The sequence below is a fragment of the Ursus arctos genome, unplaced genomic scaffold (genome assembly GCF_023065955.2).
Source record: "Ursus arctos isolate Adak ecotype North America unplaced genomic scaffold, UrsArc2.0 scaffold_7, whole genome shotgun sequence".
In the NCBI taxonomy this organism is placed as follows: Eukaryota; Metazoa; Chordata; class Mammalia; order Carnivora; family Ursidae; genus Ursus; species Ursus arctos.
The window spans coordinates 18,941,419-19,013,507 of NW_026623089.1; the positions used below are offsets into that span (position 1 = coordinate 18,941,419).

Consider the following 72,089-nt stretch of genomic DNA (forward strand, 5'->3'; position numbering starts at 1 on the left):
CAAAAATTATTCATGAATATTCATAGCAGTGTTATTTATAATAGGCAAAAATGAGAACAAGCCAAGTGTCCAACTAATGGTTGGATAAACAAACCATAGTATATATTCCTACAATGGGATATCACCCAGCAATAAAAAAGAATGAATTATGGATATGTGCTACAACATGGATGAACCTTAAAAACATGCTCAGACAAGTCAGTCACAAAAGGCCCCACACTGTAGGAGTCTTATTGATATGAAATGTCCAGAACAGGCAAATCCATAGTATGAGACAAAAACTCGATTTATGGTTGCCAAAGGATGAAGGTGGTAGGAGATACAGAGTGAGTGCTAATAGGTACAGGGTTTCTTTGTGGGGTAATGAAAATGTTCTAAAATTAGACTGTAGAGATGGGTTCACAATTCTGTGAATATACTAAAAAAGTACTGAAGTGCATAATTTTAATAGCTGGAGTTTATGGTCAATGAATTAAATCTTAATAAAGCAATAAATAAACAAAAAACGAAGACCTCATCTGAAGGGGAAAAATTTTTAAAAGAGTTTCAACAATAAAGTTTTCCAAACTTTTACTTAATCAGGAAAACAAGGAAACTTTATGACTCAAATTTTTGGCTTACAGTTCTTAGCTACTCTTAAAACTACCTTCCCAAATTCTAGCAAATACACTGCCCTCTTAAATTAAAAATTATTCTTAAAGAACTGTTACAATGAGTTAAAGCAAGGGTTCTAATCCTCACCAAGGGTCATAATCACTGGGGGAACTTTAGAACTAGCAACCACCAGAATCCCGCTCCATAAAGATTTTGATACCACTGGTCTAGGGAAATGCGCCAGCGGTTTAAAGCTCCCCTGTGGATTTAAGCATGCAGCCAGGACTGGGAATTGCTGATGTATTTCAAAAGAATATGAAGCCACGTTTAAAAAATCTTCTTTTAGGTGAAGGCAGACCTTTTCTTAGGCAAAACAAAAAGCAGATATTTAAGAAAAATGTGTTTCTAATCATACAACTATAAATAAAAAGCCACATAAAATACTAAATTAGTCATAAACCAATTATTTAATTGCAGCTATAAAAAAAGAGGCAATTGATAAAATAATTAGGAAAGAATATTTAGCATGTTTCAAAAGATTTAAAACAGGAGCAGGACACTTTACAAAAAGTTGTATGGGAAATAAAATTCTTAAACTATAAGTAGAAATGTTTAACATTACATAGTATCTTATAAAATACAATGACAGAAATATAAAAGGACTGTATGTATGCTCTAAATCTGAAAACTATTAGTAGTGACTACATATTTAGATTTAAATGTACAGTTCCTGGGTATGAGAATCATATTACTATACACAACTTCCAAACCAGTGGACAATATTTTCCATTTAACCATGAGTAGTATCATCTTCTACAAAGTCTTTGGCCATCTCTGCTGTGATCACGTCAATATGACTAACCTGAAGAATAAATGTTAAAAACAGTGTTAAATCTTAAAAAAAAAAATCAGTGTTCTCACTGTACAGAGTAATATTTAAAACACATGGCTTATCACTTAAAAATTTTACAATCAAGTCAAATGAGCCTAAAACACTGATGGATAAGACCTTTATAATGGTGTTTGTTGAAAGCATGAGTTTAAAAAATATTCTACATTTTAGAACTCTGAAGATGCGGGTAAGTACTCATGTCTGAATATCAAACGTGTTTTTTTCAGTTTTTTATTTTATTTTATATTATATTTTGCTATTTCAAAGAATCTTAAGGCTGAAGACATCAGGAAGAGCTGTGTGGCTCAGCCAAACAGAAATGACTGTATGTAACTGTTAAAAGACTGTGCACTGAATAGACAAAGACAGGAAAATATCATCTTAATGCCAATGAAAATAAAATCAATGTAACGAATGCCACAAAAAAAAGTTGCAGGCATTTGAAAGAAAAGCTTTTTCTTTACAAACTCATCATCATAAGATAAGCAACAAATTTCTAGGTTTTCCTTCATAATTTAAGTAACATAAAACAAGAATTTGACAAGTACAACACAAACTTAAACTCAATGTAAAAAAAAAATTACCTTATTTCTAAACTTTACACCATAGAATTTGTCAGCTGACTCAAGCAGTTCAGGCCTAAAAGTAGTTGTAATAAACTGCGCGTGTACAGCAAGTTCCATAATCATATCTACAAAAAGAAATAGTAATTTAATAAAACCCCTTACTGAGCAGAATTGAACACATAAAGAGCAACTATTCTCATTCTTACCTAAAATTCAAAACAGCCTGTGACTTTATTTTTCATGCATATATCTGCAAAAATTACCAATTTACTCTCTTACATTAGGGATGGATCTTTTACCCAATATCTTAAAGTTACAGAATCTGAAGCAGCAGCTACTATAACACAACATTAAAGATGAGAGAGCAAAACAAGTTTTCTCACACAAAAAACAAGAACAACCTTTCCCTGCTACCCACGTCCCCAAAAATCTTCTGAATTTATTAAAGATCAAATGTAGATTCTATTTTTTTTTTTTTCAGATTTTATTTATTTGAGAGAGAGTGCGAGCATGAGTAGTGGGAGGGGCAGAGGGAGAGGGAGAAGCAGACTCTCCACTGAGCAGGGAGCCTGACACAGGACTTGATCCCAGGACCCTGATATCATGACCTGAGCTGAAGGCAGATGCATAATCGACTGAGCCACCCAGGTGCCCCCAAATATAGATTCTTTAAATATAGAATCAATATTTTTATGTCAGGGGCTATTCAAACATTGAGAAAAACAAGTTTTAAAAAGGGAGACTTCTGTGTAAGTTTAACTGAAGTAGGGTTTTTTGGTTTTTTTTTAAAGATTTTATTTATTTATTTGACAGAGAGAGACAGCCAGAGAGAGAGGGCACACAAGCAGAGGGAGTGGGAGAGGAAGAAGCAGGCTCCCAGCGGAGGAGCCTGATGTGGGGCTTGATCCCAGAACGCTGGGATCACGCCCTGAGCCAAAGGCAGATGCTTAAGGACTGCGCCACCCAGGCGCCCCTGAAGTAGGATTTTCAACTGACAAACACATTGACCTCTCACAGAATTAACTTTGTAAAGTAGTCTAATACTAAATTCTAAAAAACTTATTAAAAGAAATTTACAGAATATACACCCTGTCTAGTCCCCCCAAATATCTTAGGCAACAAAAAAATCACTACCAAATAGGCAAGCTATCATTTTTAAGCAAGTTCTCATTGTTAAGTACAAACCCAAACTACCTGACACAGCCTTTCTGTGCTGGGCATCCAGAGCCTGGTCAATCTCATCAAATAGGTAAAAAGGAGCTGGGTCACATTTCTGAATAGCGAAAATCAGAGCAAGAGCTACCAAGGATTTCTGTCCACCAGAAAGCTGTTGCATTTCTCTCATTTCACCCTGTTTTCCTGTAAAGGACACCTAAGAGAACATTTAACTGAGTTACCATCACCTCTTAAATCACATACAATGCACCAATTTAATTTGTAAAATATTCTACAAATTCCACTATGGCAATACTGGGGAAAATTGGATATAAAGGTATTTTACCCTAATTCCAACTCCAGTGAACTGGTCAACTGATGGGACACTGCTTTGTGACCCAGAACCCCTCTCACTTTCACCACTTCCTTCTCCTTCATCCTGAGACTGACTGCCCTCCACATCTCCTTTCTTCATCACCAAAGTAGCTTTGCCACCAGGTACCAACTTCTGGAATACTTCACTGAAGTTCTTGGATACCTTAAAATGAATGAACAAATAAATGACTAAGTTAGGTGGTGACTCAAATATAAATTTTGCTTAGGTGGCATTGCACATATTATTTCTTAAAGCAACGACAAATACTGAAAAGCAATCGCAAATACTTTAACAAGGGCAACAGACTGAATCCTGTGTAGGACATTCTAATTACTGTGTTAGAAAACTATATGCTAGATTTGTTCACTTGTATTAGATCCAACTGTCAGTGGGAAAAAAACTTTAAAACCTTTACAAACTGAGTAATAAACTGAGTAACAGCCGAAGCTTTTGTCTTGTCTATGCATTAAATACAAACAGAAACATACCTGCTTGAAAGTTAACTGAATAGCTTCATATTTTCGAAGTTCAAGTACATTCATCAGTTCCATGATGGATTTGTACCCCCTATCCAACTCTTCTTGTCGTTTTATTAACTTTTCTTTCTGCTCAGAGAAATTTACAAACTGATCTAAAGCTTTTTTGTTAACATGGCTGTACTTCTTCAATTCTGTGTTGCACTGTTCAAGTTTTCGAAACAACTACAAAGAGAAAAAAATGTATAAATAAATTCACATGCAGAGAAATTTGCCACAAGATTTCAGATTTAAACCTACACAATTTATACCTGTTTGAGGCTCAGTGTCTGGTACTTTTCAAATGCTTCCTGGGGAAGTGATCCAAGTTCTCGAATTTTCTTCATACACTCTTCTTTCTTCTTCAGTAGCATACCTTGTCGATTTGTCATCTTTTCTAGTTCTTTAGTATCATGATTTATAGCATCCATGTGTTCTTTTTCCATATTTTTCCAGCGCTCCATACTCTTCTGAAGTTCCTTAATTCCAGCTTCGGTTTTATCAATGGAATTGTCCAAATCTAAAATGGGGGGGAAAACAAATTAAGCCATAATACCTATTTTAAAGCTAGAGTGCTATTTGACCAAAAATTTTAACGGCCATGTTTATCAAAATACATAGGTTTTAGGTTTTTAGACTGTGTAAATCCATGAAACACTTAATTCAGGACAAAATTAGAAGTGTACATCAGTCATCAAGAATATACTTCTCATTACTGATGTTTATAAAAAATAATTTTCTTCTCAGCAACTAGGTGATAAGAAACTTAATTCAGCTATTTCACACTTTTGGCAACAAAATTAATAATTATGGTCTCTCATAAAATTGTCACAAACATTTGAACCAAATAAAGGTTACTACTGATTACCAACCCACTAAACTCCATTCACTATAAATTATTCATGGTGATGGAAAACACACAAAATTATTAGTGCGTGTTTTGCCTATTTGGGTATTTCATTTTGTAGTAAACAATTTTATCAAATAAGCTAATTTTTAACAAAATACAAAAAAATTGTTTACTAAATAAAAATTTACCTTCTGATCGTGCCATAGTATCTTTTACTCTTTTATTGATTGCTTCAAGTTCTGAGGTTGTAGCAGTGAGAACAGTACCCCCTTCTGTCTCTCTCAGTTCGTTAAGTTCCTGCAAGATAAAAGAAACTTAAGATCATTAAATAACAGAGTATGAATTTTGTTAGTTTCAAAATATTATGACTTCAACAGTTTCCAATAGCTGTTACGTTTTTTGCATTAATATATAAAAATTTATTTCATCTTCCAATTGTTGATATATCTTTGTACTGTTTTTAGTTTTTGACTATTATAAATAATGCTATGAACATTGTTTTTTATTAACCTCAATGAAGTATAATTTATATCCAATAAAATGAGCCAATTTTAAGTGTAGAGCTCAGTGAGTTATGACAATGTATACACCCACATAACTACCACCAAAATGAAGATACAGATTTTTTCTTTAAACCAGGAAGTTCCCTTGTTCTCCTCTATAATCAGTTCCCTCTACTCATGGCCCCAGATCATTCTGCTTTCTATTGCTATAGATTAGTTTCCCCAATAGCTGTGATTCTGAATAAGCATTCAAGAGAGATAGAAAGTACACTTTGTATAACTGCAAATATTAAGTATCCATTAAAGGGGGGAAAAAGTAATGATATAATAACTAGAAAATTTCTCAGTGAGTGATTATACTGAGAAAACATTAGTAACTAATAACACTTACTGAGTACCTAGAATGTGCCAGGATAATCATACAAAACAGGTATTAGTTATGCTCATTTTTCACCGGAGGAAACTTGAGGCTTAGGAGTATTACAATACTTGCACAAGATTGTACACTAGATGGCACTGCTAGAACTCCAACCCAGGGTAGATGCTTTCTGTCCCCAAAGCCCATGCTCTCAGTCAAAGCCACTTGTGTATAAGTTCTTTCCAAAGATTATGGTCATCAACGAAGCCGCAAAAAAGAACATACCTGTTCTACTTGGTCCAAGCGTTTCCTCAAATTCTCATTTAGGTATGTCTCTACTCTAGTAATAATACCTTCTAATTTAATTCTTTCATTCAGCAACTGTCTGTTTTCCTAGAAGAAAAAAAAATTATTTGTCTACATAGGCATGCACATTTCACACACAGGAATGCTGTTAATCTGCTGTCCTCTCCATTACTTGCGTTCAAATGACCTGCAATTGAAAGCCCTATATTTTCTTCATTTTCTGTCTTATCCATTCAGAATGCCAAGTTTGTGTGTTTGGTTCTTTTTATAAGACAGGCTGCCAAAAATATTTATCTACTTTTCATTTTTTTTGGACTTAGTGTTTACATCTCTATATACAAAAATCAAATGCTTTATCAAGGGGTGCCTGGGTGATTCAGTCCGTTTAGCATCCAACTTTTGATTCTCACTCATGTCAGGACCTCAGGGTCCTGGGATTGAGACCCAGGTCGGGCTCTGTGCAGAGCACAGAGTCTGCTTGCCCCTCTCCCCCTGTTCCTCTTCCCCCACCCTGCTCTAATAAATAAATCTTAAAAAAAGTGTTTAATCAAAACAATATTAATCATGTAAAGGTAATCAGATCAACAGAGACAGGAAAGCTAACAAGCTCAATCTTACTAATAATAAAAGTGCATTAAATAAGATGAAGAAAATGAAAACTTCCTGTATAATCCTAACAAACCCTGAATGGTTTAGAAAAACTTAATTACCCTTATGGGTATGAGAAGTTCAGGTCTCATTTTTCTATTTTCTCAATGTTCCCTTCTTTTGCATTCCCTTAGTAGCAAGAAACTTTTCACAATAGCCAATTATAAATGAAAATTTATACTTATATAAATTGTACTTGCCTGCTGAAGTTGACGAATTTCATCATTCAGTGCATCTACTCTCTTCTGATCTTCCAGACTAAGTTGTGAAAGCAAATCAGTTCCCAATTCTGCTTTCAACGATTCTCTGGTGGACTCCATAGCATGCAAACTTGCCTCCAAACTTTGTAAGCTACGTTGCTATGTGACAGATCATCCATTAATAAAGGTATTAATCACTGTATTACTTATAATAGTGAAAAACTGAGAATAATCTATATTTGATATTAAAGTGAACTAAACCATATCAACTCAAGTAACTATTAGGTATCCACTTAATAATCAGAACTAAACAGCAATAAGAAAAATATTTATGATACAATATCACCATATGTGGGACCAATCATATTCCATGACTGAATCATATAAAAATCTTCTTGCATATTAATAAGAACAAAAAGAAAAGACTGCTAGAATGTGTTAGGGTGGTATAGCTGGACAATTAAAAACTATTGTTTTAGTACTACTGATGGACTAAACAGTTTTTGTTGAAGCTTATGAGACTAATGTGTGTTATTATTTGTAATTTAGCAATAACAGTTTGGTTTCTTCCCTGTTTAATCTGGATAAAATAAAATATTCAAACAACTCCATAAATAGTGCTTAACAGACAAAAATGATTACTAAGAAATTAATGATTATCAGAAAATACTATTTGCCATAGCTCAAAATGCCTACTTGTTCAATGAAGCTGGACAATCTGAATGTGGACTACAAAAGGAGACCCTGGGTACCCATGGGTGTAAGTGCAATATAGACAGAGATGTCCAAAAGTATGGGTCTACAAAAAAATGGAACATGTGAACTCCAAAGGATCATCTACATAACATATGGTCCATTCCAATTTTAAATAATTAAAATAAATTTTAACAAAAGGGACATACTTACGAACCTTTGGCATAAAAGTTTTCTCTGACTGCTGCCTCTTCTCTTTTAGCATCTTCATTTCTGATAATATGCTATCTCGAGATGCTTTAAATTTCCTTTGCTGGGTCTCTATCTGCTGCATTTGGTTCATCAACTGATCAATTTCATTATTAATCCATATACATGGCTAAGGAAAATTCTCTCAAGTTCTTTTAAAAACAGTGTATATCCCCTTCGTTTTACCTCGAAATAAAAGTTATTTCCCCAAATTTACAGACCATAATAATGCTAAATTAAATACTACACTGTGTTCAATCATAAAGAAGCTTAAAACATCTTATCCACCATTTCTCTCTCAAAATAACTTATATATTTTACTTAAAGCTATATAAAAAAAATTCTTAGGAAACCCTAACAGAATCTAAATGAAGTATATTATTTCTTGTATCTTTTCATTCAAGAAGTATTAACTGTGTAATCTATTACGCTTAAAGCACTACAGAAGGTAGTTATTTATGAAGCGGAGCCCTGCCCAACGTAGAAAAATAATACCACCTAGCTGGATTATCAAATACAGGAAGGTAGTTGATATATGTTGTCAATATCCTTTTTCAGTGTTTCCCAATGTTTTCTTTGTGCCAACATCTTGCCAAATTTGGGCAGTTCTAAATAAGCTCTGCAGACCCCTGCAAAGTCAAAACTAACATGTTTATATACCTTTTGCTCTGTGCTGTTGCTTGCACTGATGGCACAGAAGCTATAAACTCAGTTTAAAAAAAAAATTGCCAGTTTCAATTAAGAATATCCCAGGGCACTTGGGTGGCTCAGTCGGTTAAGCGTCTGCCTTCGGCTCAGGTCATGATCCTGGGGTCCTGGGATTGAGTCCCACATCGGGCTCCCTGCTCAGTGGGGAGACTGCTTCTCCCTCTCCCTCTTTCTGCTCTCTAGCTTACTCTCTCAAAAAAACAAAAAAACCCAAAACAAACAAAAACCTTTAAGAATATCCCAATGACTCCGTAAAAATGGTTGTTCTCGATACTCGAGTGTGTATATGTGTGTGTGTATACATATATATATATGAAGTAATCTTCGCACCCAATGTGGGCCTTAAACTCATGACCCGGAGATGAAGAGTTGGGTGCTCTACCGACTAAGCAAGGTAGGTGCCCCACAAGTACCTCTATTTTTTAAATTGTGTGACATAATTCGAAGTACATATAAAGCACTTTTGCCTTATACCAAAGTACTGTGGTTATTTTAAGAAAATGTACAGGTACAATGTTTCTGCTGTGAGCTAAACTAGCCACTCTTCATGGAACACCAGTTTTATTTGAAAGAATTGAGAGTACTGTGTTTACTAAGACTTGAATGTTGACAGCTATGTCCTCCACTAATACTACATCTGCACTAAATGACCTTGAAATAAAAATCTGATGCACATTTTTCAACCCCTATGTTTAACTTCTATGCAGTATATGTGGCATTACAGAGGCCCTCCACCCTTCTTTGAAACACTAACCTCGTTTTCCTTTTACAATTCTGATCAATCCTCAGTTTCCTCTATAACTTTAAATTTTAGTGCACCTCAGGTTCTTTGCCCTCAGAAATAGACTGACTCACTGCTATTAGCTTTAAATATTAACAGCTAAGGAAAGAATCAATGTTACAAGAGTTTTTTCCTTGTCTTCAGAAGTTAAGTTTTGACAATAGAAGCTCCCATGCTTAAATAAAAGTCAAATGTGGAATTTTTCCCCACTGTATATATGCAAAAACACACTTAACATGTAAAAGATTATATATTTCAACCCAAACACAGTTCTCCACAGTAGCACAAGAGAAAAAGATATTTTCAATATTTCTGCGCAGGTTTTCATTGAGCTTTGCTTCAAGCTCACCTAGTTCTTCTTCTGCTTTTCTAACATCTTTTTGCAATTCAAGTCTAGATTTCCTTGTGTCATAATAACCTCCGGTTAGAGCACCCCGATGACTAACTTGGTCACCTATAAACAAAGCACAAGGAAGGTAGAAATTCTGTATAACAATTTCTTTATTCAGTGATACTGACTTACAATCAAACAACTAATCTAAAGGCTTTAACTACTTAATGAGAATTTAAAAGGATTTAAGCCACTCTGAAAAACTTGTTTTCCAACTGTTAAAATCTGCATTTAAAAAATGTGCCTTCTAGGTGAACCTGAACATCTGCCAGAAAAGGAAGTGCTAAAGACCAATGGGGACAGGTCAATAGGACATAGGACTTGGGAGTCTGGAATTCCACTGGCCACAAGTGGGAAAATGTAAACATCAAAGGTAATAATAATGGCAAGTCTTGAGAAGTTGAATGCTTTTAAAAGCATAGAGATAGGGGGTGTCTGGGTGGCTCAGTTGGTTAAGCATCCGCCTTTTTTTTTTTTTTTCAAAGATTTTATTTATTTGACAGAGAGACAGCAAGAGAGGGAACACAAGCAGGGAGAGTGGGAGAGGAAGAAGCAGGCTCCCAGCGGAGCAGGGAGCCCGACGCGGGGCTCAATCCCAGAACCCTGGGATCACGTCCTGAGCGGAAGGCAGACGCTTAACGACTGAGCCACCCAGGCGCCCGACTTGCATCCGACTCTTGATTTCAGCTCAGGTCATGATCTCAGGGTGGTAAGATTGAGCCCCATGTCAGGCTCTGCACTAAGTATGGAACTTGCTTGAGAGCCCACACCTGCTAGCTCTTTCTCTCTTAAAAAAAAAAAAAAAAGAAAAGAAAACACAGGAGCCTTAACAGAATTTAAGAATCACCATTTGGAAACCCCCAGTGTATTGAGTCAAACCACTGGTAAGAAAGTTGTTGGGGTGGGATGCCTGGGTGGCTCAGATGGTTAAGTGGCTGTCTTCAGTTCAGGTCATGATCTCCAGGTCCTGGGATCTAACCCCACATGTCCGGCTCCTGGCTCAGCGGGGAGTCTGCTTCTCCCTCTCCCTTTCCCCCTTTCCCCTGCTCATGCTCTGTCTCAAATGAATAAATAAAATCTTAAAAAAAAAAAAAAAAAAGCTGTAGGGGAACCTGATATTCATGTTATCTTAAAGCACAGTCCCACATACCATTATTAATTATGAAGAGGAAAGGGCACCTTTACAACTGAGAGATTGTTACTGGTCAAACTCAGCATTACTAACAGTGGGACACATTGTGTAACACAATAAGAAGTTCATGCCAAGAATGTTTAAACCAAATCTAAAGATGAGGAAGCAGTAAGACAAATCCAGAAAATGGGACATTCTATGAGAAAGTCAATTTCCTGAGGGTGGGAAGGAACAGGAGCTGTCCTATATTGAAAGAATCCAAAGAGAGGACATTGCATGCATCCTTGATTGGATCCTGGATAGAAAAATATTTTGGGGGGCGCCTGGGTGGCTCAGTCGTTAAGCGTCTGCCTTCGGCTCAGGGCGTGATCCCGGGCGTTATGGGATCGAGCCCCACATCAGGCTCCTCCACTGGAAGCCTGCTTCTTCCTCTCCCACTCCCCCTGCCTGTGTTCCCTCTCTCACTGGCTGTCTCTCTGTCAAATAAATAAATAAAATTAAAAAAAAAAAAAAAAAAAAAAAGAGGCCCTCATTTCTGCTGTCCCATCCCAACCCTGTCCTGATCTTTAAAAAAAAAAGAAAAAAGAAAAATATTTTGGGACAATTGGTAAAATTTTAATGTAGATACTTTTTAGATGATGATATTATTGGGTTATGTTAAATTTCTTAGGTGTAACAATGATACCTGGGGTTATTAAGGAGAGTGACCATACTCTTATGAGATATACATACTTAACTTTTAGAAATAAAGTATCATAACTTTTATAACTTATTCTCAGAGGTAGTTCAAAACAACAAAAAAATCTACAGAGATAAAGCTGGGGGGGGGGGCATGTTACCTCCTCTCATCAATAAATTATAAAGAAAAGGAAAAAATTTTTAAATGAGGGCATGTGAACTTATATACTCGAGGTTCCTAACCTAGACTCCATGGATAAAGTTCAGGATATCCATGACTTAGGTAGGAAAAATAATTTACATCTTTATTTTTATCTTAGCTTCAAAATGAAATTTAGCAATTCCTTCTGTTATAACAAATAAGAACCACAGTGGTATTATCAGTACTTGTAACTCTGTTACCAAGAGAAATAGCAGCTATTTTCGATCAGATTATACTCGTTGCAAATCTCAAAATATTGTTTTCATGTATCAGTACTTCAAAAGATACATTTATTAGATCCACTGCTAAATCTTGTTTTTTAATACCTTCAAGAATTACTATGTCATATTTGAAAAAATATTGTGATTACCATGTCAATATGACTGGTTTCTTTTGTGATCCAAAGTATTTATTTTACACACTTAAAAACATTTTAAGAAAGGGCTCACAGGCTATACCAAAGAGCCAAAGGAGTCCACAGTGCAAAAAACGTTAAGAATCCCTACTATAGACCAAATGATTATACTTAAGAAACATCAACTAAATATAAAGTGTGGATTCTGTCTGGACTCAAACAAACCAACTATTCAAAAAAGACAATAAACTGGACGTGAATTTTGAAACATTCTTAAAACTAAAATGGAATTTATTTGTTCAAAGCTAAGAATTACTATTACAAACCTTCCAGGGTAATGCAGTCCATAGTGAAAGCACGGGCTAGCTGGGTTGAAACTTCCATGCTACGACAAATAAGTGTTTTCCCAAACACGTGTTTGAAAGCTTTGTCAAATCTGGGATTGTACCTCAATTTACTTATCATAGGAATCGCATCCTAAAAATGAATATTTTGTCAGCAAAGAGATCACAACACAGTTAATTAAAACATATTAACAGAATTATGAATTACATCCTTATGAAATACAAATAAACACAAATGCCTTCATATTTCAAAACTACTGTTTTTTTTTAATCTGAAGAAATTAGAAAAATCACTACTGAAATATCCTGGAAATTATGTAATCATCTAAGTTTTCAAGAGCAGATCAAAATGACAAAGAGTATAGTGGCTCTGGAGTCAGACAGCTCAAGCTCAAATCCTAGTTCTGACACTCATCAGATGTACACTCTGGACAAGCTGCTTAACTTCTCCATTTAACAGTTACTTAATCCATAAAACTGTGATTAACAGTACTTTCCTGATAAAGTTGTTAAGACTAGACAAATTAATGATATGTGAAACACAGAATAGCATCTGTCACACAGAAGGGCTCAATAGGGGTGCCTGGGGCTCAGTCAGGTGAGCGTCTGACTTTTGATTTGGGATCAGGTCATGATCTCAGGGTTGTGAGATCAAGCCCCATGTCAGGCTCCATGCTAAGCATGGAGCCTGCTTAAGATTCTCTCTCTCCCTCCCCCTCTCATTTCCCCCACCTCCCGGCTGGCTTGCATATGCGCTCTTTAAAAAAAAAAAAAAGCTAAATAAATGTAACTAATGGTATTTCTTCAAAATGTTTTCATTTTATTATATATGTCTTAGATAATCAAGAAAATATTTTTTCATATAAAATTTTCCCTTTTTATGTTCTTATAAACTGTTAGGAAATATTTTTCTAATTTTCAAATTAGGAAACATAACCTACATACAGAAAAATGCAACAAATATTGTTAAGCTTAAATCAATAATTATAAAGAGAACACCAATGTAACTACCATGGAGGACAAGAAATAAAACACTGCTGACCCTAAGAAGTGTGCCTCTTTTCTAATCACATAGTGTTGGAGGTGACCACTATCATAACTTTTGTGATAACCATTACCTTGCATGTCTTTCTAATTCTATCATCTAAATTTAGTTTTATGTGTTTATTCATTTTTAAGATTTTATTTATTTATTTTTGGGGGGGTTGGTAAGGGGCAGAGGGAGGACAGAGAGAATCTCAATCAGACTCCCCATGAGTGTGGAGCCCGATGTGGGGCTTGGTCCCAGGACTATGAGGATCATGACCTGAGCTGAAATCAAAAGCAGGATGCCTGATCGACTGAGCCACCCAGGTGCCCCTGTTTATGTGTTTAAAGGGAATCACACTACATGCAATCTTGAGTCTTGCTTCATTCACAGTATCACACTTGTGATCACATTTGTGATTAAATATTTCCTCCCCCAGAACTATCAAGGATAATTTATAGATTTAAAAGAAGAAAAAGCTGGATGCTTTAAGGTAGAGCTTTAAAGATTCTCCCTGTTTCAGAGGCACCTGGGTAGCTCGGTTAAGCATATGAATTCAGCTCAGGTCATGATCCAGGGGTCCTGGGATCAAGCCCCATGTGGGGTTCCCTGCTCAGTGGCGGATCTGCTTCTCCTACTCCCTCTGCCCCTCCTCCCTCTTGTGCTAATAAATAAATAAAACCTTAAAAAAAAAAAAAGATTCTCACTGTACCACTTAAACTATTATCATAGAGTTTCAGCTTTAACCTTAGACTAGGATAAGTAAAATAGTTGCTAATACCATCAACATTATGAAACCAAATACCTCAAAGCAATTACATTTTTCTCAAGAACACTGTCTGAGGAATATTTTTAATTCATTTAAATGTATACCAACAAGTAACAAAAGCAACATTGTTTTCAGGGACTATCAGCTTGCTAGACATTTTTATCAAATTTATAAACCATTTTAAAAGTATATTCAAAAAACTTAAAAAATATTCACTTCAAATGACAGTTCCTCAGGGATTTCTTCTCCTTAATTTTGTCACCCGGGGATAATCTCTCAAAGTATCCTGTACTTATGTATTTTAACACTTTACACATTTGCAATGATTTGCTTCATGTGTTGGCTGTGACCTGTCTCCCTTCCAATCCCTTCCTAGTAGTGACTATGCTGTAAGGGAAGAAAAGCATGTTTATCTCACAGACCAGTGAATCCTAACGCACAGTGCCTGTGCACTAGCATGTGCTAACCACAATAAGAAATAACTTATTGAAAAAAAGATACATCTTCACACACACCAACTCACATTGGTTTCAGGATAGGCAGTATCCCTGACATCTAACTTGTTAAGAGGCAGAAAAGTGACCTCTCCAGGAAGATTCATTTTATTAAACTCCATCAAAATCTTTGTGCTGACTTCATCCGAATCAACAATATGATAAAATAACCTGCATGTAAACAAAACAAGACACATCTTTATTGCTAGACCTTAAAGTGCTATAAACATTTAAGCAAACAATTCACTTTTTTTCTATGCAACCCATTTGTACTGGGGTAGGGTGGGAGGGAAACTACTTAGAAAATTCCAATGGGGGGAGGGAGAGGAAACCCCAAAAGAGAGAGTTCTAGCTTCTAAAATTAGGAATACTTAACACGTACATCTTTAAAAAATTAAGTAAGCAACTAGGATAAAAGAAGGTAATGGGAGATACAGTGTACTAAAATTCCAAAAAGCTGCTTCTTATTCTTATTCCTTCTTTCCTTTATAAATTCAAAATATCAAACAAAAACTTCACCTGTTGCCAGCAGTGACTTCCACGCATGTGTAGAAAGCAGGCTCACATTCGAAGTTATTCATCACGATGCCGTGATAGCCATTTTGAACATGCTGGTTTATTCCTTTCCTACGAAAGTGGTCCAGTACTTTGTTTATGCTGTCTATTCCATTTAAAATAGCCTGTTAAATTGTCAGAGGTGAAAAATATTAAAATAGTATTTCCAGTGGCGCTCCTGCTGGTAAGAAACAAACCCTTTACTCTATATATTAAAAAATAGTTCAGAGATTAAAATAAAAACCCTCCCCAACACCACATCACCCCCTTGAAAAATGCCAACTACACAAACACTTTATATTATGGGTTCTGTTCCGACACTAACATTAAAAATGGGACTCTTCATCTAAAAATCCAAAGTGCTATCATTAATGAATGGGTCATAGTAAGGCTGCTTAAACAAGACCCATCATTTCAAATTTATAAGACAAGTGATTTGCACTCTTATTTGTCACCTGGAACCAAGGATTTACAGCTAGAAAACTTACAAATTCTTATGTAATGATTGGCTCAATGTAAACTGAAGTAATGAAAGAACCTGCTCACCTTTCCTGTTGCTGCTCTAAGAAGCTGCTGTTTCTTTTCAAGATCTTCTCTTTTAGCAGCAAGTGCTTGCTGTTCTGCATTCTCCTCTCTCCACAAGTAACTAATCAATAAAAATAAGACTGTCTTTAATTTTAAAAGCATTAAGAAGATGCACCAACAGTATATAATTTAGGGAAAATACTTAAAAAACATCAAACTTGAATACTTCATTTGTAACTTTTTCTTTAAAAATTTTTAAAAACATTTTATTTATTTGAGAGAGAGAGAGAGATGGGCGGGGGGAACACAAGTGCACAAGTAGAAGGGAGAGGGTGAGGGAGAAGACCTCCCTGCTGAGCAGGAAGCCCGACTCAGGGCATGATCCCAGGACACTGGGATTATGACCTGAGCCTAAGGCAGATGTTTAACCAACCGAGCCACCCAGGCGGCCCAAGATTTTTTTTAAGTAATCTCTACACCCAAAGTGGGGCTTGAACTCACAACCCCAAGATCAAGAATTGCATATGCTCCACCAACTGAGCCAGCCAGGTATCCCTAGCTCATTTATAACTTAAAGACATTTAACAGCCAGTAATTAGTGTTACTCAAAAAAATTAAGGCATATTTTAGTCTATACTAACTTTCTTTCACTTTGTAATTCGTCTTTCTTATTTTTGACTTCGTAGTATTTTCTGTCCAGTTCTTCTACTCGAGCTTTGACTTCATTAAGATCCTGATCCAGTTTCTATAGAAATAAAAATAATTTAAACTTAAAATCCAATTTCATGCAAACTAATCCATAGTGAGAGCAAGATCAATAGTTACTAGGGGATAACAGGGGAAGAAGGAAGGGGAAACACCTTGGGGTGATGAACAGGCTTGTTAACTGTGGTGATGACTGTGGTGATGATTTCACAGATACATTCATATGTCAAAACTTATCAAATGATACATTTTAAACACATGCAATTTATTTTATGTCAATTGAACCTTAATGAAGCTGTTAAAAATCCAGTTCTAACTTTTTAAAAATGCCTTTAGGCAAAGAGCACATCAAGAGAAAACATAACCATAAAATACTCTCAAAAATTATGCTAAAATAGAATTTGCTAATGATCTAAACCTTTCTACTAGAATTTTAGAAGAAAAACATACATTCACAAATGCTCAAAATACTGCAGTCAATAGTTTTCACACCACTCCCTCCACACACATATGATTGAGAATTATACTAAGAAGCAAAGGTCATTCTACATAATTCAATCAGCACTATAAAATCATCTCTATCCAGTATAGAGGACAGACTTCACCAGTGGAAGGTGTAGCTGAAATACTGCAAAATATAATGAAGTTCAAGCTTGAGAAAGAATGAATAAAAACTCCACTGAAAAATCTTGGCTCATCACCAGGCTGTTTCAAAAGGAGCATTTGCTGAGGTTGTTTCAATGAACTCATGACATACACATTTTCTTTCTTTCATTCAGGAAAGGGCATGTAGCCATCACAGCTGAAACAATATTAATTAATTTCCAAATAACTACCTACCTGGATCAACCTGTGTTTTCCATTCCCTCCATAAAATATGCTGACTAAAGCATACTGGACTCTAGAGGCTAGGAGGCTACTGTCTATTACTCCTGGTCACTTTTCTACCAGTTATTTATGATTACAGAGCCCGCTGGGTTTGCTCCCCACTATGTTTTCGTTTTTTGTTTATGCTGTGATTAAATATTAAACAGAACATGAAGGCAAAGAAAAGAGCTGTTTCTTTAAAAACTTGTTTTCATTTTGGATACACTCAAAGGTGACTCACTAAAAACTGAATTAAATGGGAATATCAACTCTAAAAGATCAGGGAGAAATGACCTAATATATAAATGCATATATTAATATGTAATATGCACTTTATAACAAAATACAGTAATTCAAAATGCTAAATCACGAAGTTAAAGACTAGGAAACTGATCCAGATTATGAAAGACAACAGAAATACGACAACTAAATGCAATACATGATCCTAGATTGAATCCTGAAATCTGTTCTCATCCAGCTTTAAGGAGAACTATATTTACACGTATGGCTCATAACTAAAAGTCTCCTGAGAACTCCCAACCGCTACTCATACTCAAACATCTTGGGCTCTACATGAAAAGACTGGTATGTACTCTGGTAGGAGCTGTTGATAATGGGGGAGGCTATGCATTTGTGGGGGGAGGAGGTATATGGGAAACCTCTGTACCTTACCTTCCTCCCAATTTTGGTGTGAACCCAAAACTACTCTAAAAAAAGGGTCTTAAAAAAAGATTGGTACATGAGCATACATTTATCTTTTTAAGCAAAATACTTAGGATATATATAAATATATGTATGCTTACATATCTATAAGTAATACAAATATCACATATAAAATTTAAATATATACACATACATATATGAAGATTTTATTCATTTAGTAACTTTTTTGATATAAACCAATAACCAACTGGTGCAGATCTCATGAGGTAAGAGGGTTCCTCTGTGTAGGTACGTATATAACTTTCTCACCCTACACTTGTCCTACACACTCCCTTCTCATCACTTCTATCATCCTCCAATCACCTATATAGAGCCAAACATAACACTTAACAAAGCATTTTTCCCCCCTTCTCATTTTAAATAACGTGAGATCTTTCTTATTCTGGAAATGATTTTACCTTCTATTTCAATTTTTAAGAAAATGCTACTAAACATGCATAGTAGGTAATGTTTTATTCATTTAGAAAATCTTATAAAATCACCACTGCCTTAACCAATAAAAAATATATTTTGGAGTAAGTTATTAAATCAACGGAGAATTGTGAAAGACTATAAAAATGGAAAAAAATTTAAATTACTTACTCTAAAGTTACATTTTAGACTTGTTTATCATGTTAAAATTAAGGGTAGTTCAGGAACATTATATCAATTCATAAAAATATATCTTAAAATATACTCAATCTGACACGAACACTCGCAGATATGGAAAAAATCTTCCTTGAAAAGGAAAACTACCAGATAAATATTAATGTATATGTACAAATATTATGTATATAAATATTAAATTGTGCTGGTCTTTTCTAAATAAGTACCTGTTTTGTATATTTTAAGAGTAGCAATTTAACTGCTCAAAAATAAAAAATAAATAGGTAAAATGTACATGTCTTCCAAAAGATTTTCACAAAGCAGCTATAGAAGTTCTTACATTATACTGCTCTAGGTTTTTCTCCTTATTTGCCTCAGTGTCCTCCAAATCCTTATGGATAGCAGCAATCTGTCTTTTCTTGTCATTAATAGCCTGATCTAAAGACTTGAGTTCTTTTTTAATCCACTTATCCCTTTCTTCTTTTGATGTAAACTGGCTTCCTCGGCCCTGCTTTGCATAAAGATCTGTTCTTTCCTGGGTAGCTTGGGCCAATCTATACAAAACAGAAGAAAAGAATGGATTAAAAAGGAGACAAGAAAATAAGCAAGTTTAACTGCAACTGATATGTCAAGAGCACACAGACAATAACCATTTTAAAAATTCCATTAAAAAAAAATATAAAAAGCAACTGGTATCTAATAGAGCTCCCTGGACTAGTACTACGTAAATTTCATTTTGAAAAAATCAGTTAAAGTCATGTGAAACAGCCCATATCCTAAGGATTTTAGGCAGACAATGTTTTTACTCCAGGTCTGGGTTAGTAAAGCTAGAGACAGTTCTAATATCCTATATCTAAAGAATTTTCAAACTATATAACTATATAAATGTTTCTAATTCTTTACAATAAAAGACACTATATCAAGGTTAAAAGGCAGGAGAAAGACAAAGAAAATATTTACAATATATAAAATACTAGAATAAATACAGATTACAGACAACCCTATCAAACAATAAGAAAAAAAATCAGAAAAAAGGGGTAAAGGAAATCACTAAATCAAATACTGGTGGCATAAAAACATAATAATGCACTAAACCATGAAATCAGCAAAGCTGGCATGTTCAATCTACAGAGAGTTAGTAAAATGTTTAGATGCTAAAAGAGCAATGAAAAAAGGAAATAGGATGAAACAGAGTAAGATGTCATATGGGTAAAAAACAAAAACAAAAAAATCCCCAAAAACCACCATCCATGTTTTAAAAAGCCCAATGACATCTAGGCAAGTTATTTATCTTAGGCAAGTTATTTAAGCTCCCAGAGCCTCAAATCTGTTGAACTTACAGTGAGGATAATGTGAATCTCTTAGGGCTTCTGAGTGAAAAAAATTTACGTGATATGTATACAATAACACTTGGCCCACAGTAGCTTTACTTTGAAATTGGATTTAACTTTTGCCCTTTCTTCTTAACTTGTAACTATTTAGCTTTCACAGAGGAGCTATGTAGAAAGGTAGAAGTGTTGGTGAAAAACTCATTCTATGAGGCCAATATTACATTGATCCCCAAACCAGGCAAAGACCCCATCAAAAAGGAGAATTACAGACCGATTTCCCTAATGAATATGGACGCCAAAATCCTCAACAAGATACTTGCTAATAGAATCCAACAGTACATTAAAAGGATTATCCATCACGATCAAGTGGGATTCATACCTGGGATGCAAGCATGGTTCAATATTCGCAAATCAATCAGCGTGATACATCATATCAACAAGAAAAGACTCAGGAACCATATGATCCTCTCAATCGATGCCGAAAAAGCATTTGACAAAATACAGCATCCTTTCCTGATTAAAACCCTTCAGAGTGTAGGAATAGAAGGTACATTTCTCAATCTCATAAAAGCCATCTATGAAAAGCCTACTGCAAATATTATTCTCAATGGGGAAAAGCTGGAAGCCTTTCCCTTAAGATCAGGAACTCGACAAGGATGCCCACTCTCGCCACTATTATTCAACATAGTACTAGAAGTCCTTGCAACAGCAATCAGACGACAAAAAGGGATCAAAGGTATTCAAATTGGCAAAGAAGAAGTCAAAATGTCTCTCTTTGCAGATGACATGATACTCTATATAGAAAACCCAAAAGAAGCCACTCCCAAACTATTAGAAGTTATAGAGCAATTCAGTAACGTGGCAGGATACAAAATAAATGCTCAGAAATCAGTTGCATTTCTATACACGAATAACGAGACCGAAGAAAGAGAAATTAGGGAATCCATCCCATTTACAATAGCACCAAAAACCATACGTTACCTTGGAATTAACTTAACCAGAGACGTAAAGGACCTATATTCTAGAAACTATAAATCACTCTTGAAAGACATTGAGGAAGACATAAAAAGATGGAAAGATATTCCATGCTCATGGATCGGAAGAATTAACATAGTTAAAATGTCCATGCTACCCAGAGCAATCTACACTTTCAATGCTATCCCGATCAAAATACCAAGGACATTTTTCAAAGAACTGGAACAAACAGTCCTTAAATTTGTATGGAAACAGAAAAGGCCCCGAATCTCCAAGGAACTGTTGAAAAGGAAAAACAAAGCTGGGGGCATCACAATGCCGGATTTCGAGCTGTACTACAAAGCTGTGATCACAAAGACAGCATGGTACTGGCACAAAAATAGACACATAGACCAGTGGAACAGAATAGAGAGCCCAGAAATGGACCCTCGGCTCTTTGGGCAACTAATATTTGATAAAGCAGGAAAAAACATCCGGTGGGAAAAAGACAGTCTCTTCAATAAATGGTGCTGGGAAAATTGGACAGCTACATGCAAGAGAATGAAACTTGACCACTATCTCACACCATACACAAAAATAAACTCCAAATGGATGAAAGACCTCAATGTGAGACAGGAATCCATCAAAATTCTAGAGGAGAACATAGGCAGCAACCTCTACGACATCGGCCAAAGCAACCTTTTTCATGACACATCCCCAAAGGCAAGAGAAACAAAAGATAAAATGAATTTATGGGACTTCATCAAGATTAAAAGTTTCTGCACATCCAAGGAAACAGTCAGAAAAACTAAGAGGCAGCCCACGGAATGGGAGAATATATTTGCAAATGACACTACAGATAAAGGACTGGTATCCAAGATCTACAAAGAACTTCTCAAACTCAGTACACGAGAAACAAATAAACAAATCAAAAAATGGGCAGAAGATATGAACAGACACTTTTCCAATGAAGACATACAAATGGCTAACAGACACATGAAAAAATGTTCAAAATCATTAGCCATCAAGGAAATTCAAATCAAAACCACACTGAGATACCACCTTACGCCAGTTAGAATGGCAAAAATAGACAAGGCAAGAAACAACAATTGTTGGAGAGGATGTGGAGAAAGGGGATCCCTCCTACATTGTTGGTGGGAATGCAAGTTGGTACAGCCACTCTGGAAAACAGTGTGGAGGTCCCTTAAAAAGTTAAAAATTGAGCTACCCTATGATCCAGCCATTGCACTACTGGGTATTTACCCCAAAGATACAGACGTAGTGAAGAGAAGGGCCATATGCACCCCAATGTTCATAGCAGCAATGTCCACAATAGCTAAATCGTGGAAGGAGCCGAGATGCCCTTCAACAGATGACTGGATTAAGAAGTTGTGGTCCATATATACAATGGAATATTACTCAGCTATCAGAAAGAACGAGTTCTCAACATTTGCTACAACATGGACAGCACTGGAGGAGATAATGCTAAGTGAAATAAGTCAAGCAGAGAAAGACAACTATCATATGATTTCTCTCATCTATGGAACATAAGAACTAGGATGATCGGTAGGGGAAGAAAGGGATAAAGAAAGGGGGGGTAATCAGAAGGGGGAATGAAACATGAGAGACTATGGACTATGAGAAACAAACTGAGGACTTCAGAGGGGAGGGGGGTGGGGGAATGGGTAGGCCGGTGATGGGTAGTAAGGAGGGCGCGTATTGCATGGTGCACTGGGTGTTATACACAACTAATGAATAATCGAGCCTTACATCGGAAACCGGGGATGTACTGTATGGTGACTAACATAATATAATAAAAAATCATTAAAAAAAAAAAAAAAAAAAAAAAGTGTTGGTGAAAGAAATCGCAGACCTAGCAATTCCTCGCTCTTCTTTTTCTTTCACGCTGTTGAATTTGGGTTCTGTTTCTGCCAGTTCTTTCTGCTTTTCTTCTATTTTTTCAAGCAGCTTCTGCCTCTCTTTTAATAAGCGTTTCTGTAAATAAAGCAGGGTAAGTAAAAATGCAACCTGAAAAATTTCTGCTTTAAGTTTAGCATATTTTCTCATGAAAAAAATTCATGGGAAAACTCATCCTGCAACACAAAACTAATTTTTATTTTATTTATTTTTTTTTTTAAAGATTTTATTTATTATTTATTTGACAGAGACAGAGACAGCCAGCGAGAGAGGGAACACAAGCAGGGGGAGTGGGAGAGGAAGAAGCAGGCTCATAGCGGAGGAGCCTGATGTGGGGCTCGATCCCACAACGCCGGGATCACGCCCTGAGCCGAAGGCAGACGCTCAACCGCTGTGCCACCCAGGCGCCCCACAAAACTAATTTTTAAATAAAAGAAACAAGGAGACAGTATGAGTTGCTACTTGAGTAGAGATTATTTTAATGTGCCAGATCTTTTACAAAAATTTAAGCATGCACCCCCATCACAGAAAGGATGGTCTTCTGCAATTCCTACTCAACTGAACATTCACATCTTTCATTTTTAGCATTTTAACTTACCCTTTGTTCACTATTGCCTGCCAATTCATCTTGTAAATCCTTGGCTTTAAGCTCCAATTTAGTCCTCTGCTTAATCTGCTCTTGTCTTTCAGCGCTGAGCTGCTCCTTTTCTTCTTTCATAGCTGAAATTTTTGTTTTCAGTTCTCTTACTTGGCGCTCAATATCCTAGTCAAAAAGTATGAAACAGAAATGAGTCAGACAATTAGAAGTGTAACAGCAGTTTTTACACCATTAGTTCTGTCCCTTTTTCCTTCATTTACACTTTCAGTACTATTCCGTCTTTCCAATACTCAACCCCAATGACAGCCAGGTGAAGTTACCATTCCATAATTCTGGTACAAAAGGATTTACTGTGGTCAAAAAATATCCAAGCCTAGTTTATAATCTTACCTCCATCTTATCTCTTGCATCCTGCTGGGCATCTCTTAATTGTCTGGATTTTTCTCCACTAGTCTCTCGCTTAGCAGAAAGCTGGAAGGAACAAAAAGCTGTAATTTCTAATTCATTTTGTATTTACTTAACACTTCATAACTGTAGTAAAATTGTAAAATATCTGCTAAAAAATCATTCACTTGAAGAGGTTTTTTTTTGTTTGTTTTGTTTTGTTTTAATTTTTAGTGGTTTTAAGTAGAAAGCTCCTTCAGTTAAGTATTACAGAAAACAAATTTTTGGACAAAAAGTCAGCAATACTAATTACAAAATACATTTTAAAAAGCCAAGAAAAAAATTCATGATGCTTTTTTTTTTTTTTTAATACATAAACTCCACCCCCAATGTGGGGCTTTCCAGACCCCCTTCACGAGGCTTTTAAAGGTGGCGTCCCTCATTTTGGTTTGCCTTGCACCACCACCTGATTACATTTCAGATAAAACTATAGCAAGGACCATACAGGTCTAGGCATTTTCCTTGGAATAAACTGAAAGAACAAATTTACTGACCAACGATTTCATTAAGAGGTTTAAAAATTTTTTTTAAGTTTCTATTTAAAAAATCAATGAGAAGTATAAATATAGAATGAGCTTAACATATTCATTAAAATAAAATCACTCTGAATTTAAGTAACAAAATTCTTTTACCTCATCAAGTTTAGCACGAGTCTCATTAAGTTCCTGGTTGTAAATGGTATATTCCAGGGCTCTTCTCATTTTATCCCACTTTTGATACTGAGCTAGTTCTTCCTTTTCTTCCTCTAAGGTATGTAATCTCTCTTCAATATATTTTAGTAACTCATTGATTTTTTCCCGTTTGCCCTCTTAAAAAGAAATGAGAGGGGTGAAGGAGTTGAATAAAAGTTTTATGTAAATAGTATCTATTCTCAACTATAACATGAGTTAAAATTAATCTTAAGAACTACAGCATTATAGGATAGCATGTGGTAACCAAATCTAAGATACTAAAATGACAAATGCTTTGTTATGAAAAGCACCAGAGAACAAAGTTACACATGGTGACACTTTTTATTATTTTAGTTGATATACAATGTTATATCAGTTTCAGGTACACAATATAGTGATTCTGTAATTCGTTACATTACACAATGCTCACTGTGCTAAGTGTAGTTACCATCTGTCACCACACAATGTCATTAGACTATCATGGCCTATATTCTCTCCTGTACTTTTCATCTCCGTGACTTACTTTGTAACTGAAAGTCTTTCCTTTTAATCCTTTTTACCTATTTCACCCATCTTCCCCTTGCACCACCACCCTGGCAACTACTAGTTTGTTCTCTGTTTTTATGAATCTATTTTGTTTGCTAGGTTTTTTTAGATTCCAAATATTAGTGAAATGATGTATTTGCCTTTCTCTATCTTATTTCATCAGTATAACACCCTCTAGGTTCATCCATGTTGTCACAAATGGCAGGGTCTCATTTTTTGAAAAGTGGGTGAGTAATATTCCATCGTATACATACACCACATATTCTTTATCCATTCATCTACTGATGGACACTTAGGTTGCTTCTACCTCTTGGCTACTGTTAAGTAATGCTGTAATGAACATACAGGTGCACATATCTTTTTGAACCAGTGTTCACTAGTTCTTATAATATTACATGTGCTAAGGGCCTCAGTTTAAACTTCCTTTAAAGGCAACTATGTCTTCCCACAATATTAAAAAGAAAAAACAAAACCCTAGTAATATCATTGGTGTCACTGACTTTCAACTTTTATCATAATAGCATTATCTATAATTGCCATATATTGAACATCCACTATACCTTCCAATTGTGGTGCTACTCTGCTCCTCTACTCACCACCATAAACTATGAAAAAGAATTTTACAAAAGTCACAGTGTCAGTTAATTATCAGTCAGATTTTGAACTCAAGAATGTCTGATTCTAAGAGATGACAGAACACAGCACGTGAAAAGCAAAGTAGGGTTTCCATAATAGATGTACTAAGGAAGATTCAAAGTTTTCCATTTACTTGCTCCTAAACAACTTAAAACCTAATGCCAGCTGATACAGCAATTTTTTTTGAGGATTGCCTCCAAATCTGTTACCTTCACTAACGACAGTGGAGACACAAAATAGTTGAACTATAAAGGCATTATTATCGAACAGCAATTCTTTAAAGAAATTATTTGAAATCTCAAAATTTAAAATGTCACAAACTAATTTTCTTTCTCTTCAGTACATAGGCAAATTTTCAAACAGTATAGAAAACAGAATCCCTTTCAACTATAACACAATGAAAAAGTAATTCATAAAATAAGGCAGAATCACATTTCTTTACCTGTTTCTTTCATTAAAGATATGCTTTCTTCTTTTCGTTCATCGTATACTCTAGTTCCAGCTACTTCTCTTAACAGCTTTAGTCTCTGAGAATCTGGTGCTGTAGCCATCTGGTTGATCTACAAATTTTAGAAAAATAATTATTACATAACTACAGACTGCTCTTTAAGAACTCTACCTTGAAAAAGTATTCGTATGCTAAGGTTTGAATATCACTTCAAGAAGGTAATTTGTGCAGTGCATATAACTACGCACCCATATGTCCTTTATTTAAATGAAATTTATCAAATGAAAATCCAAACAGAATTGATATATTCATAAATCTAATTTATGAATAAAACTATAAATTAAAAATGAAGGAAGAATATCCCATCACCATTATTTTTCTCACTCAACACGGTAAGGTATAAAAGATGAACTCCACACTTTGAAAGAACAAAGTATTTTTTACAAGGGGGAAACTATCACTCTGTATTTTTAAAAAGCTATAATGATACTTTCAGAAATGTAACAGGGGTACTTAGGTGGCTCAGTTGGTTGAGCATCCAACCCTTGGTTTTAGCTCAGGTCATGATCTCAGGGTTGTGAGATCAAAGCCCTGTGTTGGTCTCCATGCTCAGTGTGGAGTCTGCTTGAGATTCTCTCTCTCTTCCTCTGCCCCTGCCCCCACTTGTGTGCACTCTCTCTAAAATAAAATCTTAAAAAAATATATACATATATACATATATACATACATATATATATACATATAACAAAAATGGTATGACTATTATTTTTTAAGGAAACTCTACACCCAACATGGGCTTAAACTCACAACCCCAAGAGTCACATGCTCTACTGACTGAGCCAGCCTGGTACCCCAAAAATGGTATGCTTTAAATATCAACAAAAATAACTGTCTAACAGGGGTAGTGACCATTAAATAAAATAAGCAAAAGCATCTTTAAAATCTTATTTAAAAATATATGGCAGGGCATATATTAAGTCAGCTTAGTCAGCTGAGTGTCCAACTCTTGGTTTTGGCTCAGGTTGTGCTCTCAGGATTGTGAGACTGAGCCCCATGTCGGGCTCCACGCTTCGCACAGAGTCTGCTTGAGATTCTCTCTCTCTCTCTCTCCCTCTGCCCTTTTACTGCTCACCCACGCACACACTCTCTAAAATAAATAAAATCTTGAAAAAAATAGATATGGCAAAAAACCACAGAAAGTGGTACAAACTAAGTGCCATGCAACTTTAATCAACAAACATGAGTTTACCAGATTCATAAAAAAAAATAATTCATAAAAACTAATTACTAAAGGCAAAAAATGCTCTCACTGCATTAAAAAAGTGAAGTGAGTTACTCTAACACTTTTCCATAAAAAGAGTATCAGCTCTGAACTAATAAAGTATGGTCTACCAAAAGTATATACATCAAAGAAACCCCCTTCAGATCCTTTTTAAAAAAAAAAAGATTTATTCATTTATTTGAGAGAGAGAGAGTGTTGCATGAGTGTGCTCAAGCAAGGGGAGGGCCAGGGAAGAGGGAGAGAGAAAATCCCCAAGCAGACTTCCCAGAGAACACGGAGCCTGACACAGGGCCCAATCCCAGGACCCAGAGATCATGACCCAAGATGAAATTAAGAGTCGGCCACTCAACCATCTGAGGAGCCACCCCCCTTCAGATCCTTATCCCTGATTACCCCAATTATGCATGGTCACTCAACTTACTCACTTGAGAATTATTTAATAAACATTTACAACATATAGGCCACTCTCCTGGGCACTGGGAAAAAGAGCAATGAACAAAACAGAAAAGGTCTTTCTCTCATGGAACTTACATTCTAGTGGAAGACGATAGGAAATAAGTATACCAATACAGTATAACTGTTATGAAAAAAAAAAAAAAAAAACCAGAATAGAGAAAACATGTAGGGCTGGGGTAAAGGCAATGCTCTTTTTAGATGAGGTAACTCATGCATGGCTTATATGAAATGACATATAAGCAAAACTTGAAATGAAGTATAGGGGCCTATGTTGTATGTGTATAGGGAAGACTCAGATAATAAATGGTCTTTCATAATCAGCCTCTTTTTAAAGAAATTCCTTGCTTATAAAGCTGGTCTTTTCAAAAACTTGTTCTGCATTTCTCAAATGTGAAACACCATACTCTTCCTAATCACTTCTCCTTAATGCTAACTTTCCAACACATATCTAAAAATCCTCCAATATGAAATAAGTGGACATTTAAAAAGAACCTTCCCCCAGTCCAAAAAAACACTACGACTATGAGAACACTGCAGGATATGTTCTAAAAAAGAAATTATCTTAGATAGTTTAAAGTATATGAAGAGGGGTGCCTGGGTGGTGCTCAGGGCGTGATCCCAGTGTTATGGGATCGAGCCCCACATCAGGCTCCTCCGCTATGAGCCTGCTTCTTCCTCTCCCACTCCCCCTGCTTGTGTTCCCTCTCTTGCTGGCTGTCTCTATCTCTGTCAAATAAATAAATAAATACATACATACATACATACATAAATAAATAAATCTTAAAAAAAAAAGTATATGAAGAAACAATAGAAAGTATGTACTAAAAACTATAAAAAATATTACCTCTATGAGAAAAAATATTATGTGGCATTATGGTAGATTTCTGGTAATGTAAGTTTTCTAACCATTTTAGCTCTGTGATATTAAGTAACACCATTAATTTTGGGAACTAACTTTTTTCAAATGTTATTTTTATAGAATTTCTATAGTATTCTCCCCCCCCCCCCCCCAAAGTAGGCTTCATGCCCAGCGTGGAGCCCAGTGCAGGGCTTGAACTCACAACCCTGAGATCAAGACCTGAGCTGACATCAAGAGTCGGACGCTTAGCCAGCTGAGCCACCCAGGCGACTCTCTATATTATTCTTAAATACGACTGTCGTGGCTTTCACAAACCAAAAATGTCTTCCAGTACAGGACATCTTATTAAGTGATAAAGGCCACTAAGAAAACAAAATCCACCAACTGCTGAAATGATTCTATCCCACTACACAATGGATCTACTTTGTACTTTATGGCTACATAAAAGGCAATACTAACATCAATACAAAATAAATCAATGAAAACAAAAGACAGTAAGGTCCATTTTTGCCTCAACCACTAAAATCAATAAGCCAAGTTCATCATTCAAGTGAATATACTCAGAAAACAAATTCTATAAAAAAAGGACATACAATTTTTTTACCTTTCCTTGTTTTACAATATAATAAGGATTGCTTCGAGAAAACCCAGCACTTTCAAGGAGATTCATCACATCATTTTTCCTGTTAACAGACATTGAAAAAAAATTTTCAGATAAATAACCCAACAGTTAGTAAAAAACTGAAGGCTGATTCCTGGGTTAAGGAGCATGAGGGACTATAGTCATTAAACCATCTATGTATCAGCCTCAAAGAATCCTGATTCTTTTTTTCCCCCCCAAAGATTTTTATCTATTTAACAGGGGGGGGGCAAGCGGGGGCGGGGAGAGAGAGAACAAGCAGGCAGAGCAGGAGGGAGAAGCAGGGACCCCGCTGAACAGAGATCCCAATGCAGGGCTTGATCCCAGGGTCCTGGGATCATGACCTGAGCCAAAGGCAGATGCCCAATCAACTGACCCACCCATGTGCCCCAAGAATCCTGATTCTTATGTTAATGCTCTAAATACTGGTTTGTTGAACAGGAGACATATATAACCCATAGAATGAGGTAAGTCAAATACTTCTACTCTTTTGTAAAGAAATTAAAATGTAAAGAAAATGCTTACGTGACCATTTTCTTGTCTAGGAAATACTGATCCTTTTTGGCACCAATAACTCTTCTAAGTGAAACTTCTTCTTTATCAATCTAAGAAAAAATGTAAAAACCCAAAATTAATTTCACAGTAAAAGTGGGAAACTTTTTGGTTACTAAGGTCATTCTAGAGACCCTAACCATAACAATTATTTTCAAAGTTCAATGCTCACTGAACATATACTAGGAATATCATTCTTATGACAAAGACATTTTTTCACAACAGCTTTCACACCACCATCTGTTTACCAGAATGTTCATTATCATTTTAAGACAAAATTAATATTTACAAATTTGTAAACATTACAACATAGTTGTAAATGTTTCAAAGCTTGGAAGAAAATCAGCTGCATCAATAAAATTCTCAACATTATTACTGGAGAAAAAAAAAGCCATTACTCACTGGCAACCGGTTGTCTGAATTATCAAAAATAATCTCCACAAAAGCAGAAATGACACGAGGACCAGTACCCTCCTAAAACATGCAAAAAATAAATTTGTCATTTAAGTAGTATTTTCACATTATCTATCTTTTTTTTTCTATAAATACCTTTAAAATTTAGTGTATGGTAACAAACCTAATTCAAGAAAAATTTCTATCAGACTAGTAAATATCCTTCTTGTCAAAAGAGCAAAGACAATGGATGAAGATAATAATACTTCTCAACCAAATGGCTTTAGATTCTAACTAAAAACGTGAAAACTATACAAGAGATATTAAAGTCAGACGCATTTAGGTCTTGTTCTGAAAACTACTTTATTAGAACAGAAGACCCCATGCTGACCTAATTCTACGTATTTGCTAATATCTACACTTTGAGGCTGTTCTCTTATAGACTCAATGCTGGAAAGGAACCCTAACAAATTATATAATTACTGGAATTCAGCTTTTTTAAACAATTTGCAATATACTACATAATCTTAAATCCACCATGAAAAGACACACATTTAACATGTATCACATATAGACCAATTTACGACCCAGCTACTCCTATACCAAGTCCAGAGAATTTCCAGAGTTTAGAAACTGTTACTATGTGGTGATTCAGCACAATAAAGAATGATACTTAAAGAGGTTATTCTTTCAATGCCAATCTTAGAAACCTAAAAAAAATTCATCTACAGGTAACCAGTTCTGATTACTGGGCTAAAAATTCAAATTTAAGAGGGCAAAATAAAAGATAATGGTGAAAAAACAAAAAGAACCCAAACACCTCCCTAACTGTGAGAGACTCTGTTGAGATATATTAAGGAATTTCACTTTCTGGTCTTAAAACTAATTATAAGCCTGGGTGGTGCAGTCATTAAGCGTCTGCCTTCGGCTCAGGGCGTCATCCCGGCATTCTGGGATCGAGCCCCACATCGGACTCCTCTGCTGGGAGCCTGCTTCTTCCTCTCCCACTCCCCCTGCTTGTGTTCCCTCTCTCGCTGGCTGCCTCTCTCTCTGTCAAATAAATAAATAAAAAATCTTTAAAAAAAAAAACAAACAACTAATTATAAGCCACATTTAAACCAAAAAGAAATTTTATCATTTTATTATAGCCTTTTATACTTTTTTATCCTGAAATTTCTTTAGTTCGTTATTCATAATTATTTAATGAAAACTTCTAACAATTTTCTTTATTATAAATACACTTATCTTTCATATTGGAAAATGCTGTTACCATTTAACTTACAAATATGGTCAAAAATAGAACATTAAGTATGTCGTTTAGTTTGCAATGGTTGCTTCTCTATGCTCCCAATTAACTTCTGGTTCTAAGTCTCAAAGTTCCTAACTCCCAATCTCAAACTCTTTAGTTCTCCTCAGCAAACCTGCTTCTGAGCAATACCAGACCACACTCTTAATAAAGAATTTATACGGAAGACATACCTATCTATAGAAAAATCCTAGAATTTTCTTACCATTAAATAAAAATTAGGCCTTTATCATGCATTAATATAGTAGGCTAAATTACATAGCAGAGATCTGAAAGCTTGAACAAATGATTTTATTTACCAGAATCAACAGTGTGGTTTAAAAAATACATAATATCAATAACACCTCAAAGCAATTTCACTCACATGCAACAAAGCCAATCGCTGTTCCGGACGAAGATGACTGAACTCATCACTAAGAACAAACTGAATTGCTGAAAATGCAAAAACATAACTGTTAGTACAGTCTAAAAAAAGATGTATGCCTTATTTATAACTCCCCCTACCTTCTATCAGGTAATGAACAAGGTAGATAAAGTAGACTATCTATTCCATATATGATTTGCCTGCATTTCAGACTAATTAGCTTGGAAATAAGAAAAATACTAAGAAGTTTCCACTGAAACATTTAACGGACGAAAAAGAACACTGAGGGGGTGCCTGGGTGGCTCAGTCGGTTAAATGTCTGCCTTTGGCCCAGGTCATGATCCCGGGGTCCTGGGATCGAGCCCGGCATTGGGCTCCCTGCTCAGCGGGAAGCCTGCTTCTCCCTCTCCCACTCCCCCTGCTTGTGTCCCTCTCTCACTGTGTGTCTGTCAAACAAATAAATAAAATCTTAAAAGAAGAAAGAAAGAAAGAAAGAAAGAGAGAGAGAGAGAGAGAGAGAGAAAGAAAGAAAGAAAGAAAGAAAGAAAGAAAGAAAGAAAGAAAGAAAGAAAGAAAGAAAAGACAAAGAACACTGAGGTACCAAAAAGAGACATGCAAACTAAAGTCTACCTCTTGATCGAAGTATACACTGAGCGGTTAACACTTTGTTTTTACCCACTAGATACAAATAATATACATCAAAATATTTATTAACAAAATAGGATATATTCCGACAATATCCTTAACTGGAAACTTTTTGTCAAAAGAAACAGAACTAAGTGGGAAATACAAGGACATATTTCAGATGCCCACCTTCTACTGCAATGCTTGCACTGCCCTTATCTGCTATAAGAAGCAGCCATTCCTGCTTCCATATGGGGTACTTAACTGGACCACTCTGCCCTAGAAATGAAACTCTACTCAGCTTTCCAGTCCACTCAAAGAGACCTTTGACATTCTAAGAGTTGAGTGTGCATGTATGAGTGCGTATGCTGAGAGCAGAGGTGGAATGGTTTATCTTTTATAATCACCTTGGGAGGATAGATTCAAATTGCCTTTATCCCCTGAAGATTATGAAATACTTTTACTCCAATCCTACTCTCTTACCGTCACCAAATTACAATCACTGAAGGGCTTTTGATTTGTGGGCACAGAAGGGATAGAACCTTTGTTCTTACTAAGCTCCCCGCTTTTCCTCAAGCATTACTCAACTAAGAGGTTCAAAATTTTAACTTACTTCTTGTATAGTCCAAAACCATTAAAATGTTTTCTCTCTCTGAAGGATTTAACAGAGGCATTATTGTACATAACTGCATTTTTTAAAGATTTGTTTATTTATTTGCAAGACAGCGAGAGAGTGGTAGGGAAAGGCAGAGAGAGGGAGGGAGAGTCTCAAGCAGATTCTGCACTGAGTGCAGAGCCCAACGGGGGGCTTGATCCCATGACCCCAAGATCACGGCCCGAGCTGAAACCAAGAGTTGGACCCCTGACTGAGCCACCAGGTGCCCCACTTAAATGCATTTTATCTATAGAATTTTCAAAGCTATTTAACTATCTTCAAACTGACAACAGTCTTTGTTGAGTCTATAATATTTTATACCCTCTATCCTTCAAAAAAATGATTTAGAAAGTATTTTTTAAAAGATGAAACAGAGGGGTACCTGACTGGCTCAGTCAGTAGAGCATGTGACTCTTGATCTTGGGGTCATGAGTTCAAGCTGTACACTGAGTGAAAAGCTTACTTTAAAAATAAATAAAGAAATAAACAGAAAGATGAGCCATTTTCCAATATTAACTATTCTATTGCATTTACATTTTTATATATATGCATCTGCAACATTTATATACTGCACTCGAGTTTAAAAAGCACTTCCATTTGTATTATCTCATGATTCTTATAGCCCATCAAAGCAGGCAGATCAAAGGCCTCTTTTTAAAGTGCAAAGATGGGACGCCTGGGTGGCTTAGTCAGTTAAGTGTCTGCCTTTGGCTCAGGTCATGATCCCAGGGTCCTGGGATCAAGTCCCACATTGGACTCCTTGCTCAGCAGGGAGCCTGCTTCTCCCTTGCCTGCCACTCCCTCTGCTTGTGCTCTCTCTCTCCCACTCTTTCTCTGTGACAAATAAATAAAATCTTTAAAAAAATAATAAAAAATTTTAAAAATAAAGTGCAAAGAGTACTTTAAGAGATTATTTTGCCCAGCATCTCAGCTAATTAATCACTGGGTATAGAGAACTCAGATCATGATATCATTATACTCATAGAGAACTCAGATCATGATATCATTATACTCAAAACGCTCTACACTAAACTACAACCTTGTATGAAGCAGTATTTCTTGAGTTTCAAGCAGAAAACGAAGGCTCCACACCCAGCATGGAGCACAATGAGGGGCTTGAACTCACAACCCTGAGATTAAGATCTGAGCTGAGATCAAGATTCAGATGCTTAACCAACTGAGCCACCCAGGGGCCCCTCAGAAAACCAATTTCTAAAATAAATTACCTGAAGATACCCACGTCTAACATATTTAGATTTAAAAAAACAATACCTACCATAAAAAAAGTTACTTTTTCCAGATCCATTTCTGCCCACTATAAAATTTCAAAAAGTACACGTTACTTTGCATAGAAACCAATAAAATTAAAACTTCACTGAAAGTATGAAAAATATTCTTTTTCATTTAATATCTTAATATTTGAAATTAAACATAAAAGAAAACAAAGGAATCAATAAACAAAACAGCTTAAATCACCAAATGAGTATAATTTTTGTATAGACATCAAATGGTTTTTTTTCTTAAATTTATTTCATTGATTCTTTTGCTCTTTTCTAATAGTTTAAAATTAATAGGAATAACCAACTGTCACCAGGTTTTCATAATTTACAATCATTACTATGGACATATAATTCTATTACATATAATGGAATCTTTTTAATAATTTAAAGATTCACATGTTGCTGAAATTTTTAATACTTAAATAATCATTTTAAATTCTCAAACTATTTGCTTATTAAAGTACTTACGATCGGCCCTACATATCATATATAATCTTAGAATCACCAAAGTATAGACAAGTATAAGGCACTTTTTTTTAACTACCTGAATTCAGAAATAAATAATTCCATACATAAAAAGATATCAAATGTTTCAGATTTAACAAATTCATTTGAATTTTGTTGTTCAGCAAAATTCTCATTGTTAAAAGTCATGAGTAACTATCCCAATCTCTCTCATCTGGACCAAGATATTCTAAACAAATTAGCCCTTACGGTTATCATCTTTAAAGCAAAGTAAAGCCTAAAAAAATTATTTCTCTTATGCTAGAAAGTAATGAATCGCTTTTTAAAAAAGGCATATGACACAAAGGCCAGCTTGAAAAAGATTTCCACTGGTTTAATCTAGGACAATTTGACCACCAAAATAATTAGATGAATTATAAATTTGTGCTGGGGGGGGGAAATAATCCATGACTCCAAACTGACAGTAAAATGATAAATAAATAGCTAAGGAAGGAGAACTCTTACTCACAGAATACCACACAGTAAATGTGAAAGGAATGCTGGAAATGGAAAATCATCATTTTGTAACCATCGGAATAAAGGCTAGAATTATCAATGGATGCTAAATCTAGGGGGAAACTTTGATAAGGAGCATAATATTTGCACGATCCAAAAGTGTTTCCCATCTTCATACTATTTATTAGTTGCAAGAGAACACACTGTACAGTAGAAAAACTAGGTAACTACCTAGACTGGGTGATCAAAAGTAACATCATTTAAAAAGAAGTAGACAGAATGATGTCTTCACCTCCAAATGTAATATCCTCAGAAGACCACATCATTTATGTAGTATTTTTTAAAAACAATGTTATAAAAGACAAATGCTGTGGAAATGATCCAGACTGAAGGAGACTAAAAAGACGCAACAATTAAATGCAATACCTGATCCTAAATTAGATCCTGTACTGAAAGAGGAAAAAATACGACAAAGAATGTTTTTTGGGTCAATCGTTGTAACTGGAAAACAAAGAGCAGATTATTTTACTAATGTCCATTTACTGAGGTTGATAACTGCACTGTGTTTATGTAAGAAAATATCTCTATTCTTAGAAAGTATACATTGAAGTCAAAGGTAAGGGACAATGACCTACATAACTCACTCTAAGAAAAGAAAGTGTGAGACTGAGTGTAAATGAGAAAGCAAGTTAGGAAAATGTTAACAGGTAGATTAGGGTAAAGGAGATAGGAGTAGTCTTTGTATTATTCCTATTTATACAACTTTTCTATAAATTTGAAACTATCTCTAAATAAAAGTTTAAAAAGACAATTTATCATTAAAAGAAGTACATATAGTTCAAACCGTAATCTACTCATGAATAAATAACTTAAAACTTTTAAATTTCTTTTTAAGAATTACTCTTACCCACAGAGTGAAATACTATATAGCAATTTTAAGGATGGTGAATATTTAATGATAAAAAAAGATACTCAAGACTTATTCTTAAATAGAAAAAATAGATTACCAGCAGATTACACTACAAGCCCATTTTTATTTAAAAAGGTTTATTTATGTAGATGTACACAAAGACTGGAAGGCTCCTAAGGTAGATCCAATTTATATGTGCCCCAAATTCACCTGCCCCAACCCAAGTCTTGGTTGTCTGTCAATGGAGAGGCTCAGTATCCCATCACTGTAGGTTACTTCAGCCTACCCTGGGTTTGCACTCAGGTCAGATCTGTGAAAAACCAAAGGAGGCTAAAATTCCCTGACTACTTCAGGAGGGGGGGAGGGTGAGTCCCCAGAGTAACACAACCCAAGAGCATGGGGGAATTAATGCCCTGTGTGGTAAACTTTGACCAATCAGAGACAGGAACCAGCAGACAAAACCCTCTCCATTCCTTTCCCATCTGATCTTTCCCACACATGGTGCGTTCACAAAGTCTGTCTGGAAGTTATCTAATTTGACCACAAACCAGTTGTGCCTTCTTTATAAAGCTATGACCAGCTTTCCCCCTCACTCTTGCCCTCAGACTGCACCTTCCCATTAAAGCCTTATTAGTAGCTGTGTGGGCCTTGCACTCTAGTTTTCTAGGAAACCACGTCTAATACAAGTACAGACTGTTAATATTAAGAATGGCTATTTCTGGGAAGGATTACAGTTTATAGTTTATTTTCCTTTTAGCTTTTACACTCTTCCATAATGTTCTATAGTTAACATACATTTCTTTTGTTAAAAAGCTACAGAAAAGGTAACCTTAAAAAGGTATATGCTTGGTACATTTAAACTTCAACTATTCAAACAAGAGAACCAAACATCACCACAAGAGATACCTGCCTTCCAATCTTTTTTTTTCCTTAAGGTCAAAATCATTAAATAACCAAAGTAGTATGCTTTCACAGGATATTTTTAATGTCAATCTCAGTCTATACTTCTTTGGATCTTATATTATTAAGATACCTGTTTTTAAAACATGCTTAAGCAGTAAAATCATATTAGGTTTGTTAAAACAAAAGAAAGAACACTTAGACAATTTCCTTTGTAAGTAAAACTATTAATCCTAATGTCGCAAAGTAATAAACAGCTGTCTCATAACAGCTAAAACAAAAATATTTGATAGATCCTACAGACATAACCTAATCATCACAGGTAATAACGGTCATCATTTTATAGCTCATTTATAAAATTACACTGTTGATATAATTAAGATATTCCTCTACTTTTAATTTTTACTTTTATAAATCTAGTAATTATTCATTTTTCTCCATTTCTAAAGACTTTTCTGATTGATGAGCATCAGAAGGCATTTGTAATGAAAACATAAGTAAAATATTGGACCAAGCTATTTTTATGGCACACGAATTAACTATTCAGTAGGTATAGCAGGGGAAAATGTTTTCTTTATTCCCAACTACAAGCTACAAGTGATGTACTGATGGTATAGTTTTTTTTTCTTGCCCTCAATTTTTTTTTTTTAAACTGAAGTATAGTTGACATTCTTGCCCTCAATTTTTAAAATTTATTATTACAAAATAATGTTCGCCCTTTACTGATCTCCGTATGAATCTCACCTTATCGAGTGCTACAGACTGAACGGTGTCACACACACCCCCCCCCCCTTCGTATGCTGGAAGTCCTAATCCCAAATGTGATGGTATTTGGAGATGGGGCCTTTGGGGAGATAATCAGGATCAGGTGAGGATGTGAGAGTGAGGCCTTCATGATAGAATGTGTTCTAATAAGGAAGAGGGAGAGAGAACCAAAGAGGTCATGTGAGCATGATGATCAAGACGGTGACTTCCAGAATGTGACTATGCTGGCATCCTGATCATGGACTTGAGTTTCCAAAAGTCAGAAAATAAATTACTGTTGTTTAACCCACCCATTCTATATTTAATGGTAGACCTAGAAATCTAATATACCAATAAACCACAAAAGGAGGACAATGTATAGAAGTCTGTTTATAACACATTGTTTCATCTAGCCTTTAATAATTCAGCAGAATGTCAAAAAACACTTTTGGGGCTGTATGAGCAAAAAATGGACACTATCATCTGAAGAGTCTTTAGACTGAATACTGTATTGCAGAACAATAATAATTTTAGCCCTTTATCCTTACACATACACTTTCTCATTTAATTTTTCCAACTACCCTATAAGATGAGTATGATTAGCTCCACTTTACAAACGAGAAAACTAAAGCCACTTGGGGAGTCAAGTTTGAAAGAGCATGTACCAGAACTGGGATTTGAAACCCATCCTGTTATGCTCCAAAGTTCATGCGCTTCCCACCAAACTGCATGGTGTGACCTTAAACAGTATGATAGGGGAAAAAAAAAAAATCTGAGAACAATCTAATTTGTGAATAAATAATGGTTATCTTTGAAATAAGGCAACAGTGGGTATTTTAATTAGGAAATGACCTCTCAAGAACAGAACAGCTCAAGTGCTAAATTTAGTGTCATTTGCTATAAACATAAAGCTACCTAAATAAAAACGAGTAACTAATGATTGTCTCATGTATTTTAAATATATAAAATAAGCAATTCATCAGTACAGATAAAAGACATGCTATTTCATATAGAAAAAATATGTATAAATTCACTAATATTCAAAGCCAATTCCTCCTTCCTTAGGCCTAGACAGAATTTAAATGGCTCTAGACATATAAATCTGATTTTGTAAACCATGAACACTTACCAATAACATTATGCTTTGAACTGAAGGGATCTACAATTGTTTGATCTCTGTAACTCCGAAAACCCTGGATAATAACCTAATGAATAAAAAAGATACCTTTCAGAGAATACATACTAAAAATAGTAACTCCTAAACTAACATTTTTCCTTGGCTCTTCTCCTTCTGGTTTCTCATTTAACGCAAGATAGAGAACTTTCTATTTCTTATAAGAGAAACTCATTCAGAAAAGTGGTGATTAAAAAATCTTTAAAAAACAGTCCGTTTATTAGTAACCACTGGCAGTGTTTTTTTTAGGGGTTATAATTAGTACCCTGTTAGGAACTCTCAAAACCAAGTACATTGTATAAGGTATGCTGGAACGCTAAACACTACATTGCTTTAATAAAAATGTGTCAAGCAGGCAGGCTGGCCCCAGCTTCCCCTACTCCAGGAGCAATGGGCGCTTCTTTCGGACACACCCGCCAGGCAAAATAAGCAGCTGTTCCAAGAAAGGGGTGCTTCAAGTCCAACACATCCAATAGAGAAACTTCTCTCCAAGAGAGTGAATGGGCTCATCTTCGCGGTGGGCTCTTGCGCGGGAAGGCCATTTTGACAGAAGTAAACAAGTGAACGAGGCGGCGCTACACAGTCTGAAAGGAGGAGGGTCCCTTTCACTTCCCCCGTAATTCGGGGACAAAGACCCCGGGCTAAGCTGACACCCCAACCTGAGCCCCCCAGCGGCGCCTCCGGGCGGGAGGAACCACCTCTCCCTAAACCTCCACGCAAATGGCCCGCGCCGGGTTATGCGCGCAGGACAACAGAGCTGCCCGCCCCGCAGCTGCCGCCCCCGGCGCGGCCCCCAGCCCGCACCCTGCCCACCCGGGAAGGCCCGCTCCCTCCAAACCTCTCCGAGACACTGTTCCTCAGACGAGCGCCCTGCGAGGAGGCCCGCGCTGCAGACGGGCGCCCCAATTCTCCGCGGCCCCCGCGCTCGCGGGGCGGGGCCTCTCCCCTCCCCCGCAGCCCGCGTTCAGCTCTGGGTCCACCCTGCCGGGAGGTGGGAGGCCCCGGGTCGCACGGCGACACCCCAGCCTCAAGGAGCGGTCCTCAGAGGCCCGTGAGGGGGTGGGCGGGACGCACAGGCCTCACCTGTTTTATGTACATGTTTCCGTGCCCCTCGCCGGGGAGGACTCCCCCCGAGAAGCGACAGCGCGGCCGTGGGGTCCTGTGAGGCGCCTACGAGACCCCTCCCCCAAAGCGTCGCTCGCTCCCGTCCAGCCAAACAAAATGGCGGCGCCCGTGGAGGCGGAGTCCGCGCCTTAGACGGAACCATCCTCGAGGCTCCTCCAGAGCGTAGGGGGAGTCAGGGTCAGGTCTGCTCTTTCTCTTTGGCAAAAGGAACCTTCTACGGCGTCCCTAAGTGGATTTCATTTGACTGTTCAATTTATAGCTGAACTTTCCCGGAAGATTAGTCAGAAGCTTCGTTCGGAAAAGCCTTGATCGTGAGTTTGGCCCGTATTCCCTGCGAGCGCAGAGCCAATGGTTGCGTCCACAAGGGGGGAAAGGTTCGGCGCCAAAGCCAAGTGTGAGAGTCCGAGGGCCAGTAGCGGAGCTTGCCGGTGGCCACGTGATCTCTGGCTGTTTAAAAATGCTCACCCCGCGCAGCGCGCGCCTGTCCTCGAACCTGGAGAGTGCTGGGGACCTATGGGGTGCGGCGTGCAGAATCCTTTTTGCTCTATTATTCTCCCTCGATCTGGGAACTTGTGTAAATTAGAATGGCCGCTACTGGCTCGGGACCGCACACTTGCCGCACAGACGAGAAGGGGCTTGACGCTCCAAAATTTGTGTTAATAACGTGATAATTAATACCCTGGGAGCTCTTACTACTTTGCCATTTGCTGTAAATCTAGTCAGACATGGACAATTGCAACAAAAAGAAATTTAGATAAGAGTAAAAGCTCTTTTATTTTCTTAACAGCCTGAAAGATATTAGGTGCTAGCAGCACCCTAGATGTATCTAATCTGATCAATCTTCGGGGAAAAACTTTTTTTAGTTAGAAGTTGGATCTCTGGATCGCTGTAAAATTACCTTCCATTCAAATTGGCAGTCCTTGCTGCCCCTCCCGCTGCTGTGGGCTGTTCCAGCCCTAAGTATTTCTAGATTGAACTATTTTTTTTAAAGATTTTTATTTATTTTATTCGACAGAGATAGAGACAGCCAGCGAGAGAGGGGACACAAGCAGGGGGAGTGAGAGAGGAAGAAGCAGGCTCATAGCGGAGGAGCCTGATGTGGGGCTCGATCCCATAACGCCGGGATCACGCCCTGAGCCGAAGGCAGACGCTTAACCGCTGTGCCACCCAGGCACCCCTAGATTGAACTATTTTTAATAGCCTAACTTCATTCTTGCCAGCACCCCTTGGTCCTGGCAGGGTCAAATTTCCAGCTCTTGGTGTTTAAAAAAAAAAACAAAACTCCTAAACATTTCCCCGGGATCTCAAAAGAGATTCCTCACATGTTACCGGTTTTCTTCCACATTTCATAGAATTGTAAACTATTTGCACACTAATCAATTGTGAATACTAAGTTGTTCGTAACATTAAAAGATCATGCAATCTTTTTTTTCCCCTTGTAGTTCCAAGTTTGGAGTCATTTTTCTGAATAAGGACTTTGAGAATAAAAATAAAACTTAGAGATAAACTTTCTTGGGTACCTTGAATTTTCCCAACAAGTTAAGGAGCAAATTCTCACACCTTATAGGAGGTACAGTCACTGTCCCTCCATAGAATCAATCACATTGGGGAAATTGGAGCTATTACGAAAAACTTAGTCATTGGAAAAATAATTACCTGAATAAACCTTGCTAAACCTCCATAAATTGCCTCTATACGGGCACCAAATCCCCACAGTCTTCATATTCCATATAAATGGAATTATACAATATGTGGCTTTTGTGCCAGGCTTCTTTGGTTTAGCATAATGTTCTCAGGGTTCATCCATGTTAGAGCCTGTAGCATATAGTAATGGTACAGGCCACGTTCCGTTTCATAGTTGAATAATATTCCATTGTATGAATAGATCACATTCTGTTTGTCCATTCATCAGCTGATGGACATATGGGTTGTTTCCACTTTCTGGCTATTAGGAGTAAAGTTGCTATGGACATTCATGTTCGAGTTTTTGTGTGGATATATGTTTCCTTTCTTCTGAGTATGTCCCCAGGTGTGGAAGAGCTGGGTCATGTGGTAACTCTCCATTTAACCTTTAGAAGAAGTGCAAAACTGATAACCAAAGGGGCTGTGCCATTTTATTTATTTATTTATTTATTTATTTATTTATTTATTTATTTATTTATTTATATTTGGCAGAGATAGAGTGAGCACAAGCAGGGGGAGCAGCAGGCAGAGGGAGAGGGAGAAGCAGTCTCCCCACTGAGCAGAGAGCCCAATGCAGGGCTCCATCCCAGGACTCTGAGACCATGACCTGAGCCAAAGGCAGCCACTTAACTGACTGAGCCACCCAACCGTCCCGGGCTGCACCATTTTATACTCACAGCAGCAATATGTGAAGGTTCTAATTCTCCTTGGCAAAACTTGTTATTGCTGTCTGTTTTATTTTAGCAGTCCTAGTGCATATGAAGTGGTATCTCATTGTGGTTTTGATTTTCATTTCCCTAATGACTAATGATGTTGAGCATGTTCTCAAGTTTTTTGTGTTAATTTATATATTTTACTTGAAGAAAATACTTTGTCCATTTTTAAATTTGTCTTTTTGTTGCATTGTAAGAGTTCTTTATACATTCTGGACACTAGACCTTTGGATCAGATATAAGATTTGCAAATATTTTCTGTTTCTTTGGGTTATCTTTTCCCTTTCTTGATAATCTTCCTTGAAGTACATAAGTTTTACATTTTAATGTCATCTGATTAATCTGTTTTTTGATTTGGTTGCTTGTAGGTTTTGGTGTCATATCTAAGAAATCATGGCCTAACTTTTAGTGCAATTTTGATAGCTGATATCTATGAAAGGAGTAACCTGACTACTTCACACTGCCTGGAAAACGCTTTGACTAGAAATTGCCAACACTCACCCCTCAGCTCATTTAGGCCTCCACTCAATTGTCAACTTTTCAGGAAGGTCTACTTTGACTACCTTATCTAAAGTAGTACTACCCCTTGGTTACTCACCATACTTGATACAGCTTTACTTTTCTTAGAGCACTCTCTATCTGACATTCTCTCTCTCTTTCTCTGTCTCTCCTCCTTTTCATTTTCATTTATCATATACCCCACTCTCACGCTGGAGTATATGCTCCTGGAAAGAAGGAATTTTTGTTTACTTTGTCAGCTGCTGGTTACTCAGTGTCCAGCATAGACTTGTAATAGGTGATCAATGATACTTTGTTAACGATTCCCCAAGTCTCCAACGCAGTGTTAACAAACTTTTTCATCTTTGCCAATCTGAAATATGAAAAATGGTATTTTAACATCTTTCAATTTGCATCTCTATTTCTGTGAGTGAGGTTTAGCACTTTCTCATATATTAAAAAATCATCAGGGCACCTGGCTGGTTCAGTGGGTTGAGCATGCGACTCTTAATCTCAGGGCATAAGTTTGAGCCCCACATTGGGGGTAGAGATTACTTAAAAATAAATAAAAATTATTTTTAAAAATTATTTAAAATTAAATTTTAATTTTAAATTTAAATCTAAATTTAAATTTTTAATTTAAATTTAAAACTATTTAAAAAATCTTTCTGTATAAACATCTTTGTTTATTTCATCTTTATTTCTTTCTGTATAAACGTCATTGTTTTCAATAGATGCTATTTTAATAAGTGAAGTAAATACAAGGGTTATAGATGTCATAGAGTTTGGTCATTCTGTACTTCATCAGGGTTTGGAATAGTGCCTGTTGAATGAATGAAAAATAATTATCAGAGACAACTAGGAGAAGGTGAACGCATGAAACTTTGGATGTTTAAGAAGAGTCCTCCTAATTGAAGGGGATCCCCTAGGCTAAAATATGGAGAAGAAATGATTAGCTTCCTTGGCAGCTGCTCTTGGACCTTATTTTAGTTTCCCGCACTAGCAGAGCCTAAGAGTAGGATTAGGAGCAAGGGAATGATCCCAGGGAGCAGAAGTGATAGAGTGGGAAGTGACAGAACCGAAAGGGAGAAAAGTCGATAACATGTGCAACGGTGAAAATTTTTGCTCACATGGGCCCAGGTAATCAATCCTACTGGGAGACTCCTGAGGAAACATGTACAATGTGCCTCAGGATTGTCACATCAAAGGACAGGGAGACTGAGGCATTCATCTGCCAATTCCCATCTCCTACTGATTGAAAGGCACCCTTGGAAGTGTACCTCCCCCACGCTTGGGTACTGCACCTATACTTAACTATGCAGGCTTCCCCAGCCTCAGAGAAAGAATGAGGGCAGAGAACAAGATAGCTGTACTGGCACACCCTTGAGGAGAAAGTCTGTTGACGTGTGTGGAATCTCTAGTCCCCTGCACTGAGAGCATGCGTGTGGCTTTTATGTTGTTACTCTTTAGTCTTTTATTGGCTTTGAATGTTTCCACATGCTTTCATCTTATCTCACCTTTGGATTTCACATACCTTAAAGGTTGGACTTTGGGCCACTCCAAGGTGTATCATACAGTCTCTTGGAATTATATAATGACATACACACATTTGTTGATTGTTTTTCATTCATGCATGCATTCATCACAAAATGTGATGATCATGGTTCTGAAAAAGGAAGGAAGATACACACTTTGAATGAACACCTAGCTACCTTGCCTTTTGTTGTCCAGGGTCCTGACTTGCCTTTGTCCCTGCATTTGTGCGTCCCAGAGAAGGAAACTAGACAGGCTCATCAGCCCTAGACAAGATATCCAGGTGAACATTAGCTACAGAGTGTATTGGGCGAAAGAATTGGAAATCATGAAATAAAATCTCTGCTCTCTGCAGATCATGTCTGAAACATGTTACCTTCTCAATTGATTTGTTAAAAGGAGAGGGGGTGGTTGTTGGGGTCCTGATTATATATCTAAGCTGGTTTTATAGTCATGATAATGACTTCTGTGGGAGGAAAGCTGATGAGTCTATTATCTGGAAGAGGACTGTGTCCCTGTGTCCAGGTTTGGTCCTAGTTGGTCTAGACAATGCCACCAAGTACAATTGTGTAGACTGCACGGCACAGCTCCTGGGGACACCATTCCCATAGTTGTGCAATATGGAGACCTATAGATAAAAATCTCAAATGGAAGCTCCTTCTCAAACAGGAAAGACTGAAAGAAGAGAAAGTTGGTAGGTGTCTCTGCTCATTGAATGGTGCCAAGTAACTCACCCCTCCACACATGACTTTGCCCTGGGGAAGATATTGAAGGCTGGGAAGCTGGTGGGTGAGATACTCTTCTCCCTTACACCAGTGAGTTGAAAATAATAGTTGTGGCGTCTTCTCTATACCAGACTGTGCTAAACAATTCATGGATAATATCATTTAATCTTCAGCAACCCATTTAAAGATGAAGAAACTGAGTTAGAACCTTGGGCAAGCCACGCAGGTCTTCAGGTCCGGACTACTTCAAATGTACTTACGAATCCTTGAAGCCTATGAACTGCTTGTACCAGTTCACAAGGAAAGCAGTACAGAATTAAGTGTAGGCTTCTAGAAACTTTTATAGTAATTAAATATCCAAGTGCATGATCAGGGAACTTACCTTGTTGAACAAGGGATAGACCAAGTGCTGTCCATGCGTCCTGTGTTTTGAGAGCTGTGTATATAGTAGGACCATGTTACCATGTGAGATATTTCAAGGTTAGCTGGTCAACTATAAACCGAACACATGTAAAAATCTGAGAAAATGAAAGTATTTCTTTAGATTGTTTGTTATTTTTACCTATTAAAGATAACTTCTTTTTGTAAAAATTATATTTAAAATTTATCATTTAAAATTAGTAGCTAAATTAGGGAAGCAAATTTTCATAGTAATATTTAACTATAATTTACAGGTGTCAAACTTCACTCGACTGCTTTTAGTCAAGAAAAAACACACTTTTCCTACCATGCAAGCAGCAACAAAAATACAACAAATGATGACCAAAAGAATTTGTACTGGTTTTACTTGGCAGTATGATTCCTCACGTATTGAGCTCGTTTTTGTAGCCGTAATTGATACCGAAGTGCTGAAGCTCTAGTGTGTTATTTGCAGAACTGTCTAGCCGATCAAGCTAACAAATAAAGTCATCGAACTTAGGTAGCATTTACATAGAAAACAAAAGAAGTAAGTTCAAAACCTTAAGAACACTTGGGAAGAAAGACCATTGAATTTAAAAAATTGGTGGAAGCAGAGGTTCCATATTTCACATATAAACATTGGAAATTTGTGTCTTACGAAGTAGCATTCTGAGATGTTAAAATTAAAAAAAATAGACATTACTGAGGACTATCTTAAAGATCTTGGAAATTATGGCTATCTCTGTGCCAAAGAAGGTAAGTCAAGTATTATTTTTCATAGCTGGACAAATTTATCAACCAGCTAATGACATGGCAGATTAACTCACAAAAGAAATACAGCTAGTAAAGTATTTTTCATTGCAAGTTGTTAAATCTACATATACTGCTAACGTGACCATTACTTTGGTGTGTAGGCAATTTGAAGATGGTGGAGATTTGCGGGAGAATTATTTTTCAGCTTCACTGTTGACAAACACAACTAGCAGTGAACTGTGTAAAACTATGAAGAATTATGTTGTTAATGAATTTAAGTTTGGTGTAGGAATAAGCTCTAATAGAGCAACTGCATTGACAGAAAAAATCCTAAAATTATGACCCAAATTAAATAGCTTGCATGAGAATGTAAATCAACACACTGCTTCATTCATCAAGAAAGTTTTACAATGAAAACATTTCAGTTAAATTAAACAGGGTCCAGTTCATAGCAAAAAGTTATGAATTATGCAAAAGCAAATGTATTAAATTTGGGATTATTCTCTTTACTATGTGATAACATGAAAGCTGATCATCAACTATTGCTGCATACTGAGATAAGGTGCTTCCTGAAGGGGAAAGTTCTATCAGGAATGTTTGAATATGAAACAAACTCTTGGTGTTTCTAGAAAGTAAAAAAACACCCTTCTTTATAAGGGCCCCACCTTTTGAAAACGTGGCTTGAACAACAGCCTTGTTGATTTGTGTGATATTTTTGGCATTTTTGATGATGTTACTACTCTTAAGCAAGGAAAGACTACAATATGGTTTTCAACGGCAGATAAGATCAAAGAGTAAAAATAAAAGCAGCTTGGAAGAAGAGAATTTCCACACTGTTACACCATGCTCCATTGTTTAACAGCAATTACCAAAAAAGTAGGTCATCATCTTGATATTGCACATCTGTAAAATGATATAGCCAAATGACTTAGAGATTTGACAAAATTGTTTAAATTTTATTTCCATCAAAAGAAGATCTGTGCATGGGAAATTTACAGATCCCGAAACCATTGCTTTCATTGAAAAATAATATGCAGCACTATTGACAATAGCCAAACTATGGAAGGAGCCCAAATGCCCATCAGTTGATGACTGGATAAAGAAGATGTGGTATATGTATGTCTACAATGGACTACCACTCAGCCATCAAAAAGAATGAAATCTTACCATTTGCAACGACATGGATGAAGTTAGAGTGTATTATGCTAAGCGAAATAAGTCCATCAGAGAAAGATACCATATGATTTCATTCATATGTGGAGTTTAAGAAACAAAACAGATGAACATTTGAGAGGTGAGGAGAAAGAGAAAGAGGGAAACAAATCATGAGAGACCCCTCCTTTTTTTTTTTTTTTTTTTAAGATTTACTTATTTATTTTAGGAGGGGAGGCCGGAGGGCAGAGGGAGAGGTAAAGAGAGAATCGTCCGCTGAGTGCGGAGCCCAGCTCAGGACTCCATCTCACGACCCTGATGAAATCATGACCTGAGCTGAAATCAAGAATCAGACACTTAGTTGACTGAGCCACATAGGGACCCCAAAAGGGACTCTTACCTATAGAGAACAAATTGAGGGTTGATGGAGGGAGGTGAGTGGGGTATGAGATAGGTGGGTGATGGGTATTATGAAGGGCACTTCTTATGCTGAACACTGGGTGTTATATGCAAATGATGAACCGCTAAACTCTACTACTGAACCAATATTGAACTGTATGTCAACTAATTAGAATTTTTTTAAAAAGATAATTTGATTTAATTGTACAATTGACCCTTGAACAATACAGGTTTGAACTGTGCAGGTCCACTTATATGCAGAGTTTTTTCAGTAAATACAGTACTGTCAACCCCCATGTTGTTCAAGAGTCGGCTGTACAAGTTTACAGGATAAATTGGTGGAACTGGCAATGGATGAAGAGGTGAAGATGGATTTTGAAAAGCAGAATCATTTGCTTCATTTTGGATAAAAGTATGAGATGAAAATCCTGAGCTTTGTGAAATTGCTTTAAAATAATTTCTTGTAGGGGTGCCTGGGTGGCTTGGTTGGTTGAGTGTCAGACTCTTGATTTTAGCTCAGGTCATGATCTCAAGGTCGGGAGATCGAGCTCCAAGTTGGGCTCTGTGCTCAGTAGGAAGTCAGCTTGAGATTCTCTCTCTCTCCTTTTCTCTCTTTTCCTCCCCCCATGTGCTCTCTCTCTCGCCAAAATCAATAAATAATCTTTTAAAAAATTTCTCCTGGGATGCCTGGGTGACTCAGTTGTTAGGAGTCTGCCTTCGACTTAGGTCATGATCCCAGGGTCCTGGGATTGAGTCCCACATCGGGCTCCTTGCTCAGTGAGGAGCCTGCTTCTCCCTCTGCCTGCCACTCCCCTTGCTTGTGCTCACTCTCGCTGTCTCTCTGGCAAATAAATAAATAATAAAATATTTTAAAAAAATTTCTCCTTTCATTCCCATCAACAAACCTCTGTGAGACTAGTTTCTCCACTAAAGCTCTTACTAAGACAAAACATAAAAGCAGTTTTGACAGCCATTGTACATTGCGGATAGCATTATATTCCATTCTTCGTGGGTTAAATAGGCTAACGAGCCATAAGCATGAGCATTTGTCCATTAAAAAGCCATAATCTTAATATACTGTTTATTTGAAGTAGGGAATCGAGACATTTCACTTATAATTTTTTGTTTAATTGTGAATGCAGAACAACAAAAAGTCATTAGCACGATAGCAATTTTCTGTATTAATCATCTATAATATCCACATTGAATGAATAACATGGAGAGATTTTGCATTTATTTTACCTTTTCCTATGTTTTAATTATATTTATTGAAATGTGATTTTGTCTCTTGTATCCGATAATAAAAAATAGGTTTTTTTAAATTTTGTATGGAATATAATTATCTAGTAACTCATTTTTTAAAAAATTTTACAAATGGATTGATTTGCAGCAGATAATTTTTTTAAAATACTGGTTCTTCACCGCGGTGTGAGAAGCTCTACGTGTCATCCTCATCTGTAATCTGCAAGGTGAGGATAAACTGCCACCTTGAGTCCATCACAGTTTTGGATGGCGTAAAGTCCAACGAGTTAGGGGAAAAAAGGACCACTCAGTTTATGGCCATATCACCCTGAAGGAGCCCGATCTCATCTGATCTGGGAAGCTAAGCAGGGTCAGGCCTGGTTGGTACGTAGATGGGATTCCGCCTGGGAATACTGGGTGCTGTGGGCTTTAAACCAAACCAAACCAAACCAAACCAAACCAAACCAAACCAAACCAAACCAAACCGCTCATTCCTGCAGGACTCCCTTGGAGTTTCACTTTTTCATCTTTCCCACTAGAGGGCAGTCAAGAAGTACTTACAATTGTCAGTACATCATAAAGCCAAAATTGCTCTTAAACCAAGAGACTGAAACCCATAGAAAAAAATAAAATAGAGCAAGAGCAATTATCCAGTGACCATTTATTGAGTATAGTTAACACAACCAAACTGTATGTTTAAAAATGCTTAGGATGATAACATTTGTATTATGTGTATTTCACCACAATTAAGAGAGACAGAGATACACAGAGAGAGATACTCTTCAGGCCAGAAGCCTGGGTAGGCAGGAACCGTCCACGTTGACAGCTCCAGCTCACAAGATGTGGAGAGAAGTGGAGGGACACAGGCTGGCCCATCACAAGGTTCGCTGAGCCTCCGCTCCGGTGCACACACACATACATACACGTGTACTTTTATTCTGGTATTGTTTTACCCTTGTTTTCCAAAGCCGACTACTTTAGAACCCCCCTTTCCATAATTGGTCAGTTCATTCAACATTTACTGACTACCTCCTTGTTCCAGGCACCTTGGAAAGCTTTGGAGGACAGCTGTGAATGAGCTTCTGCCTCAAGGTGTTTAGGGAAGGTAGTTCTTTCTGTTTGGGGCCTTGAAGTTCCTGCATCTCCTTCAATCATTGGCAAGTGGGCCCCTTGGAGCTGTTTCTCAAGTGTTCTCTTGAGCAGGTGGGGAGACAAGGAAGAAAGATGAAGAAGAGCTACAAAACCACAGAGCAATCTGGGTTGCCTTGACAACAAGATCAGAGGAAACGGCCAAGCCCTTGAGGTGCCAGGGCTGGACTTAGCTTTGGCCAACTGTCTGTGGAAGGATGTCACCTTTTGACTCTAACAGAACTTCACTGAAATGATTCTTTGAAATCCAAAGGAAGAAGGGCCCACGCTTTGAGGAACTCATCCACCGTCTACTCCAGTCTTGTTCTGATTCTGTAGGAATACAGGATGTCCTCGCTCCAAAGGCCGGCGAGACTTTTGGAGGCAGTATAGGGCATGGGTAAGGGTTTGGCTTAAGAATCAAACAAGCCTTAGTTAAAACTCAGGCTGTGCATCGTGTGAGCTCTGTAACCATGAGCGATGTCTGTACATCCGAGCCCCAGTATCTTCATTTTAAAAGTGAAAACAGTAATATTAGCAGCACCTCAAAGGGTGTTGTAAGGATGACATTATAAAATGTATGTGAGATTCTCAGCACAGTGCCCGGCATGCAATAAGCGCACAAAAATGCTAGCTTAAAAAATAGAAGCTGAACTGGAGCTCAGAGTGCATCTTACCTGACTCCATTCTACAGATGGGAGAACTGAGGCCCAGTAGCCTACTAATGGTGGAAAGATGGCAGATTTGGGAGTTAGACCTGGTTTGAATCCTGGCTCTACCACTGGACTTTAGGAAGTTCCCTTAATCTCTCTAAATCCTCAGTTTCCTCATCCATGAAATGGGACAATCAGGTTGTTCTGAGGACTAAATGGGAGATATTCTGTAAAGCACCTCGTACCAGGGCCTGGCATATAGTAGTTCCACAATAAAATGTTCCTGTGTGTCCTTTCTTCTCTTTGGTTGTCCAGGGTCATATTTGGTTCATTTGTTCCTTCCTTCCTTCCTTCCTTCCTTCCTTCCTTCCTTCCTTCCTTCCTTCTAGGATCCATGCCCAGTATGGAGCCCAATGTGAGGCTTGAACTCATGACCCCAAGATCAAGGCCTGAGCTAAGATCAAGAGTCAGACACTCAACCAATGGAACCACCCAGGCACCATGGTCCGAACTTTAAAAATGCAGGCCTCAGGGAGTTCATGCTGACATTCATGATGCAAACATGGAAGTCAAGCATATCTCAACTCAGATCCAATTCCTGACCTTGGGCAAGTTACTAATCCTCTTTCTGCTGCATTTAACTTGTCTGTAAGATGAGGATAATAATACTACCTAGCTCCTAGTGCTGGTGTGAGGATCAAGCTCTTTCGAAGTGTCCCACAAATGTTCATTATCATGTCCTGCAACCACGGCTCTGGTATATAAGAGACTCTCAGGTAGATAAGTAGTAATGCCCATTTTCATTCATTCATTCATTTTTTGTTCATTTGTGTGCCAGGCTATTAGAGCTGGGATTCAGAGAATTAGACAAGGCCCCTGCTCTTGAGTTGCTCAAAATCTACAAAACTTAAACAACGGCTACCTGATTGTGTGTCAAGAGCTTTGAGGAGAGGCCAGATCACAAGCTGCTGAGAGTAGACTCCGCAGTTGGACTTCAGCCCTGCCACTCTGTGACCTTATCCAAGTCACTTAACCTCTCTGTGCCTCTACAAAATAATATCAAATAAGGATTATTAGTCCATTTCATTCATGGGGCTGTTACGAAGGTGGAATGGTTTTGTAGCTGCAAAGAGCTTAGCACAGACGGGCACAGGGGAGGCACACTATGTGGGCTTGTCAGTCAATAGAAGCATAAGCAGAAATGACATCAGCAGCTTCAGGGGAGAGGGTGGAGTCCTAGAGGAAGAAATAGGGAAACTCAAAAAAATTCAGTGCACTGCCTACATGTCAGCCCCCCTACATTTCATGTTTCGAAACAGTCCCACCAGCCAAACCTGGAAGGGATCCTGGAGAATGTTTTGTTAAAGGCTCACAGTTTACAGATGAGAAAACTCAGGTCAGGTGAGGTGAACAGAATAATGGCCCCCAAATATGTCCAAGTCCTAATCCTCAGAACCTATGATTATGTGACCTTACATGGCAAAAGGGACTTTGCTTGTGTGATTAAATTAAGGATTTTGTGTTGGGGAGATTATCCTGGATTATCTGGGTGGGCCCAACCTAATCACAAGGGTCCTTGCGAGGGAAAGAAGGAAGCAGGAGAGTCAGAGAAGTCACTGTGATGACAGAAAGGAGTCGGATTGATGTGGGACAATGAGTCAAGGAACCCATGCATGTTTGAACAAGGACCTCTGCTTTCCCCAGACCCCTTTCCCCCATGGGCACCCTTCCATTGATCTGGGCCTTCACTCCCTGCTCATTGTTCCAGGAACGAAATGTGCTACTTTCGGCTTTGATAAAGTGCCCTCCTCCCCAACCCTGCCTTTGGAGACAAAGCCAGAGCTTTACTCCCGGAAGTGAAAACTAGGAATGCCAACAGGAAATGAGTGATACTAGCTATCGGGAAATCTTTTCAAGAAAGAACTCACCCTAGATGAGATTTGTGAACAAGATTGATGAGATTTGGAAAATGTAGCCAATAGCAGATAAGCAGTCGTCTAATTATAATGGGTCATCTGTGAGAAAGATGTGGTGGCTGAGATGGAAAATTGGTAGTCAGAGCTTATGCCTCCGGAACTAGAAAGGGAAGAGGAGGCCTTGCGAGGCTGGGAAGCCAAATTTATAGGAATATCCCTGGAGCAGAGAAGAGAAAGTAGTCAGGCTACCATTGCTGGAGAGAACAAAAGGGTTCACCAGTGATCAAGAAAACGAGCCCTACTGGCCTTGCTAGGTGGGAACATAACCTGACATCAAGTTCTTGGAAGGCTATTAGTACCCACCAACAACTGTCCTTTAGGAGGCTCGTCATAGGGGATGAATAAAAGACGACCAGCTGCTAAGATGTTCATTTTCGCACTGCTTATCATGGTGAAAATGCTCAACAATATGGGACCGGTTAAATCAATGATGGTGTGGCCACGTAGTAGGTCACTATGCTAGACATTTTTTAAAATGGTGTTGTCGAAGACCATGTCAAGACGTGAGATGTTAGTACACACTCATAATTGAAAAGAGGGGGTTGTAAGATGGCATGGGAGTGGGATCCCATCTCTGTTTTTGTTTGTTTCATTGTTTGTTTGTTTTCTTAAGCATGCAAAGCCTGGAAGGACAAATACTAAAATGCCACCAATAATACCTTCTGGATGATGGAATTATGGGAGGTTTTAGTGTTTTACCTTTTAGCTTATAGAATATTTTCAATATTCAATCATTAGCATGTGTTACCTTTGCAAATGGAAGTGATCTATACAAAATAATTATAAGGAAGTGACCACTTGGTTATATCTAGTTTGTGCCTGGATCTTCCCATATGTCATCTCCCTTATACTTTAAAATAGTAAGAGTTAGGTGTTAGTGTGCCCATTTTATTTACTGGGAACCCGACACAAAGACTTGAAGCAACTTGTTCAAGGTCACACAGTTCAATAAGTGCTGGAGCCACGATTTTAAACCAATTCCTTCGCACTCATAAGCCACCCTCTTTCTACGACGCTACTTGCTTCCCCATAAAGAATTGCCAGGTCTCTCTGTGCTCTTTCTATGTTGGGAGCAGCCCTCCGCTTATATAGGAGCCTTGGCTGGCCGTATCCTCAGGAGAGGGAATAATACTGCTGCTGTTGGACTCCAGGAACCACCTTATAAATGGATACCTTCATTTCCTGTTTCATCATTCCCACTCTTGTTATGCCTTAGAGTACATTGGTCCCTCCAGACCTGATCAGAGCTGGGGGAACTGGTGGGTCAAGGCTCAGGGTCCGTGCTGGCAGGCTCTGCTTCCCTGGCTGCTTTCCTGCTCAGCCTCCTTCACTCTAGTTCCCAGTGGCTCATTTGAAATAAGCTGTGGCTTCTATAAATACCAGAAGCTGGGTGACCACCCCCGCCCCCGGCCATACATTAACCCAGGGCATTGAGATAAACACTCAGTTTCCTTTGTGCGAGTTGACCCGGGGACGGATGTATCTGAATGGACTCAGTCTCCACACCACTTAGCACCGCGCTGGGCACGAAGAAGACGCTCCGTCACTATCAAATGTATCCATGGCTACAAGAAATCAGCCAGGTCACTCTTCCTGCCAGCAGCTGCCTTTTCTCTCCCCTTAGGTCAAACATTGTTCAAGTGGCAGAGAACTGAGCAAGCTGCTAGTGTATTCTGAAGACCTCCAGTATGTCCTACTATCCAAAATGACTAAAGGGAGGGTGACAGTATCAACAGCTATCGAGTCCCTGCCTGGGATCAGCATTCAGCTCTTTCTAGTATTCATTCATTCAACAAATATTCAACTTGTTGAATGTCTGTGGGCTAAGCCTTGTGCTGGATGCCGCAGAAAATAAGCAGTAAATAAGGATATGTAAGGAGCTTCTTACTTGAAGCATAGGATTTTTTAAAAAATATTATTTTAAAATTATTATACAGTAAAATGGACTTCTTTTCTTCTGATGTACGTTCCATGCATTTTAGTACGTATAGGCTCATGTAACTAGCATCACAATCAGGATGCAGAACAGAGTGTAGGAACTTTAATTTCTATTTGGCTGTTGAGGAAATTGAGGTCCTGAGAGTCTGAGCAACACCCCAAGGACAAGCACCCTGGTGTTAACACAGATGACAGAAAGAAATTGGGATTTTGCCGTGGAGTCTGGGAGAGGCTAAGGGAGGGATCTGGTTCCAGGTATTGGTTCTGGTTCCTGGTCCTTGAAGTGGAAATTTTTGCTTTTTCAGGGATGGTTGCAAACTTCAGTGAAGTCTCTTCTGAAGACTTTGAGAAAGCCTTCTGGGAATTCAGAATTTAGCTGGGTCTGGTGATTTACTCTCTCTGGTTACCCGCCCAGCCTCAAGGCCTATAGCCCGTCTGGAATAGCTGATTTTAATTATGAAGGATTTGAACTCATTTTATTTAAAAAGTATGAATACATGGTAATCTTTTGCCAATCACTCGTGGTCATATTTGTGACTGTCCCTTGATGTACCCAAAATGAAGCAATTGCTTTTCTGATTCCTCTCTTGGGGAAAGCGTGCTTGGCTGCCGTTATCACAAGCTCGCTTCTAACTTGATGTGCTTAATGAGTACCATCCTGGAAAATTAACATTTCAGTGTTGTGAAAATTGTAAATTAAAAGTCAATAAAGTAGATTAAAAGGTCGAGAGTCTCTTCCAAGGAGTGTCATGCACTCACAACATCTTATGCCTCTCAAATCACCCACTGTGGTTGCTGAAAGCACTTTGGGTTTTAGCCCAGCGTTTTAATTGTAGCCTATGTAATTAACAAATACACATGGTTAAAAATGATATCAAGTGACCAATAATCTCCCTCCCACCCCCAGACCCTAGTCCCTTGGTCTCCCTTTCCAGAGGCGAATATGATGACCAGTGAACTGTGTATCCTTTCGGAAAGTCACTAAGCAAAAAAGGTATTTTATGTATTGTCTATAGAATATGTATGTATGTACTGCCTAAAGGAAATATGCCATCCCATTTTTCCTGACTCCATTCAAGTAGGTCAATGGAGGGTGGGCACCAGGGATTCAAGGACAAATAAGGCAGTTGTGACTTCTAAAGCGTTCATGGTAGAGCAGAAAGGAGCTTATGTGTAAACAGGACTGAACACAGAGTTCTTGGATTTGTGGCCCACAAGCCCCTTGGTCCTGCCCATTTGGTCCTGACCCATCCACCACTGGTGCCATCTTGTGGCAATGGCTGGTTTTCCGGACGTAGTTACATACAGGGCTGGTCTAGGGCTTCCAAGGCAAGGCTAAGCTTGCCTTCCAGTAGAAAGGGAAATTCTTCTCCTCAAAGTCCCCAGCAGGACCCCAGAAGCCCACTCCCACAGCTGGTGACCTTTAGCCTGGAGTAAGCCCAGGAACAACTTCCTTCCAAGGTGCTTGGAATTCCCACCCTACCGCCACTGGGTTGGAAGGGACTTTAGAGAGTGACCCATCTCCATTCCAGACTTCCCTTCCCACACATCCTCCCCCCTCCGTAGGGTCTTCTGGCCTTGGTGAGGGTAGGAACACACCAGTGAACAAACACTCCCTCCCTGGGGCAGCCCACTCAGTGGTCACCCAACACAAACAGCTGGAAAGATCTTCCCTTTATTAGCTGACACATGTGGCCCTCTGATAACCATCCACTATCCCCAATGCAGGATTATCCAACAGACACACCAAATACAGCCTCTGGAATCAGCAAAGTGGAGGCCACTGAAAAAAAAATAAGTTTTTTTTCAAAGAACATTGATAATTGATACAAGAAAAAAAAGCATTGAAGTGGTCATCAATGGAAAAATCAGCACATTACTGGACTTCCTTATACTTGTTTTTAGGATTTACATTGTTTTATTTTGTATTACCTATGGGGATGGGGGTGGGCAGGAGATATCATAATCTTTAGTGGTTGAAGGCCCCTAAAGATCTTGAATGGGTTCCATGGTCCTAGATTCAGCATTGACCCAAAGGAAGTCTCCTTCTCAGATAGCCTTTCAAGTATCTGATGACTTCCTCCACTCTTACACTCAACTTTACTGCAGTTTGTCAGCCTCCAGGAAGCCCTTTCTGAGCAACTGGGAGAGAATTGGGGTTTCCCCCAAGTCACACAACCCCATCTGTATTTGTCTAACTCGGTGTCCTGACCCATGTACAAGGAGACAACAATACCCCTGAGTGGGTGCCCACACAGCGCCCACAGAGTCAGTGACTACTCTTTTACTTCATGGCTGAAGCTTGAACATCCGCCCACCTGTCCCCATCAGCCTTACATCACCAGTCTGGAGGGATGGGGATCATCCCTTCGCCTCCTCACACATCCCTAGGACAACCAGGCTCTCCCACCAGGCTCTCCATAGCAGGGCTGTGGAATGGGGCTGACATTGAGAGTTGGTGCCCCTCAGCCTGGTAGAATGAGGGTATAAGAAGGGGTGACTAAGCCTTTCTAGCAGCCCAGGGGGTCATAAGTATCATGGCTCTTATTACTAAACAGGGCATGGCAGAGGGAGGGCTCTGGAGAACAGGGGACCCTGAATGGAACAGGAAGTGGTCACTGTGATTCAACCACAGAGCTTTTCCCTGAATGTCATCTGTTAAGAGTGACACAGCTTTTGGGGAAAGTCACTGTGCTGAGGTGGGGGTGTGGGTGGGTAGAGAGATGTTCAAGTTATGGGCTGGTGCTGCCACAGAAACTGGGCAGCGAAACCAGGAAGGAGAGCTCCTGCAGCACTGTATCTCCAGGGGGCCGCCGCCAACCCGGATCCCAGCCCTGGGGGAAAATGCTTCTCTGTAGACGTGGAACAGCACCTGGGGGGCAGCATCTCTCTCGCTTCCTGGGATCAGAGACCCAACTTACTAGAGCTGCCATTTGGACAGGTTACTTCTCTGAGCCTCTATTTCCTTAACAGTATAATGGGAATAATAATGGAGTCCACTATCCGGGTGGTTGTGAAAATCAAATGAGATGTCTGATTACCACTTCGAAGAGAGAGTGGCATAGGGTAGGTGGTAAGAAACAATAGCTGTTATTATTTTGTGTTTGTTATTACCAGAGAGTCTCAGAGGTAGAAATCTTAGGCTGAATCATCCATTTTAAAGAAAAGAAATCTGAAGTGTCAAGAGGGGCACTGATGTCTCCACAGGGTCTCACATAGCTAACCAGAGGCATCGCTGTGTTTGGAGCCAAGGTCTCCTGCTTCTCTTCCCCTTTCCCCACCCCTCCTTCTTCATTACACCATTCACTGTGTCAACCATTTTAGGTACGTGATATCAGTTAATTCCTATAAAAGGTAAGCAAAATTGTTCCATCTTTCAGATACCATGTCATTCAGAATGCTTCTATCCATCTTCTCATCAATTTCTCTAGAACTCTGCCCTCACTGCCCTCTCCCTTACAGGAAGTCCTCCTGGATTAAACCTCCCCCAGAACTCTAATCCCTCTGAGACACTGTATCCTCTCAGCTATTAGTGGACAGCCTGCTCTAGCGAGTACTTCTGCAACCATCAAGAACTCACACAAACATATAGGGGAAGAGGACAATATTGGTCAAACATGGCTCTTTCAGGGGTGCCTGGCTGGCTGAGTTGGTAGAGCACGCAACTCTTAATCTCAAGGTCGTGAGTTCAAACCCCATGTGAGGTGTAGAGCCTACTTTTTTTTTCTTTTTAAAGATTTTATTTATTTGACACAGAGAGAGAGAGAGAGCACAAGCAGGAGGAGCAGCAGAGGGAGAAGGAGAAAAAGCAGGCTCTCTGCTGAGCAGGGAGCCCAGCTCGGGGCTCAATCCCAAGACCCTGGGATCATGACCTGAGCTGAAGGCAGACACTTAACCGACTGAGTCACCAGCGTAGAGCCTACTTAAAATATTTTTAAAAAATGGGTCTTTCAAATCATAACGTAAAAAATTATTAAAAATACTTTTATAATGAACATAAAGTAGTAATAATAGCCACCTGTGTTTTTGAGTGTTCATTTTATGCCAAGCTTTCTTCTGGGTGATTTACAGGGAATATTTTTAAATCTGCATTTATAGTATTCTCAGCAAGCGAGGAGGATTCCTCAGCAGCTTCCATCCTTCCAGGGTTTTCCCTGGCTTCTGGCAGCTCACCCAAGCCAGTAGCAGCTTGTGGGCAGTTTCCCCTCCCAGGAGACGTCCAGTTTCAGATAAAGCCACAGAGCACTGGGATGGGGGACAAAGCCCCCAGGTACACCTGGGGACAACCAGGCAAACACATTCATTGTGGTTTTAAACATATTTTTGAGTGGAGACCTGCCCTCTCTGGTTAGGGTCTGATCCCCTCAGTTTCAGGGTCAGCCTGAGGGCAGTTGGCCAGGTCTATGGCGTTAAGTCTAAGATCTTCAGGGTTCATTCTCAGCCGGTGGGAGAATCGCTCCTTCCTCTCTCCCTGATCTCTGATACCTGGTCACTCACCCCTCCTTCCCCTGGCTCCTGACCCTGTCTCTCTCACACCAACAAGCTTTGTTGCAATTTCTCCCAATAAACCTGGTGGTGTCATACGTCTGGACTTCTGCACATTTCCTTTCCTGCCTCGAACACTCCTCCTGCAGCCCCTGCTTGCTGTCTGAGGACATTCCTGGGGAATTAAATAAAGACTCCATGTGGGCCTGTCTCCCTGGACAAAACAGGGACTGGGATTTAGTCTTAATTATTGATAAAAATAAGCTGCAGGCCTATGAACCCTAGTTTGCTGATTTGATTTTTTTTTAAATATTGCATTAAAATATTATTTATCTTGGTTCTTGAGTTTTTCTGGCACCCCCCTCCTTAGGTTTTTGTACTCAAAGCAAGTGCCCCACTCTCCTTACACTATTCCCTGCCCTGTTTGTTTACATTCCCAGAGCCCCAGCATATTACCTGCAGGTTTGATGAATGAATGAATGAATGAATGAGGTGGGAAGGACACCAGACTGGGAACTGAGAGCTCTGAGGTCCAGGCTCTGCCACTGATTATGTGATCTAGGCATATTCTTTAACTCTGCAGACCTCCGTTTTCTCATCTCTGAAATGCACAGACTGTGTTAGATGATCTTGCAGGGTTTTTTTCTACAAACACTCAAGAAACATTCACAGATAAAATTATGGATCAAACATAAATAAAGTCAGACAGTTCCTTGCCCTGGAGGTACTCACACTTGAATGAATTTAGTAATTCTCTGAGCTGTACGTTTTTCCTCTGGATAACAGGGTGCTGTTTGCCTTGGGCTGCTGTGAGGCTCAAACGAGAGGCGAGTGTTCTGCCTGGTGTTACTCCACACCCTCTCAAACCTTGAACCCCAGGACTTTCTTTCACACTTTTCTATAAACCAGTAGACAAAAATACTAACATCACACCTTGTACTGTGCGGTGGGGAGCAGCTGAGTGTCATGATTTCAACCCCACCTGGCCACTTACTAGCTGTGTGTCTTTGGGCAAGATACTAAACCTTGCAGAGCCTCCATTTCCTCATCTGATGAGTGGGAATGACAGTTCAGAGTTCTCCCACCTGGCAGCATTGTTGTGAAAGTGACTGGAGATTGCCCCTGCTGGGGCGCTGAAGGGAAGCCACACGTGGGCTCCTCCCACCACCATGAAGTTTTAAGTCCTCCTTCCCTCCCTCCCTTGCACCTGCTCTCCGAAAAAGGAACAGAAACTACTTCTTACTGACATGGGAAGTGATCCCTGCCAGGGGTAGCTTAACTTTTAATTGACACCAAAACCTTAAAGTAAAGGAAGTGAAGTGGAATTTCAGGTGGTGTGGAGGAGGAGAGTTTGGGGGTGGGAGAGCTTTTCTGAGTCACTGATAGCACATCCCATAAACAATGTCTCCGATCCGAAAGCTCCAGCCACTCTCCTCATTGGGTCGTTTCTTATAGAATCTTGGGGTAGAGCAATTCCCTTCTTCTTGGGCCTCAGTTTCCTCCCGCATGAAATGAGAGAGTTGGACAAGCTGCCTCCCGCATCTTTGAGATTCTAATGGTGCTTTGGAAGGCAGGAGGGGAAAGATGCGTATTTCGTTTCCCTTTGCCCTTCTTAGATAACCTTCCTGGTCTCTTCACTCTCACACAGGTGGCCTCCGCAGGACCTGGCCCCAGGGTAGGGCCCTGGGCAGGCCGGATTCAGGAGCACGTGGGTGTCCGGGGGCCCGGGAGACTTGGGGGGTAAAGGTAAGCGCTCCGCCCCTCCGGCCTACCGGAGCCCGGCTAGGTTGGGGCGCATCCTCTCCCCGCCCCACCCTCGGGGCTGTCCTGGCTGGGCGCGGGTGCCCATTGCACAACTGCCGCCCCGGGAATGCAGCCCGGGCAGTTCCCACGGGGCTCCCAGCTCAGGGTGGGACCCCCCTCCTTGGCAGGGCGATCAGAATCACACTCGGCAAAATATTAATTATTGTTGCTTCCAAAGCCCCACCACTGGCGGGTGCCGGGCCCTGCCCAGGAAATCCAAATAATCAGCATCATTGGCATTTTAGTCACCCCCGGGGAGGGGGGCAGGCCACGTGACACACATCCCCCCACGCTGTTTTTTTTTTTTTTTTTTTTTTTTTTAAGCCAGTGCCACTTCCTGGAACCCAACTTGAGACCCGCAAGTGCCGGGAGGCTGGTGGGGGCTGGGCGCTGGGTTGGGGGTGAGCACTGGAGAAGCAGAGAATGTGAAACTCTGGGGGATGAAAGAAAGAAGAAAAACTTACTGTCCAAGCAAATTTATATGCGATTCACCTCATTTTTGAGAAGAGGTTGAGCATGTAGGGAAATTGCCCCAAGTCCCAAGCTGGCAAGAGGCGGAGCTGGGGCACTTTCCACTAGAGTAATGGCAGGTGATTTCACAGGCAGGATTAACCACTCTGGTCTAATCAGTGGTTGAGCATATTGGGAACGTGAGAAAGCAGTGGGCAGGCCGGCCCTGTCAAGGTGTCAGTGGGACTGTGGGACTCATACCCTTGGTGGCAGTGAAAATGTCCCATCAAAACACAGTAAGGTGGTATGCATGGGGAGGGTCATGCCCCCCTGACCTGCCTCAGAATTGTGGGAATTTTAAGAAACAGACTGCTAAAAGTTTCTTGGAGCAAAGTGCTTAAGTGATGTTCATTCAGCATCAGTTAGTATTCTAAAGAAGCATTCCAGAAGCAGAAATAGTTTTTGAAAAAGCACTCCACTTACAACTGCATACCACTCCCTGTCCTCTCCCACTTCCCCTGAGCAGTGGAAACAACATTTGGGGAATAATTCTATCCTCTCCACAGGATATTTTGCTGTTCTTAAGAATGATGATTATGAAAAGTCTTCAATAACATAAGGAAATGCATATGCTGTCAGGTAGGAGGCAGGACTATACACACAGGATGATCGCAGCTGTTTGAAAGGAAAAAAAGGAAGAAAGAATGAAAGAACCCAAACCGATACCTACAAAACAGACCAGCAGGAAACACCCAGATGTTGACAGCGGCTTTCTGTGGGTGGTAGGTGATTTCTTTTTCTTCTTTCAACTTTCCAGTATTTTTTAACTTTTCTGTCTATGGCATATATTACTTTATAGTAGAAACTAGCCATACTTTAAGAGGAAGTAGATGATAATAGTACTGTAGCACAAATTACAACAGTAAACCAGCATTGACTGAGCGTGGACTGGGTGCCGAACACGTGCTAAGCACTTTACTTGCTTTTAAAAAAGTCCTCAGAGCAATCCTGTGAGGTGAACATTATTAATGTTTCTATTATACGAAGGCTCTGAGTTATTAGGGCATGTCCTAGACATTGAGTTTTTGGCTGTCCTGGATCCGAAGGCCCCTGGCTAGCATGCAAGACTGCCCTTGTGTGGGCTTGAAGGAAGGAAGTAACCCCCACCCCCTCCTACCCCTGAGGTCCAAGAGCAAATCCTCTCACCTCAAGCCAACAATGGGTGTGGGTACACGACCAAGGCGTGGCCAGTTGGACGCGCCTACCTGACTCCTGGGCCTTGGACCCCTGAGTGCTGAAGGGTTAGATCTGCATTTGCTGTCCTATCTGGCTGCAGCGGCATCAACATCCTAATTAGACACTTGCTGGCCAAGGGACAGTTTTGTGTCCCCTGCTGCTCTGTGCCTGGAGGGCTGCCTTCGCTTCTGCTCCTTTCCTGAGAGCAGCCCCTCTTGAACCCCAGCCGATTGCATTGTGTTTGACTCCCTTCTTTGTTTAAGATACAATCAGGGTATGTTTCTGTGGCTTCATTACCAAGAGCTCTGACGGATATCAGTGATTTTTCCAGCAGTTCCAGAGCAAACAGTGGAAGCAGGACTCCAATCCAGGTCTGTGTACCCAGAGCCCAAGCATTTTTTTTTTTTAAGATTTTATTTATTTGTCAGAGAGACACAGAGAGAGAGACAGCACAACCAGGGAGAGCAATAGGCAGAGGGAGAGGGAGAAGCAGACTCCCCACCAACCGGGGAGCCCGAGGCAGGGCTTGATCCCAGGACCCAGTGATCATGACCTGAGCCGAAGGCAGACGCTTAACTGACTGAGCCGCCCAGGCACCCTGGAGAGCCGGAGCATTTTACCAACCCTCTTGTGCTACCCACTCTTCCCCAGAGTATGATAAACATTTCTTGAACTTCTAGAAAACAAACCAGAAACATCGTTTTGAAATTTTTCTCAGAAATGAGGGACCCACCAGCCACCCTCCTGCCACGGGAGCCTGGCAGGCCAGCCCTGAAGGGCAGTACACTCAAGGCAAAAGCCAGGTCAGGGAGGAGCCAAGCCAGGTCTCCAGTGACTGCCCTGCCATGGGATCTGGGGAGGAGAGGAAGCAGAGGTAGTCCAGGCCTCACTGGCACTTCCTGACTGCTGCACGAGAACTGACTCAGCATAGGGTCTCCTCCCCCAGAAACCTTCTTTGACCTTTGGCGTCCGGGAGCAGAGCCTCAGGTCTGATCCCCATGGCACCCATGCCAGGTTATGATAGTTGGTTTATATGTCCACCCCTGTGCAACTGTGAACTTTAGAGGACAAGCACTGGAACTTTTCCCCCCGAATCCCTCATGTCTGGTCCATCAGGATTATTGGAATGATTGAGACAATGAATGAATGAAGGGCTCGCCCCTTCCCCATGCCCAGCGGTGGGAAACCTTAACCCCTGGGACTTTTCCAAGGCATCTTGGCAAAACAGAACCACCATGGGCTTTGAAGTTGACAAATCTTGCTTCAAGCCGTGACTCTCTTACCCACAAGCAAATTCTTCCTTAACCTCCCTGACCCTCACATTCCTCATCTGCAGCATGGGGATAGTAGCTAAACTCTCACCCCAAGTGATTGGGAAAACAGAAAAAGTGGTCGGCACACAGTAGGAGCCTCAGTCTAGCCTAGCTTGCTTCCTCCTCCCAGTACTCAATTTTGATCTGCTTCCCTCTTCCTGCCCCTCACCTGAGTAAATATCCAACAGTAGGGAAAAATTTAAATACGGCTTACCAATAAGAGAAAAGGTGAACCAGTCAATAAAAATGTTGTTTAAACAAAATTTTTAATGGAATAGAAGACGCCCATGTATTCATGTGAAGTGAAGAAAAGGCTACATTATTTATACAGTATGACCTCAGCCATGAGAAAAGAGTATGCATGTGCATGCTTGTACACGTGATAGGCAATTTCTGGAAGGAAACCAAGAAATTCTTAACAGTGATTTCCTCTTGGGTGGGAATAGAAAGTTGGGTTGGTCTTTGACTTTTTCCCTTTATAACCTTCTGCCCTTATTTTATACATATAAAAAAATAGAGAATATATCATCTTATAAATAAAAAATTTGCCATAATTATGTATTAATCTGTAAATAAAAACCCAAAAATGCAGAAAAAATAGAAAAGAAATATAACAAGGTTTCTACAGTGGTTATTTGGGGGGTGGTGGAATTATGGAATTAATAACATAACTTTGTCCTTCATATTTTTCTATATCTTCCAAGTGTTCTGTGATGAGCTTATAGCCCTTCTATAATCAGAATTAAGGCAATAGCTCCTCTGGAAGAGGAACGAGGGGGAGGAGGAGCAGGTGACTCTGTGTCCAAAGGGCCAAGGGAGCCCGAGGTGGAACTGGGCAGAGGCAGTTGTATTTTTGGAGCCCTGTGGTTCCTGCTGAGTCAACTAACTCGTTGTTTGGCCCCAGCCTGCCAGTGGAAGCAGGAAATGCCCTCACTCATGCCCTGGTTCACTCTTAGTCACCCTCTGGGAAAGCAGGGTAGGGGTGGGGGCAGGAGGGTGGTTGGGAGTCTCCATCTACCCCTGAAGCCTTCTAGGCTGGGAAGGAGTCTAAGACCTAGGTGTCCTATCCACCTGGCATTGTCTCCTTGGGGTAGGTGGCAGCTGGGAGTGAGTGGCAGGCGGGGGGGAGGGGTGCTGGGCAAATGCCCCTCTGGCCTCTGGCGGGCAGCACTGCATCCCCCTGCGGAGCTGCTGTGAAAATTAATTACCATTTGTTCAGGGCTTTGAGATTCCCCAGATGAAAGACACGGCAGAGGAGTGTCATTATGAATACGTGTTTACGGTATGGACTTTCATCCCAAACACCCATCATGACCATCACGTGCCTCCTCTCCTAACCTCCCTCTGCCCTGACTTCCTGGCCTCAAAGCACCAGAAGCTGAGCATCAATATCAAATGCTGTTGAAGGGGAGGAGGGAAGGGCAGGGGAGAGCGGATCCCCCATCATCCTGTATCCCAGATGGGTAAACTGAGGTGCCCCGTCCCCTTGGTTTAAAGGAGGACATTATGACAAAATTGAGAAAAGTGAGATAAGAAGACTTGGAGAGAGGGGTTGTGGATTACTCTATCCCAGAACCCAGGCCTCTGCCCCTCTCGGGTACTGAGAAGTGGGAGGAAGTCCAGAAATCTCTGGCTCAGGGCACGCAGGACCGAGTACGTTCATCCCTGGATGTGCACGGTAGATGGCTTTCACTCTGACTTCTGATTCCTCTAGCAAGCTGAAGGATTCTCTGTTAATTGCTTCTGAACACTTGACCACGGTGAATTCTGCCATCTCCCGGCTCTGTGAATCTGGGTGGGAAACCTGTTGGTTTTCTGGATTCTTTTTATTCTGTCTTTCCCTCCAGATTTTATGCAAGATAATTGATCTGTAAAGCTGCTTCATGTGTTTCTGGGCAGGTGTACAGAGCAAATCCAACGGAGAAAGGATCATGAAGGGGCCAGGCCCTCCCTCAAGGAGACTGCCTTCTTATTGGAGAGTTGGACCCTCCCTTGCTTATGAGACATTTAAACAATGGAAGAGGTCAGACAGATGGAGAAAAGGCCTGAGCCCCAAGAAGAGTAGGACAGTTGTGGACTAGAGAATTCAGGAGACTTTCCTAGGACCCAAGTAGGGAAATGCAAAGGGACAGGGCCTCAGTGGAGACACTGAAGAGGCCATTGAGGCCAGGATGGAAGGTGTACGTGAGGACGGGGACCGGCAGATGGGCTGGCTGGGTGAGATGGGAGGGCCCTCGAATGCCAAGCTAAACAACTGGGATTTTTGTCCAGAGGGCGATGAAAAGCCACTGAATGTTTCTGAGCCAGAGAATGAGATGATGCAGAGTTTGAGAAGAGGTTAAAATACTTTCATCAGGAGGTGAATTTTCACATCTCTGAGTCAGCCGCCATACCTTGAAGTTCACCATTTTCCTCCTCAGTCCAGCCTCTGACTTCTCTTTCAGCTAATGACACACGTAAGCACAAGTGTCACCTCCCCCGGCTGCTCTCTGACACACCACCTGGTGTTATTTTCTTCATAGTACTTATCACCTTTGGAAATGAACTTGCTCAGGCACTTGTTTACTTCCTTTTTCTCTTGTTGTCCTTAGAATGTAAGCAGAATGGGGAAGGCGGGGCCCCGTTACCCATTCTGTTTGCTGGTTCATCTCTAGCACCTAGGACAGCACTGGGCTGGCGGCAGATACTCCGTGTGTATTTGTGGGATGAATGAGTAACTGGATTGGTAAGTGGGTAGATGGTACTACCATTTTCTCAGCCACCCTGACCCCTTGACTTGGCCTTCTTCGTCCTCTGCACAATCCAGTTGTTCTTTCCCATGTCTGTGGATATTATCTCTGCCTCTCTCCCTTTCCCCTCCTCCCCCTTTGCGTTTTACCCCTTGATCCTCTCAAACAATTGTAAACTCCTTAAAAGCAGAGGCTCCTGTTATCATCTCCCCATGGGGCTCAGTACAGGGTCTGGGCAATGACAATTCCCACTGACCAGTCTTTATAGTTTTCCAAGTGCTTTTTACACCATCCTGGTATAACTAGGACTCGAACCTTGGTTCTCATCTCTAAACAACACACTCCGTTATTATTCTGATTGATGCATAATTGCTGATGAATGAATGAATGAACGCTGGAAGTAGTCAAGATCCGTTGTAGAGGGAGAAACTGGAAGCAGGAAGGCCTTTGGGGGAAATGTTGGTTCATATGGAAAAGAGGAGAGTGAATGAAGGGGGTGTGGTGCAGGAACAGCCAAAAGCTGGGGCTAGAGAAGCTTGACTCATTGATTACTCTGCCCCAAGTGTCAAGTACCCTGTCCCCCTTGTCTTATCACTTAAGATGGAAAGACACGTAGTCAGGAGACTAGTGCTAGAGACGAAGTTAAAGGGGCAAGGAGATTCTGAGTCCAAAGGAAACATTATTTACTGGTTTGTGAGCTCTTATCTTCATAAGCAATAAGTATTAAATATATAAGCAATTCCATTGGGCAGAAATTGCAGAGGACAGGAGCTCCTGGCTGGCTCAGCCGGTTAAGTGTCTGCCTTGGGCTCAGGTCATAATCCCAGGGTCCTGGGATGGAGCCCTGAGTCAGGCTCCCCGCTCTGTGGGGAGTCTGCTTCTCCTCTCCCTCTGCCTGCTGCTCCCCCTGCTTGTGCTCTCGCTTTCTTTCTCTGACAAATAAATAAATAAAATCTTGAAAGAAAGAAAGAAAGAAAGAAAGAAAGAAAGAAAGAAAGAAAGAAAGAAAGAAAGAAAGAAAGAAAGAAAGAAATTACAGAGGACAGGGGCGCCTGGCTGGCTCACTTGGTGGAATGTGCAACTCTTGATCTCAGGGTTGTGAGTTGTAACTCCATGTTGGGTGTACAGAGTACTTAAAAATTAAAAAATAATTTTTTTAAAGATTTTATTTATTCATTTGACAGAGATAGAGACAGCCAGCGAGAGAGGGAACACAAGCAGGGGGAGTGGGAGAGGAAGAAGCAGGCTCACAGCGGAAGAGCCTGATGTGGGGCTCGATCCCACAACACTGGGACCACGCCCTGAGCCGAAGGCAGACGCTTAACCGCTGTGCCACCCAGGCGCCCCTAAAAAATAATTTTAAAAAATTTAAAAAAAGAAATTAGAAAGGACAAAAAAGTATAAAGAAAATATAAAATGAAAATCACCAGTTTTTTTCACCATGCAGAAAAAGTCATTCTAACATTTGATGTATGTCCTTTTAGACTACATAAACATAAACATCAATATAAGTATATATGCACTTATATTTATATATTTATATAATAGTATTATATATGTTTATGTATTTTGTTGTATATATTGTATATACAGTATATGTATTTTATATATGTAAGTAGACACACACATTTGTTTTTTTAATAAAATGGGATACATACAGTTTGGTAACCTGCTTTTTGTTCACTTAATAATATGTAGTGAACACAAAGGAAATTTATAAGCCCAAAGGCCAGTTTGGAAAGATAACCTTTGGGATCAACAGGAAGCCAGAGAAGATATATGAGCATAAAGTGAGTGGCTGAGCTCTGTGGTTTTGATAAATATTATTAAAGCAAATAAATCTTAGATGTCCTGCCAGGTTAGGTAATTATTAGCTCTCTATCAGCAAGGTCACTAATTCATAGACTCACAGGATGTTGGTCTTAAAGAAGCCTTTGAGATGATCTAATTCCATCCCCTGGACTTAGGTATTGAGAAACTACAAACCCAGAGACATTAGCCAATGTGCCTAAAGAAGCATGACTGGTGAGCCATGGAGCTGGAATGAGAACGGAGCCCTGACTCCCATTCCAGTGCTCTTGCCACTAACCCACACTGATCAACAAAGGATATGCTCTTCAGCCACTGGCCCTGGTGTGTTGAGAGGAACAGGGACAGATGAGGCCCCAAACCCAGCGGTTCTCCAGGTGTATAATATCACTGGAGCTGTGTGTGTTAAGAGGGCGGCAAAATGTCCTCAGGCAGGTCACGGGGGCGGGGTGGGGTGGGAGGGAGGGCATAGAACAGAGTACTTGAAAAAAAAAAAAAAAAGAACAGAGTACTTGAGAGGGGCTGGCTCTGATGTCAGGCCACCAAGACACCAAACAAACCTTGGTTCCCTTATTGATCTTGCTGCATGATTTCAGGTACTTTACTTAAACTCCCTTGCCTCATTCTCTCATCTGTAAAAAGGGAATAATAGCAATATCTACCACATTGGATTGCAGGGAGATTTAAGAGATAATGCACACTGAGACCTTAGCAAGGTGTTTGTCATGTGGAAAGAGTTCAATAAGTGTGAGCCATCATGATTATTAATGCTCTGGCGTTGAAGGTCAATGTCCTTGTAAGCTTTAAAAAGAGCTTAAGGGTACATCACAGCTGTCCTTGACTGCGACATCTGTAGGGAGAAGGGATTTAGAAGCCCAACTATGGAGCTGTCCCCTGTAAGGGCAGGAACCAAGAGAAACTATCGCCCACGGGAGGCCATGTGGCCTGGAGTGGAGCTGCAGACAGCTGGGGACCCCGAGACTTTCTGGTATTCTCACTGGAAGTCACACCAGATATACAATAGTGAGGCCATCCTCATACTCCCTGGGCTAGCCAATTATTATATGAATCAAGGATCTAATTTTTTCCCCCTCATTTTTCGGTCTATTTAAAAGATAAGCAACTGTTTCCAGCAGAAACAATAACACATTATTACGAGGTTTATAACTTACATAGAACTCACTTCACTCCAAGAGTACAAAGACTAGGGGCGCCTGGGTAGCGCAGTCGTTAAAGCGTCTGCCTTCGGCTCAGGGCGTGATCCCGGCGTTCCGGGATCGAGTCCCACATCGGGCTCCTCCGCTAGGAGCCTGCTTCTTCCTCTCTCACTCGCCTGCTGTGTTCCCTCTCTCACTGGCTGTCTCTCTGTCACATAAATAAATAAAATCTTTAAAAAAAAAAAAAAGAGTACAAAGACTAGGGAGGGGGACATGTAAATATATTATTATAGGTCCTTTTACTAGATGCAAAACAAGAGTACTATTTGAAAGTAGTGATGCATTAAAGCTGTATATTTGAAACCTTAGCACGACCATTAACAACAACAAAATAAGTATAATCAATAAGCCGACAGTGGAGAAGATCTGAAATTGCAGAAAGTACATGGGACGCCTGGGTGGCTCAGCTGGTTAAGCGTCTGCCTTTGGCTCAGGTCATGATCTCCAGGCCCTGGGATCGAGCCCCACGTCGAGCTCCCTGCTCAGTGGGGATCCTGCCTCTCCCTCTTCCACTGCCTCTCCCCTCCACTCATGCTCTCTCTCTCTCTCAAATGAATAAATAAAATCTTAAAGAAAATAGAAAACACTCAATTTGTCTAAAAGAAGTCAGGAAAAAAGGAAAGCAGGTATAAAGAATAGAAGGGACCAATAAAACACAAACAGCAAAATAGTAGATATAAGCTCAACATATTGATAATTACATTAAAGGTAATTTAAAAGAGATAGATTGGACAAGAAAAGCAAGACCCTATTATATGATGTGTGCAAGGAAACAACTCTGAATATAAATACACAGATAGATTAAAAGAAAAATAGATGCACCACGCAAACACTAATCAAAAGAAAGCTAAAGTAGTGATAGTAATATCAGGCAATACAGGCTACAGAACAAGGAATATAACAGACATTTCACAGTGATAAAGGGGCGAATTCATCAAGAGGACACACCAGACCTAAACATTGCTACAATTAATAGAGCTTCAGAAAACTTGCAGCAAAAACGGATGCAACCAAGGGCAGCTGGGTGGCTGACTCAGTCCGTGTGGTATCTGACTCTTGATCTTAGCTCGGGTCTTGGTCTCAGGGTCAAGCCCTGCACTGGACTCTATGCTGGGTGTGGAGCCTACTGAAACAAACAAACAAAATGAACTAAAAGGAGAACCAGCTAAATTCCAAGTGTAGTTGAAGACTTCAACACTCTTTTCTCAGTAATTGATAAAAGAGTAGAAAGACTTAGCAAAGATAGAGAGGACTTGAATAACATCGTTAATCAACTTGGCCTGAACTTTCATAACACTCCACCCAAAAGAGCAGAACACACATTTTTTTTTTCAAATGCACATGAAATATTCACCGAGACAGACCATATTTGGGTCCATAAAATCAGTCTCAATACATTTAAGGGAGCAAAACCACACAAAGTACGTTCCATGACCACCACAGAATGAAACTAGAAATCAATAACAGAATGATGTATAGAAAATCTTCCAAATTTTGGAAATTAACTAAACAGATAAAAAAGGGAATCATAAGGGAAATCAGAATATGTTTTGAACTGAGTGAGAATGGAAACACAACCTATCAAAAATCTGTAGGGTGTTTACAGGAAAATTCATGGCTCTAAATGCTTATATTAGAAAAGAAGAAAGTATAAAATCAATGACGGATTTTCACCTTAAGAAACTAGAAAAAGAAGAGCAAATTGAATCCAAAGTAAATGAGAGGAGGGAAAAATAAATA

General features: G+C 39.4%; 1 protein-coding gene and 1 pseudogene across 3 annotated transcripts; one reads left to right on the top strand and one right to left on the bottom strand.

Moving 5' to 3' along the window:
* Window positions 1-1,042: 1,042 nt before the first annotated feature.
* Window positions 1,043-40,631, bottom strand: SMC3 (structural maintenance of chromosomes 3). 3 transcript variants are annotated; one of them, XM_026494091.4, is made up of 29 exons: window positions 40,474-40,631; window positions 39,346-39,421; window positions 34,699-34,737; window positions 32,144-32,211; window positions 30,483-30,554; window positions 30,054-30,133; window positions 29,493-29,571; window positions 26,286-26,403; window positions 24,623-24,798; window positions 23,937-24,017; window positions 23,547-23,711; window positions 22,905-23,026; window positions 19,087-19,300; window positions 16,508-16,611; window positions 15,888-15,987; window positions 15,306-15,466; window positions 14,816-14,957; window positions 12,479-12,629; window positions 9,696-9,848; window positions 7,874-8,025; window positions 6,964-7,122; window positions 6,095-6,202; window positions 5,137-5,245; window positions 4,371-4,618; window positions 4,072-4,284; window positions 3,554-3,745; window positions 3,247-3,424; window positions 2,071-2,177; window positions 1,043-1,456 (listed from the first exon to the last, which is right to left on the bottom strand). In XM_026494091.4, the coding sequence occupies exons 1-29, from the start codon at window positions 40,486-40,488 to the stop codon at window positions 1,385-1,387; spliced, it is 3,654 nt and encodes a 1,217-aa protein (XP_026349876.1). In that variant the 5' UTR covers window positions 40,489-40,631; the 3' UTR covers window positions 1,043-1,384. The 3 variants fall into 3 exon arrangements, with proteins under 3 accessions (XP_026349876.1, XP_048075079.1, XP_057164553.1); XM_048219122.2 differs by lacking the exon at window positions 40,474-40,631 and adding an exon at window positions 40,229-40,443; XM_057308570.1 differs by lacking the exons at window positions 34,699-34,737; window positions 39,346-39,421; window positions 40,474-40,631 and adding an exon at window positions 33,805-33,881.
* A 9,291-nt stretch (window positions 40,632-49,922) lies between these two features.
* Window positions 49,923-50,041, top strand: LOC113252555 (5S ribosomal RNA; annotated as a pseudogene).
* Window positions 50,042-72,089: the final 22,048 nt, after the last annotated feature.

Bases quoted from the DNA above. Each gene is read 5' to 3' on its own strand.
- SMC3 (XM_026494091.4), bottom strand. The intron at 3,425-3,553 runs GTAAAATACCTT...ATGTTCTCTTAG, and splicing joins TCACTGGAGTTGGAATTAGG to GTGTCCTTTACAGGAAAACA. The intron at 1,457-2,070 runs GTAATTTTTTTT...TTTATTCTTCAG, and splicing joins GTGTAAAGTTTAGAAATAAG to GTTAGTCATATTGACGTGAT.